Source organism: Humulus lupulus, chromosome 9 (genome assembly GCF_963169125.1).
Source record: "Humulus lupulus chromosome 9, drHumLupu1.1, whole genome shotgun sequence".
NCBI lineage: Eukaryota > Viridiplantae > Streptophyta > Magnoliopsida > Rosales > Cannabaceae > Humulus > Humulus lupulus.
Window position 1 is genome coordinate 20,120,412 of NC_084801.1, and position 72,089 is coordinate 20,192,500.

The 72,089-nt window shown below is 38.3% G+C and overlaps 1 protein-coding gene and 1 long non-coding RNA gene across 2 annotated transcripts; both read right to left on the reverse strand.

Moving 5' to 3' along the window:
* Positions 1-32,123: 32,123 nt before the first annotated feature.
* Positions 32,124-33,516, reverse strand: LOC133800490 (uncharacterized). Its single transcript, XR_009876488.1, has 2 exons — positions 32,848-33,516; positions 32,124-32,435 (listed from the first exon to the last, which is right to left on the reverse strand). It is a non-coding gene; the product is annotated as an uncharacterized LOC133800490 (long non-coding RNA).
* Positions 33,517-34,364: 848 nt separating this feature from the next.
* On the reverse strand, positions 34,365-52,443 carry LOC133801358 (187-kDa microtubule-associated protein AIR9). Its single transcript, XM_062239547.1, has 39 exons — positions 52,267-52,443; positions 52,037-52,125; positions 50,898-51,780; positions 50,214-50,285; positions 49,524-49,589; positions 49,281-49,352; positions 49,122-49,187; positions 48,934-48,996; positions 48,774-48,839; positions 48,554-48,653; positions 47,974-48,075; positions 46,916-47,148; positions 46,613-46,727; positions 46,371-46,491; positions 45,980-46,155; positions 45,004-45,139; positions 44,488-44,588; positions 44,351-44,398; positions 43,948-44,132; positions 43,711-43,828; positions 43,342-43,469; positions 42,800-42,968; positions 41,998-42,116; positions 41,615-41,783; positions 41,334-41,418; positions 41,156-41,229; positions 40,953-41,072; positions 39,925-40,120; positions 39,712-39,833; positions 39,096-39,303; positions 38,762-38,835; positions 38,390-38,528; positions 37,853-38,034; positions 37,175-37,330; positions 36,554-36,685; positions 36,153-36,211; positions 36,019-36,051; positions 35,797-35,928; positions 34,365-34,857 (listed from the first exon to the last, which is right to left on the reverse strand). Exons 3-39 carry the CDS (start codon positions 51,747-51,749, stop codon positions 34,681-34,683), a joined length of 5,166 nt encoding a protein of 1,721 aa, XP_062095531.1. The 5' UTR covers positions 51,750-51,780; positions 52,037-52,125; positions 52,267-52,443; the 3' UTR covers positions 34,365-34,680.
* Between the last annotated feature and the right edge of the window lie 19,646 nt (positions 52,444-72,089).

Below are 72,089 nucleotides of genomic sequence, written 5' to 3' on the forward strand. Positions count from 1 at the left end.
CACACTCTCTCAGCCTTATCTCTCTCTCTCTCTCTCTCTCTCTCTCTCTCTCTCTCTCTCTCTCTCTCTCTCTCTCTCTCTCTCTCTTTAGCTAAGGGGATTCTGCTGAATTTAAGGAGGAAAACCTGGGATTACAGGGGAATTGAAGCTTGAAGTGTTTGGGGGTTCAGCTCAGGGTTGAATCATCAATTGAGGTAAGGGTTTCAATTTGATTTTCTATTGAGTTTATGTTGCGATCCAAAGGCTTGCATGGGGTTTGAACTCCATACTGGTTTTGAGGTTTTGATGAGATTATGGGATAATTTCTAAGGTGTTTATACTGATTAGGTTGCTTTAATATGAATTCTAGGTCTAGGTTTTGAATTGGGTGAATTTCAGTGGGTTTAGCTCGTGAAAACGCAGGGAAAAAATGGGTTCACAGGCACAAGCTGCGACCCTGTTCTTCAGGCGTCGCAACCCGTATGAACCCAGGAGGTTTGGGAGCCTCTAAAATCATTCAGGTGCCGCAACGCAGGCTAAAGCGTGTTGTTGCCCGTGTCCCCCAGAAAAGGGCCCCAAGATTCTCTGACTTGTAGTGAGCCGCGACCCTAAAGGGCTGGGCCGCGACTCAAATAGGGAATAATGGCCAAAACAAGGTTTTAAGCTCGGGAACCCAAACTTGAGGGTTCGGGAAGGATTCTACTACCCAGTTTAGCAGAATTCAAGGTCCCGAAGGCTAGAATGTCATTCCAAAGTTTTTAATTGGTTTAGGGCTTGATGGATATTATTATTATTGTGTTGTGACTAGGTTTTACCGCCAAGGCTCGAGTTTAGGGGATCGTGCTCAATATCGCACTAATCAGTCAGCTCAGGACACAGGTAAGAAAATTGTTTGTGCCCGTAGAGCAGGGCATGGCCCGATTATTTGTGTTTATTGTTATGTGTGAATATTTGTAGTTGTTATGCTATATTTGCATGGCTGTGATTGATCGGCGAAGGCCAGGATCGACGAAGGCTGGAAACGGCGTTAAGCATGCTGAATGCAGGCCTCCATGGCATGGCCATCTAGGGTGTTGTACTCACTCGTTCGGTGAAGACCGTGAACCCAATGTCTGGTAAAGTACTTGGGTCGGCATAGGTCGATATGTGAATAGTTTGTTATCTGTTTAAATTGTGCTTTTACTGGGTTGAATTGTCACATGTTCTGTGTGGAGTTTTCTTGTCGGGCCTTGGCTCACGGATGCTCTATGGTGCAGGTAAGGACAAAGGAAAGGTCAATCAAGCATGAGTTAGAGGTCATGGAGCAGCGCGTACATGTTCGGCCTACCTGGCCTCCACAGTCGGGGTTGTTTGGGGGACTTATTAACATTGTCACTTAGGTCGACTGTAAAGTAACTTTTGAATTGTAACTATATTTTGCAACATTATTTTGGGATCCAAGTGTATCACTTTTATAACTTTAATGGATGTCCAAACCTTTTATATGTAATTTTGATTAAATGAGTCTTTATTCTGATTTAATCACACTTTTCAGAGGAAATCCTCGATTAGCGAGTTAATGACACATTATAAAACCACATGGTAACAACTCTATGGTAGTAGGGCGTTACAATTTGCTTGTGGATGGGCTACTGAGGAGAAACTTTTGATTATCCCATTCTTTTCGCAGAACTGTGTAAACAATTTGCTATCGAGCTGGGTCCCATTGTCTGATAATATTTTCCTTGGTACCCCGTATCTGCAAATTATATTCTTCACCACGAAATCTAAAACTGTCTTCGAGGTGATAGTCGCTAGAGGTTCGGCCTCGGTCCACTTCGTGAAGTAATCAACAACAACTACGACATATTTTACGCCCCATTTTTCTGTTGGTAAGGATCCTATGAGGTCGATTCCCCATACCGTGAATGGCCACAGAGAGCTCATCATGTTAAGCTCGGTTTGTGGAACTCTCAGAATTGAAGAGAATCGCTGACACTTGTCACAATGCTTGACGTATTCGAATGAGACCGCTTTAACTGTAGACCAGAAAGTACCCTTGCCTAAGCACCTTTTTTGATAGACTATGCCCCTCAGTGTGGTCTCCGCAAAATCCTTCATGGATTTCTTCTAAAATTCTTTTGGCTTCGAGTGGAGTTACACACTTTAGCAACGGCATAGAGTACCCTCTTCTGTACAACTTCCCTTCCAAGATAGTGTATCTTGGTATCTTGAACATAAGTTTCCTAGCCTAATTTCGATCTGCTGGGAGGCACTCGGTTTTGAGGTAGTCAACTATGGGGGTTATCCAGGTAGGTTGCGAGTCAATCATGTTGATGCCTCTTCTTCAGGCTCGGCTATGCTCGAGACCAGTAGGAACTCAGCTGGTACCACATTGAGTGCATCAGCTTCTTTGGTTGTGGCGAGCCTAGCTAAAGCATCTGCGTTCAAGTTTTGCTCCCATGGAACTTGTTCAATGGCATAGAACTCTAATTGCTCGAATTCTTCCTTGACTTTCTCTAAGTAAGTTGCCATTTTAATGCCACGAACCTAATATTCTCCTAAGACCTGGTTAACGACCAATTGGGAATCACTATAGCAGTGAATGGCTTTCGCTTTGAGCTCAGAAGCTATCTGAAGTCCTACTAATAGTGCTTCATATTCAGCCTCGTTATTTGATGCCTCGAAGAGAAACCATAAGGTTGAATGAAAATGATTTCTCGTCATAGTGATCAAAATGATTCCTGCCCCCAACCCGTTTTCATTTGAAGATCCATTGACGTAAAGTCTCCACAGCTCGCGAGTTGGGGTTATGAATTCCTTGTTGGTGATTCACATACATTCAACTATGAAATCTGCTAAGGCTCGCCCTTTGATCATTGTTCTTGGATGATAAGTGATCTCGATTTGCTCGAGTTTGACAGCCCATTTTAATAGTCTTTCGAACGCCTCAGGTTTTAACAACACCTGTCTTAATGGTTGATCAGTCAATACGTGTACAAGATGTGCCTGGAAGTAAGGATGGAGATTCCGAGATGCATGTATCAAGCATAAGGCTAGCTTTTCCATTAATGGATATCTCGACTCTGCCCCCAGTAACCTTTTACTAACATAGTAAACAAATTTTTGTACCTTTTTATCCTCCCGAACAAGTGCTGAGCTGATGGCATGCTCGGTTGTGGCGAGATATAAGTACAACACTTCCCCTGTGATTGGTTTGGATAAGATTGGTGATTCAACAAGGTGCTTTTTAAGAGCTAGAAAAGTGAGCTCACACTCGTTCGACCATTCAAATTTCTTTCCCCCTCTCAAAAGATTAAAGAATGGAAGACATCTGTCTGTAGATTTCAATATGAACCTACTTAAGGCCGCCATCCGTCTAGTTAAACTCAGGACATCTTTATGTTTTCAAGGTGAGGGCATATCGATTAACACCTTGATCTTATTTGGGTTTGCCTCAATGCCTCGAGCATTTACTATGAATTCGAGAAACTTTCCTGAGGATACTCCTAATGAGAATTTTTACGGGTTAAGTCTAATATTGTAGTTTCGGAGTATAGCAAAGCATTCTGTGAGATTATCAACATGGTTACAGTTAAGCTTGCACTTGACTAGCATGTCGTCCACATAAACCTCCATATTGTTCCCTATTTACTCGGCAAACATCCTATTCACTAACCTTTGATATGTGGCCCCAAAGCTCTTGAGCCTGAAAGGCATCACATTGTAGCAGTACAAACCTTTATCGGTCATAAAGCTCGTATGTTCCTGGTCAAGTGCATGCATTGCTATCTGGTCATATCCATAATACACATCCATGAACAACATGATGTCGTGACCTGCGGTAGAATCTACGAGCCAATCAATCTGAGGTAAGGGAAAGCAATCCCTTGGACATGCCTTCTTGAGGTCCGAATAATCAATGCAAGTTCGCCACTTGCCATTGGGCTTCGAAACTAACATTGAATTGGCTATCCAATCAGGATAGAAAGCATCTTTTGACCTCTTCTTTCAAGGCTTTCTTCATTTCATCATCCTGGAGCCTTCTTTTTTGTTGCTTTGGATGGAATCCTTTGTCTATGTTAAGCGTATGGCTTATAATGTTTGGGCTGATCCCAATCATGTATGAATGCGACCACGCGAACACATCTTGATTTTCCCTCAGGAAGCAGATTAATTGTTATCTCACATCCTTTGGGAGGTTCTTCCCTATCTTTACCACCCTAGCGATATCCTTTTCATTGAGCTCTATGTCCTCGAGCTCCTCGATTGGTCTGAGATCGGCCCTATCCTCTTCTATTCTAGGGTCAATTTCTTCTTCGACTTCGAAGACTGTTCCGCTTATTTCTCGAATGACAACAAATGTTTGTGCACTTGTTTGGCCCTTCCCCCTCATAGAGATGTTATAGAATTCTCAAGCGGCTAGCTGGTCTCCCTTCAGCGTCACAATGCCACTAGGTGTTGGGAACTTGATGGCTAAGTGCCTCATAGATGAAACTGCCCCCAGCCCAATCAGGGCTGGTCTCCCGAGCAGTACATTGTAGGCCGATGGGGTGTCCGCCACTATGAACTACATTGTCTTGGTTACTTAGACTAGATAGTCTCCCAAGGTCACCGGGAGCACGATAGATCTCGTGCTGGTTTTTCTATTTTGAAAATTCGTACAACATCGTCGCACAGGCTTTCAAGTCTTGAACTGAGAGTCCCATATTTTCCAAGATTGCCTTATAAAGGATGTTAATGGAGTTCCTGTTATCTATCAGGACCCGGCGCACCCTTTTATTGGCGAGCTGGAATGTGATGACCAAAGGGTCATTGTGGGGAAACTGGACATGCAAGGTGTCTTCTTCAGTGAAAGTAGTGGGTTGAGTTTCATCCCTCTGTTGTTTTGGCGCTCAGGGTTCAGGTTCGTAGGGAGACTTGTCCCGTTGACATATCTTTTCTGGGCATTTCTGCCCGACCCAGCAATATGCGATCCTTCGGCAATGGTTACTACATCCTCCCCATCTATTGGGGGGGGGGGGGGGGGTCGGCCATCCTCCCTTGTGCATGGGGTCGTATTCTATTGGGCAGGTTGTGTAGGAGCTGCCCTCTGTCCAGCCGAAGCATAGGCCAAATTCCTGTTTCTAGCATATTGTCCAAAATATTCTCTCGAGATCAGACCTTCGATCTCATCCTTTAGTTGTCTACATTCATCAGTGGTATGACTGATGTCCCTATGGAATCTATAAAATTTATTGGTATCCCTTTTAGACTTCTGATTTCGCATCAGATCAGGTCGTCTAAACGAGACCTAGTTCTCATTTGCGATAAAAATGTTATCCCGAGTATCTATAAGCTTGATATAAACTGTATAAATGGAGAAGTATTTATCTCCTCTTTTCTTTTAACCCCCGTCTGCTTCTGAGTTATTCCCTTCATTTTTCTTCCTCTTTGAAGGGTTATCTCCTGAGGATCGCAACATTGAGGGCATAGCCGAGGTCGAGGCTAAGTTGACGTTCGTCGTTGTAGTTGTAATGGGCTGAGGAGTCAGCTTTAATGATGACCTCGCCACTTCTACATTGACAAATCTCTGAGCCCGATTATTAAACTCGGTTATTGTCCTCACGGGTTTTTTTTTTGCATGTCATCCCAAAGGGGACTCCCTGGCAATACTCCAGCTTGTACTGCCATGAGATGACCACTGTCATCGACATTTTAAGCTTGTGCCACCTCTATGTTGAATCTTGCCAGGTAGCTTTTTAATGACTCTCCCAGCTGCTGTCTAACATTAGCCAAGTTCGAGGCCTCGGGCCAGACACCTACGGTAACGCCCCACGTCACTATGGCTACTCCTAGAATGAGGACTGGCCCTACAAACCAACATGAGTCTTTCCAGCACGCTTTGTCCTCACTCGCACGCTTCCTAGGAAAACTTCCCAGGGGTCACCCATCATGAGACTACTCCAGGTCAAGCACGCTTAACTTTGGAGTTCTCAAGTGATGGGCTACCGAAAAGAAGATGCATCTTGTTGGAATAGGTAGTACCCATCAATCCATTTAATTCATCTTCAACTGTGTAGTCCCATACCTACACAAATTAGAATCATCACACTTGACCTTCCCCAGGTGATGTGGGATTGCACAGTTTTTTACCCCGTCTTTCTCTCTACGGATCACGAGATTCTGACTATCACAATCACCCCCCCATAGGGGTCCGACAACCCCGTCGGCCACACTTCCGGCTGGATCAAGGCTCTGATACCATTTGTAACACCTCACATCACTATGGTTACTTCCTGGAATGACGACTGGCCCTACAAACCAACACGAGTCTTTCCAGCATGATTTGTCCTCACTTGCACGCTTCCTGGGAAAACTTCACACGAGGTCACTCATCATGAGACTATTCCAAGTCAAGCACACTTAACTTTGGATTTCTCAAGTAATGGGCTACCGAAAGGAAGATGCATCTTGTTGGCATAAGTAGTACCCATCAATCCATTTAATCCTTCTTCAATTGTGTAGTCCCTTACCTACACAGTCTTAGAATCATCACACTTGACCTTCCCCTGGCGATGTGGGCTTGCACAGTTTTTTACCCAGTCTTTCCCCTTACGGATCACGGGATTCTGACTTTCACACCTACCATGGCCTTGAATTTCTTCTTGAATTCCTTAGTGAGTTACTCCCCAGATGAGAATGACTATCTTCGAAACTTGTCGAACCAGTTTTTTGCTGGTCCCATAAGTGTGGTTGGAAAAAGCATGCATCTAAGCTTGTATCCAACATTGCTAGCACGCATTATTGTGTTAAACGTACTCAAATGGCTATATGGGCCTGAGGTCCCATCAAAGGGTGCCACATGGGGTATCTTGAATCCATAAGGAAATGGAGTGTTTGATATGTGTGGAGCAAAAGGCTCGAGCTCCTCATCGGAGTCGTCAGCCTTATCCTTATTTCTTTCTTCTTGGAGGAGCTTGTCACTGTTGATGTCGTTTTTGTCAACTTAAATATGAAGAGCACTAAACCAAAATACAGAAAAAGTAGAAGGATTCAGAGGTTTTTACGTGGTTCAGCAGTTAAAATCTGCCTAGTCCACGAGTCACCATTATTCTCACTACTCTTTCAAAGCTTTGAAGGAAAGAAATTTGGCAGAGTATTCTCTAGTACACTTTTCGTCTCCACAAATGAATTACTCCAGGCTATTTATAGACCTGGTCATGAGAATATCTTCCTCTAATTCAGGGAAGTTACACTCAATGAAATAAATTTGAAATAAATACAATAAATGTGTTAATTACATAATATCTCATGACAATAGGGATTTAATATATGATTATAACGAATCCCTATGAAATAGGGATTTTCTAATAGTTTTTCCGCATGCCAAACGTGTAACGCCCTACTACCCTAGAGTTGTTACCATGTGATGTTAAAGCGTGCAATTAACTCGCTAATCGAGGTATTAGACCAAAAAGTGTGATTAATTAAAATGAAGACTCATTTAAATAAGATTTTAGTAAAAAAGGTCGGACATTCATTAAAATCATAAAATTGTTACATTGGGATCCCAAAATATTTTTTAAAACATATTTACAACTCAAAAGTTACTTTAGAGTCGACCTAAGCGACAAAATCAAACATTTATAACACGTTCCTCAAAATACCCCAGTCGCGGCGACCAGGTAGGCCAAAGATGTACACGCCGCTACATGCCCTCCAACTCATGCTTGGTTGGCCTTTCTCTTGCCCTTACCTACAACATAAAGCACCTGTGAACCGAGGCCCAGCAAGAAAACTTCACAGCATAGCATACAACAATTTATTTCAACAAATGCATATTTAATCAAACACGACAAACAATCTACAAGTTCATATTGGATTTCACAACAGCGGCCTACACCAATCAGGGTGCGGTACCAGGCACCGAGTACACAGTCTTAACCGAGCGGGTGAGTACAGCACCCTTAGTGGGACCCGCCTTGGTGGCCCGCATTCAGCATGCTTAATGCCGATCCCGGCCTTTGCCGCTCCTGGCCTTCGTCGTTCCCGGCCTTTGTCGTTCCGTCATAAACACATGTATGACGCAATAATTACAAACAATACACACAACAATAAGCACAATATAGCTCTACGGGCACAGACAGTTTTCTTACCTGAGTCCTGAGCTAACAATATCAGGTGATCCCGAGCACGATCCCTAAATCTGAGCTTTAGCGGACAAACCTATTTACAATGTAATAGTACATAACCATCACAATCTAAATCCATTAAAAACCTTCGAAATAGTAAACTAGCCTCTGGGACCTCGAATTCTACTAAACCGAGTAGTAGAATCCTTCCCGAGCCCTTAAGATTGTGTTCACGAGCTTAACACCCTAATCTGGCCAAAAACCTCCATTTGCGGCGCCCCCACAATTAGAGTCGCGGCCCTCTGCAAGTCAGAGAGCCTAGCCCTCAATATTTTGGACACGCACCGCGACGCTCCCTACCCAGGGCCGTGGCGCTGAGGCAATTCAGCGAATCCCCAAGGCCTTCTGAGTTCATGCGGGTCGTGGCGCTCAAGAACAGTGACGCGGCGTGACCCCGCGAACCTAGTATTTCTAGCGTTTTCGAATTTCTAAATCTCCTAAAAATCGATCCAAACATGTTCTAAGGCCAGAATTGAGTCCCAAAACACTTCCACTACATCTAGAGCAATAGATAAACCCGAAAACTTAACAAAAAACCTCATCACAGCCTAACTTAATCTTTTGAGTTCAAAAACCCTAAAACACTAAAAAAAAAAACAGAGAAATTCATGAAGAAAACTTGTTCTAAACCTTACATATGTGATGATATCAACCCTGAGCTAATTCCCCAACACTTCTAGCTTCAAATCCTCAATTCCCAGCCCCAAATTCTGAGCTTTACCTTCAAAATTTCCCAAAACCCTCAAAGCCACCAAGAGAGAGAGAGTGAGCCATAGAGAGAGAAAGAGGAAGGGCTGAGAGAATGCTTTTGTGTTCTGGTCACTTCCTGATGGTCTATCCAAGTCTATCACTTGGCTCAAAATGACCAATACGCCCCTTAGACCAATTCTAGCCCCTTTAATACCACCAAGGGTAAATCTGTCATTTGCACCATTCCCGCTAATTCCTCAAGTATTCCTATAAATCCCTAAATAGTCTCGACATACCCAAATAACCACTAAATAACTACTCGTTACCCGATAAACCCCAAACGCACGCCAAGTTCTCAAAATACCTCTAGGCTCATCCCGAGCCAGGTATCTGGCCCCTGTTGTGACTATTCCACTAATCCGCTCCTAGGATCGTCTTGGACCACACATCTCAATATATCCCCATAACACTGGAGTCTTACATTTATGTCCTCAACAGGCCAAAATTACAAACATGCTCCAATTCACAAAAATGGGCCCACATGCATTTTAATACACATTGTTGACCCTCGATTTAGTCAACGACACGGAGTCAGATAAAACGATAGAAATGAGATGAATTCAAGCCAAAAAGATAAATGACACAAAGATTTATAGTGGTTCAGCCCCAGGTGTTGGTAATGACCTACGTTCACTTAGTGTTCTTATTAATGTATGAAAACTTGTGATCAGTAAACTAAGGTCTACTGAGTTTCACAAGCTCAACCAAAGATACAAGGTATTGCCTAAAAACACTCTCCAGATCTCAAAGATCCCTCAAATGAGTCATTTTAGTCTTATTTATAGGCTCAAGGATCTTCTTATGGGCCTAGATTACATTTAATATAAGTGTATCTCAAATAATAATGGAAATTACAATTATTACATAAATGCGAGATCACATATCAATAGAAAGTATCTGATATACTGCGACCAGCTTGGTCGCCCATAAAATATGCCTTCTGCTGAGTGAATTCTCCTCTGGTCGATGGCCAACCAGAAACGTAACTAGTTAAATGGTCACGTGCATCCCACGTGTGTACCGGTCTTGCCACATCATCGAATGAATCTTTTTTGGGTAAACATTTGCCCCCCAAGTTTATTTTAGTGCGACCAGCATTTAATAAACTTATTCGACCAGCTTTTTGTCTAACATGTTACATCTGTGAGCACATTTTTTAAAAAGTAAGCAATCATGACCTTTACAGTTTCCCAAAAATATTTTGACGGCTAATACGATTTCCCACGCTTCGAAATCTTACCCCCATTATTACCTCTTTATTTGCACCACGATCAGTATAAATATATCTCCTTTCTCACTTTTCACTTTTTACTGTATCCTTCTCTCTCCTCAAGAACTCAGAAAAACTTCTCAAGAAAAAAAACCCAGAAAGCTTCGGTGATCCGAGACACGTTTGATCAGCTTCAAGCAACAACCTTCGTGACTTCTCTGAAAACCACAATTCAAGTAAGTTTTTTGAACTCATCTTCTTTGTTGTACAATCTAGAATAAATTTCGTAAGTTTTTTGGTTTGGGTTTTTAATGTTCTTGAAAAAAAAATTTGGGTGATCGGGTTCGTATGTAGAAACATGATAGAATATAAACTTTTAGGTAGTAGAAAACATTAGGTGAGGCTTAGAAATTAATGTGGGAATTATGAATATTGTTTTAGGGCCCAAAATCGAAGTAAAAATTCGATTTTACTATTTTCGGAAAAATTGGGTTTTTCCCGCCTGTTTTTGGAGTCAAAAAGTTTTTCTGAAAAAACTTTTCACTTCCACTTTTTGATCCGTTTTTCCAAACTGCTCACATGTTTTTATTGTTTATGTTAGGATGTTGCGGGACGTATAAAAGCTTAACTTTTATACACGAACAACGTTATCCTTACATTTCTTCCTCTTCTATCTATTTGTCATAGATTCTCATTTCCCCTTTACTCTTCTCAGATATTTATGCACGATCCTTGGGGAGCTGAGAGGCCAATAGACGATGATATTCTCGCGTTGTTGTTCGAAGATCAAGAGCAAGCATCATTGCCTTTCTCTGACTTTCCGTCTTCACAACAAAATCTCATGACCAGCTCTCCAGACCGCCAGCCACACATGGGTCGTGTTAAACACATAGCTCGTAGGAAAAAGAAAACCACCCATTCTCCTTCTAACCAACCAGCAACCGACACTGAGGGTCCTTCAAATGATCCTCAACCTATAAATGTTGCACCACCAGAAATTCAACCCAAAGCCCGGCCTCGTGACGGCCTTTGACCAGAAGTTGACTGGTATGTTGCGCCTCCTAGTGTCATATCGGCTAGGACGATGAGAAGGTACCTCAAGAAGTACGGTCTTCCTATGGTTACCTTAATCAAACCTACCTCTGACCAAAGGGCAAATGTGCCTAGAGGCGCCTTCAGTGCCTGGTTGAGGTTTCACATTGAGGCAGGGGCAATCTTGCCTCTGCACGAATTTTTTAAGGGGTGGCCAATTACTTCGAGGTCACCCCCTTCCAAATTACACCCAATGGATATAGAGTAATATCAACACTCTATATCCTCTACAACCATAAAAAGTGGCATGTGCCTACACCGCACAAGATCAATTATCTTTTTTATCTCAAGTCCAACCCCAACGAAAACAACACGGGGTTTTTCCACTTCTGTCACCAGGAATTTGCTTGCATATTCCTGAGTGACGTCACCTACAAATCCAACGTAGGAAAGTACTTCCTCACGACGGACCTGGTCGGCGACAACCTGGCCTTCACACGAGGAGATAAATTTCTCAATCACTGGTCGTTTATTTTTTGTCATTTTTTCCTTCACCGTCCTTAGAACATTGATGTTGTGTCTAGGTCCATGGTACCGACTAGGCCTTACTCCAGAGATGGAGATAAGGGTCGCAGCTCTGGCCAGTATGACGAATATTGAGAAAAGCGTCAAGGAGCTGGTTACCGAGAACAATCTAAGGTTGGTCGGCCTTTTGGCACCTCACCAAGAAGTGAGGGAATCTGTAATGCCCCAAAATCCCTAATGCGGGTTAATGGCTGGATTAGTAGGCCAGGAGGGCCATAATTGTTTAATTGTGCCATTAAATGATTATATTCATGTTTATGTGAATTACATTATAATATGATGTTAAATGCATGCATGTGGGTCCACATTTGATTATTAGGGCATTTTGGTAATTTGGCCCGTTAAGGGCATATTTGTGTATTTTGGTGCATATTGTGATTTATGGATGAGATCCCATTATTATGGGGATATATTCGAGCTATTCGGCATGAGACGGTCTTAGGTTGCAAATTAGCGGTTTTGTCGTAACGGGGTCAATTATGGGGATATTGGATAATGAGAATGTTTATTTGAGGATATATTGGGAGTTATTAAGATAATGAGGAAATTCTGGGAGTTTTGACTATTTTTCCCCCGGGGATGTTTTTGGGACCCCGAGCATTAGGATTTATTTGAGGTTACTTAATCCTAAAGTAGTCTGTCACAAAAGAACCTTACGTTAAAACACCTTTCTCTTTCTCCCGTTAGTTCTTTTTTACCATTCGTCGCAATTTCGAAGATATCTTGAGTTCTAAGAGTCGGAATCAAGCGAGGATCGAGGCATAGCAATCCTAGGAAAGATTAGAAGCTTCTTGACCGAAGGATTTAGCAAGAAACAACCCAAACAAAGGTAATCCAAGCTTTAAGTTTTGAGTTTTAGAGTTTTTAAGCTTTGATTTGGATTTTGTGTGTCGATAAGTTTTTGATTCGTTTGAGCCTCGAGATTTGATGATTTTGGATCATTGGGATGTTTGGGAACTTTGATTTTTGGATTTGGAGATGTTTGAGTAGGTTTTTGGAGGGATTTAAAAGAGGAAAGACGAGGTTTTTGGCTGGGCTCGTGGTTGGGCCGCGGCTCTATTCTTGGGCGTCGCGGCCCAGGCTTCATGAAGGAGGTGGCTTGCTGTCTGGCCAATTAGGGCTGCAGCGCAAGGAGGAGCATCGCGGTACTAGGCACAGGCAGAAGTGGGCTTGACCTCTATTTGGGGGTGGGCCGCGGCGCAAGTCTGGTGTGGGGCCGCGGCGCTTAAGGGCATTTTTGGCCAAAATTGTGTTTTAATTATGGGAACTCAAACCTTAGGCCTCGAGATCGTTCCTACTACCCAGTTTAGTTGAATTCGATGTCCCAGAGGCTAGGTCTTGGTCTAGGAATCTTTTATTATTCATTTTGTTGATGGAATCCCATATTTGGTTATGACTAGGTGACCGCTAAGGAACTAAAGGGCAGATTGTTCTCAAGGGTCGTTCTTTTATTCATTCTTGCTCGAATCAGAGGTAAGAAAATTGCACCATGTGTATATGACATGCGTGGTTGTTATAGAGGCATGTTGGTTGTTAAATGTGGACATTGATTGCATATTAAATGCTTAGCAAACTCTTGCTTACTTGTGTATGACACTGACTATTCAGAATCGGCACTGGTCGCATATTACTAACCTAAGAGTCAGGAACGGCATAAGCGTCAAGAACGTAGAGCCGATAAAAGATTAGATCTAATCGATATCAGCATTGAATGACTCTAGGAGCATTAATGCTGGACCGACCCTAAGGTCGATGAAAATTATAAGCGCTTGACTAGTCTAAGACTAGTTACTCAGAGCCAGGGCCAAAGGCCTAGGTGACTGTTTGTCACATGGCTAGGGAGTGAAATCCCATGGTTGTGACTCTATGGTCACTCGGTAGGTTATGATGGTGGCTATGTCATCAAATACCTATCTTGATAAGCTAGTGAAAGGATCACTTATTTGTAAAGCCCAGGTGACCCTATCGTCACATGGCTAATGGGAACGGAACCCACCTTAGTGACTTTTACAACTGTCACTCCTCTATTTTGGACTGAAAGTCCTGAATGATTATTATGATCATTGTTGATATTATATTCATGCAGTCTTTTGTTTTCTTGCTAGGCTTTGGCTCATGGGTGCTATGTGGTGCAGGTAAAGGGAAAGAAAAGCTCACCCAGCCTTGAGTGGAGAGCTTAGGTGGTGCTGTGTACATATGCGGCCGCTTGACCACCACGACCAAGGAGATCTCAGGGGAACTAGGGGGTTTACCCTATTTTTGCTACTTAGATCGGTGGTTGTAAATTTTATACTGTAGTGACCATTTTGCATTGTAAATAGCTTGTAAATGTTTTTATCGGCCCATGAACAGTTTTATGTTTTAAATAAAATATATCATTTCCTTTTGATTGGTTTTCCACCTTAACCTGTTAATAACACCTAGAAGCACGTTTTTAACCACAGAACTCGAGTAGCGAGTTAAATTCACGGTTCAACGTTCACCGTAACGGTCTTGGGGTAACCGGGGCGTTACAGAGTCCACCGCGGGGAGTGCCACTATAGAGGAAATCCCCGAGCGGCAGCAGGATGTGTCACAACCACCGAGACGGTGAGCAACGAGAGTGACCATCCGGGAACCCTCCAATAACCCTCGGGCTGCTGCTGCCCCTACCCAACATGGGATAGGCAAGCAAAAACTTCTAGAGTACACCGAATCTGTACTCGAGTCTTCTGACAAGAATAGTATTGACTTCTCACTCTTAGATAACTTGCCCATCCCCTGTCATTTATTTGACAAGGATGGCAACTTTAAATTTATGACCAATAATTTTAATTCAGACTACTTCGAAGCAGAGAGTGAGTGTAGCAGTAGTTCTATAAATAATATATCGACCAGTAATAACAGCTCAGGTATATTACTTAGAATTTCCCTTTTCATTATTCCCTTACTCTAAGTTATATTGTCTGATCGTTTGTTTTTGTCTTGCAGTCATGCCTTTTGAGGAAGCCTTTGACATATACACTAACGTCGAAGCTCATGCGAGCAAAAAGAAAGCGAGCAAGAGGCACCCAGGGGAGAGCAGCAGTGATCCTTCCAAGAAAAAAGCTCGAACAGAGGATCCTCCAGTGCCCACTCCATCCAGGAACATGACACCTCCTCCTCCTCGCAATAGCCTTCCCATTGAGCAGGCGGGGAGACCCTCGGCCAACGACCTGGTGAGTGGCACCTATCACGCCACCCACGTGAAGCTACAAAGGCTATCGAAGCATCACCGTAGCCACGAAGCTTTTTCGGATCTCCCTTGGCTTCATAACAGCCAGATCATCAGCTGTGGATTGTCTGAAGTCCTCAGTGTAAGTGTGCTTCTTCTTTTTTCCTTTAGTCGAGCAACATTTTTTCTAATTGCCCCTGACTAGTTTACTTTTCTTTTTCTGCTAGCAGGGCATCCTGACCATAGGCCACAGCTGGCGTCGTGCCAAGGAGACCAAGGCCAGACGTGCCGAGGAGATTAAGGCGGCCGAGGCTAAACTTCCTGAAGAGATTAAGGCGGCCAAGGCTAGACATGCTGAGGAGATTAAGGCGGTCGGGCTAGAGTTGCCAGCCTGAGCGAGGAGTTAAGGAAGTGCCAAGAGTCAGTTGCCAAAGTTACTGCCGTCAAGGAGAAGTTTAAGGAGGCTTCGGAGATTAACTTCAAAGAAGCAGCCAAGCTTCAAGATGACCTGGTGATCAGCCGGAAGGAAACCGCCAAGCTGGAGGAGCGAGTTAAACTGCTCGAGGAAACCAACTCTCGCAATCTGGAGAAGTTCAAAGGAGCGACCTTCAACTGCTTCTACTTGTTCTGGAAAAACAATCCAGAGGCAAACTTTGACTATCTTCCCAAGCAATCTGGTGCCAGCAGTCGTGGTAATTCCAGCTCCAATAACGTATATTTAAGTTGTTGCAGTTAAAAAGCTCGTAGTTGGACCTTGGGTTGGGTCGATCGGTCCGCCTCCGGTGTGCACCGGTCAGCTCGTCCCTTCTACCAGCGATGCGCTCCTGGCCTTAATGCTCTGTATACATTAGCATGGGATAACATCATAGGATTTCGGTCCTATTCTGTTGGCCTTCGGGATCGGAGTAATGATTAACAGGGACAGTCAAGGGGCATTCGTATTTCATAGTCAGAGGTGAAATTCTTGGATTTATGAAAGACGAACAACTGCGAAAGCATTTGCCAAGGATGTTTTCATTAATCAAGAACGAAAGTTGGGGGCTCAAAGACGATCAGATACCGTCCTAGTCTGAACTGGCAAAGTGTGTCGCTCGCCTAGAAGAGGAGAAGAGAGCTCAAGAATCTCCTGAAATCTCTTTGGCGACTAGCACTGAAGCTGTTGAAGAGGATGCAGGGACCACCGTTGACCAGCAATCTCAGCCAGATGCTCCTGCTGCTCAATGATTTAAATACTCTTTTTTTATATATATATTTGTAAGTGGAACATGCGAACTATGGTTCGTAATGTTGAGACAATTTTGCTGCTCTAGGCAGCTTTTCTTTTAATTTGTTAATTTACATCCGAGCAGCAACTACTCGCAGTGTAAAACATTTCATTTTGATATTATAATATTTGCTATTATTATAACATCTGTTCGTATGACCGAACTTAGCATAGCACTTTGTTTTGATTTTACAAAATTTAAACTAAAAAAATTTGAAAAATACTCTAAGTACCGTAGTATGCTTTCCCTTATTTTGCTTGTGTGTTTACATATGCTTGTTGATATGCTTTGCTTGCTTAGTATCTTATATGCCCCCCAAGAGATTGAGGAGCTTAGGGTTCTCAGTCACTTTCCATGACCAAGACATGTTCGAACATTACTGCTCACGTACTCATAATCAAAAACGATAATATAGCAAAACAACACACATAATGAGCAAATGCTTGTAATAAATACAATAATTTGGCAAGAATAACTGGCTGCGCACAGTTCCTTTTATTTCTCGTGATAAATGGACAAAATCGTCTATGTACGAGTGATAAAGAATTGATCTTACACTTATAAGCGACCAATCATTTAACTGCCTAGCCCTTGTTCATAAACTTGTAAAAAATAAAATTAATACAAGCCAGTTCTTTAAAAAGAACTGTTTATTGATAATACTTGCACATGTGTTCTCCATTCCAATAGCGAGGAATGAGATCTCTGTTTAAGTGAGCAAGTTTATATGTGCCTGGTTGAAGAATTTCGTCAATCTGATACAGGCCTCCCAGTTTGGTCTGAGCACTCCGGCAGCTTGGTCACGAGTGTTAAGAAAAACTCTTCTAAGTATCAAATTTCCCACATTAAACTTTCTTTCACATACTTTAGAGTTAAAATATCGAGCGACCTTTTGCTGGTAAGCTGCTACTTGAAGCTGAGCTTGATCGCACCTTTCATCAACCAAGTCCAAGGACTCCATCAATAATTGATCATTAGCGCTTTGATCGTATGTCAGCCTTCTACGTGATGGTGGGTTGAGCTCAACAGGCAACATGGCTTCATACCCATAAGCCAAAGAAAATGGAGTATGGTCTGTTGATGTTCGATGGGATGTTCTATACGACCAAAGTACTACTGGTAATTGCTCTGGCCAAGCGCATTTTGCATCTTCGAGCCTTTTCTTTAGTGTGTCCTTCAGAGTCTTGTTGATAGCCTCAACCTGACTGTTTGCTTGTGGATGAGCTACCGATGAAAAATTTTTATAATCCCATGCCCCTCGCAGAAATCAGTGAAAAGGTCACTGTCAAATTGTGTGCCATTATCCGAGACAATTTTCCTCGGCAGCCTATATCGACACACGATGTTTTTGACAACAAAGTCCAAAAATTTCTTGGTCGTTATTGTTGCTAGTGGCTCAGCTTCGACCCACTTTGTAAAGTAGTCAACAGCAACTACTGCATATTTGACATTCCTTTTTCCTGTGGGTAACGACCCGATCAAATCAATCCCCCATACTGGGAATGGCCACGGGCTTTGCATCTGTTTGAGCTCATTTGGGGATGCTCGCGGTATCTTGGAGAACCTTTGACACTTGTCACATTTTCGAACGAAATCCATAGAGTCCTCATTCATGGTAGGCCAGAAATACCCTTGCCTTAAGATCTATTTCGACAAACTCTGCCCCCCAGCTTGATCTCCACAGGAGCCTTCGTGGACTTCTTGCATCAATTCCTTGGCTTTCTCCTTAGAAACACACCGCAACAAAGGCATCGAGTACCCTCTTCTATATAAAATTCCGTCAACCAGAATAAATTGAGTCGATTGCCTCTGAAGCGTCCTCGCCTTGTTTCTTTCTGCTGGTAGCAATCCCTGTTCGAGATATTCAACGATGGGCGTCATCCATGTGTATGTCACTTGGATCATTAGTGAAGACTCTTCTGCTTGAATGCTCGGTGCCGACAAGCGTTCAACTGGCATTATGCTCAAAGTTTCAGCATTTTTCACGCTTTCTAACTTAGCCAAGGCATCAACATTTGAATTCTGATCACGAGGCACTTGTTGTAGGGTATACTTTTCAAACTGTGCCAATAAATCATTTGCTTTGTTCAAATAAGCAACCATCTTGAGACCCCTAGCCTGATACTCTCCCTTAATTTGATTGACCGCTAGCTAGGAATCACTATAAATTTCTAGCGACTTTATATCCATATCTCTAGCTAGCCTTAATCTTGCGAGCAGGGATTCGTACTCGGCTTCATTGTTGGACACTGTAAAGTCGAATTTGTTTGCACAATGGAACCGATGTCCTTCGGGTGTGATTAAGATCAAACCTGCTCCTGCATTGCGCTCATTGGAAAAGCCATCTACGAACAACTTCCAGGAAGGAGTTTGATTTTGACTTTCCATTTCTCCCATCGGTTCGCCAATTGGGATCCCAGTGAATTCTGCGACAACGTCTGCTAGAGCTTGTTCTTTCACAGCTGCTCGTGGAGAATAAGAAATGTTGAACAGCACAAGTTTGACTGCCCATTTTAACAACCGACCAGCGACTTCTGCTTTCTGCAAGACTTGTCGTAATGGCTGGTCGGTGAGCACTACGATGGGGTGATCTTGAAAGTAAGGTCGCAGCTTCCTTGAGGCCAGAATCAAACAATTGGCTAACTTTTCCGTAACGACCCAAAATTACTAATAAGGCTTAAGGGCCTTGATTAGTGTGTTGGGAGGGCATAACTGGATTATGTGTGATTTAAATGATTAAATGCATGATTATGTAATAAGCATGCTTATATGATTATTTGGATATATATGTGATGCATGACTATGTGTACTAGTATGCATGTAGGCCCTGATTAGGTTATAGGGGCATATTCATAATTTCAGCCCGTTGAGGGCATAAATGTAAATATCTGTGATAAATTGTTGAGACTACATTATTATGTGGATATCTCTCAGCTTGTGAATCAAGGTGATCCTAGTGAGCAGTTTAGCGGAAAAGTCACGGTGGGAATTTAGAGAATATATTGGAGACTATTTGTTATTGAGGAAAATAATTGGCGATTATTTAGGTGTTGGGATGTAAGCGGTAAATATTAGAGACATTCGAGGAATTAGCGGGACTTGGGAGTAATGAACAAAATGCCCTTAGAATGACTTAAAGGTTTAGGATTTAATTGGGAGGGCATATGGTCTTTTGGTGTTTAAAATCAGAGATAAGTATCAATCTAATTTATGACTTAGTGGAATGTTTAGAAACTAAAGGAAACTGAAAGAAAAGGAAAGAAGGGAAGAAAGAAGGAAAAACAAAAGTCTTTTTTCTCTTTCTCGGTTTAGGATTTCTTCTTCATTTCTTGGGGAATTTTGGGGCTGTAACTCGGGGAGAATTTGGGCTGGAGCTTGGGGCTAAGGCTCTTGATAAAGCTTGAGGATTAGCAGAAGTTACTCACCCAATTGAGGTAAGTTTCAAGGTTTTCTTCAGAATCTGGTTTTGGTCTTGAAATGGATTTCTAAGCTGAGTTTTAATGGGAATTCTAGGGAATTAAGGTTGAGGTTTTGAGGAGTGAAAGCTAAGGAGGTGTGGAGGATAGCCTAAGGTCAAATTTCCCCATTGAAGGTAAGAAACTCTGGACCTGGTCACTTGAATTCTGGACTGTTATGGTTTTCGTTGAGCTTTTGAGCTTCAAGCTCAATCATGGAAATTTCTTTTTTTTTTTGGGTGCATGTGTCTAAGTTTTATATGGTTGGGTCATATGGGGTGAGTTATAGATGATGGTAGGCTTTTTTTGGAGTATGGTTGAGGTTTGGAGGAGTTTTGGTTCAAGGAAAATCGAAGAAGAAAGCAGAGGGCATTTTGACTCTGGAAATAGCGCTAGCCCTTGGGAGCTACAGTGCTAGGCTTGGGTGCTTGGGGTGTTTTGGCTCTAATTGTAGCGCCATAGTGCCCACTTTAGGGCACTGTAGTGCTACCCTGTTTCCAGAAGAGGATTTTTGGGTTATTTCTTAGGGTTTTTGCCCAGTGGCTCGGGGTTTGATTCAACCACCCCGTTTGGTGGAATTAGGGCTTCCCGAGGGCTCGGGATTGGTCCCGAGGCTAGGTTTTGGAATTGAAGTTTGGTGTTGATTCTAATTTATGGCTGTGACTAGGTGTATGCTAGGGCTCGGGCGGGATCGAGCTTGAGGGTCGGTTTCACTAATCAAGCTATCGGAATCTAAAGGTAAGAAACTGCACCCAGTTATGTGTTAATGATGGGACTAAGAGCTCCCTATATATATATATATGCATGTGTGTGTGATGTCATGAGATGGTATTATGCCATGGGACATGTGATAAACGGCCTAAGAGTGCTGGAATCAATATTTGCACACAGGGCGCGGCTCGGCCACTGGTAGCTGAGGACAGCTTAATATTCACTCAGCTCGGTTTAAGCGGACCAGAGTCAGTGGGGTAAATAGGGGGTGCGACCTAAGGGCGTCGACCTTGTTTATTATGTGAATTGGTTGTTAGTGTTAAATGATGAGCTTGGTATGCTTAATACCTGATTATATGAATATTACGGATTGTTGAGTATATGGCTATGCATAATGAGTTGTTTGATTGCTGATTTGTAAGTTGATTGCTTAATAATTACGCTCTGTTATCTGGTTTCTTGCTGGGCCTTGGCTCACGGGTGCTACGTGGTGCAAGTAAAGGCAAAGGCAAAGTGGACCAGTCCTGAGTTGGAGAGCTTTGGGCTAAATGTACATAGTTAGCTGATCGACCGCCACAGCCGAGGAGTGGTACAGGACGGGAGAAGCCTAAATGCCTGTTTTGCCCTTAGAGTGGCTAGTAACTGTACTTTTATCCTGAAATCTTGTAAACTGTCTTTTGAACGTTATACTTTTGGGATCCCATGTACCAAAAAATGTTTGATTATAGAAAATGTAACTTTTGTGACCGAAACCTTTTAACCCTAGTTCAATTATAGTTTCAGTAACACGTTTCTAATTAAATGACTTGATTAGAAAGTCTTGCACCTTTATAAATACACAGTGTAACGGTCTTGGCTATCCAGTGCGTTAATTTTCAATGGGTGGATATCGCAATTCTACTCCCACTAATCTCTTGCTCACATAATATACTGTTTTCTGAACATTGTCTTCTTCTCTGATCAAAACAACACTAACAGCATACTCTGTGACTGCCAAATAGATGAACAAAGTTTCTTTTTCAACTGGTTTGGACAAGATTGGTGGTTGTGACATGTGGGACTTTAACGCCTGAAAAGCCTGCTCGCACTCTTCTGTTCATTCAAACTTCTTGTTTTCCCTGAGTAGATTGAAAAATGGGACACACTTGTCCGTTGACTTAGATATGAATCTACTTAGGGCGGCGATCCTCCCAGTTAGGCTTTGAACATCTTTAATCTTAGCAGGATATTGCATCTCGATCAGGGCCTAAATCTTTTCGGGATTAGTTTCGATTCCTTGCGAGTTTACTATGAATCCAAAAAAAAATCTTGATCCAACGCCAAAGGAACACTTGAGGGGATTCAGCTTCATCTGATATTTGTTCAAGATGTTGAAGCCTTTTCGAAGGTCCTTGATGTGTTCTTCAGCTTTCTTCGACTTAACCAGCATGTCATCGACAAATACTTCCATGCTAATGCCGATTAGCTCTTTGAATATATGGTTGACCAGTCGCTGGTAAGTCACACCATCATTTTTCAAACTGAAGGGCATTACTTTGTAATAGTAAAGTCCTATATCTGTTTGAAAGCTAGTGTGACCCTCATCAAGTGGATGCATACTGATTTGATTATACCCAGAGTATGCGCCCATAAAGGATAAAATTTCATGCCCTGATGTAGCATCGACCAGCTGGTCAATCCTTGGAAGTGGGAAACAATCCTTCGGGCAGGCTTTATTAAGGTCTGTTTTCCTTCAGCTTCTCGACTTCATCTTTTAGGGCCTTTGATCTGTCTTTGACGAGAAGCCTCCTTTTTTGTTGTACAGGTGGAAAGTTTTTTTGTCTATATTTAAGACATGGCTGATCATCGCTGGGTCTATCTCAACCATATATTTATGCGACAAGGCAAACGCCTCCTGGCTCTCCTTCAAAAATTCCACAAGTTTGTTTTTTGTTGTTGTCTCTAAGTTTTTACCGACTTTCACAACTCTGGTTGGATCTGCTTCTTCTAGTTGGACCTCCTCGAGGTCCTCCATGGGTCCAACATTTTCTTCAAAATCCCCAAAGCGAGGATCTAAGTCTCTATCCTCACTTTGGGCAACACCCTATTTGGTGACTTGTTCACCTGATTGGGCTTGTACTTCATTTGCCATCAGCAACCTTTTCTCGGCTTTTTCCCCCGATCTGCATCTTTTTGCCTTAGTGATCGAGGAATTATAACATTCTCGCGCTTCTTGCTGGTTTCCCAACACGCATCCCACTCCTACGTCGGTTGGAAACTTCATGGCGAAGTGCCAGACTGAGGTCACGGCTTGTAGGTGGACTAGAATAGGCCTTCCAATCATAGCATTATATTCAGAATGACAATCAACTACTATGAAAGTAGCGAGCAATGTCCTATTTTCAGGTGCAGCCCCTGCTTTGGTTGCATGGTTCCAAATCTTGCACTGACAATTTCATCATTTCCAGTGAAGATTTCTACAGAATGTTGACTGAGCTTCCTGTATCCACTAACACCCGCTTGACCATCATATTGGCAATCTGGACGTCCACGACCAAAGGATCTGAATGTGGGAATCGAACATGTTGAGCGTCAAGCTCGGAGAAAGTTATCGTTTCTTCCTCTGTTCTAGCCTTTTTGGGAGTTCGCTCATTTACGTTCAACATTTCAATATTCTGGTCGTGACGTAAGGTTCAGGCATATCTTTCCGTCGCCTTCCCACTATCACCTACTATGTGTGGTCCTCCGCAAATGGTCAGCACTGTACCAACAACTGGAGCTGGTTGTAAAGGGGCGAGCGTTGGCGTACAGGTGCCTACTCGTTGCCTCCTTGAGCCTCTCGCTGAGAACTTCCAGCTGCTTGCACATACCTCCTCAGGTGTCCTTGTCTAATAAGGAACTCAATCTCATCCTTGAGCTGGCTGCACTCGTTGGTGTCATGGACATAGACGTTATGCAAACGAAAAAACTTGGTAGTATCTATCTTGGATATGTCCTTCCTGATTGGGGCTGATCGCTTGAAGGGAACAGTTGTGTGAGTGGCCTGGTACACTTCTGCTCTGCTATCGACTAGGTCCGTATAATTGGTGAACCTCGGCTCGTATCTATTTTGTTTTGGGACGTCGTCGGCTCGTGGTTCGCCCTTTTTCCCCCATTCTTCCCATTATTTTTTTCATTGCCATTGGTCTTCCCAGACTCATTGGCAGCTTTGGCGGGAGATTCTTTTGGGTCCTGGTCGTCTGTGGGAAACTTCCATTCATTGGTTATGGCCTCCTTGAGCTTGATGTACCTGTATGCTCGATCCAGAAATTCCTGAGAACTCTTGACTCCATTCTTTCGCAAACTGTTCCAAAGAGATGAGTGGCGTCATACCCCAGCAGTAAGAGCCATCATCTTCCCTTCATCTCCAACCATCTTGGCCCCCGCAGCTGCTCGCATGAAGCGTTGAACATACCCCTTCAGGGTTTCTCCTTTCTTCTGGTGTATTTCAACCAGCTGATTGGCCTCGGTTGGATGTACCCGACCAGCATAGAAATGTCCATAAAAATCTTTTACGAACATTTCCCAAGAAACGATACTAGCCGGAGGGAATTTAAAAACCCACTCCTGAGCCGTTTCAGATAGAGTTGCTGGAAAAATTATGCACCGAGCATCGTCTAACACCTTCTGGATGTCCATCTGTATCTCAAATTTGTTAACGTGAGATACAGGATCTTCTAATCCAGTGAAGTTGGGCAAGACCGGCATTTTGAATTTGCTTGGAGTCTCTGCCATTGCGATTCTTTGCACAAATGGAGTGCCCTTTCTCTGATCAAATTCAATATGAGATGTCTGGTCCCTACTAATTGCTGGACGGCCTGATTTAAAGCATCGAGCTGGGCCTGTACAACATCTGGTACTGTTGGAGCAACCGGCGCTGGGGGGAAATACTCGTCGTGTCTTTCCCTTCTTTCATTTAGAACATCCCTCAGATCTTCTTTTCTACGCCTTTGGTCATTCGCGCCCAGTCAATCAAAGACGTTAACCCCCATCGTTGGGTTGTTTAAGTTACCCCCCATCGTTTTGGCTTATTGGTCGGTTCTCCCTTGGCGGAGGGTTCTGCTCTTCACCCCTCTCTTCTCGCCGCCGACCACCATTCCTCCTGCCAGAATCTGCCTCATTATAGTCAAGACCATCTCTATGACGGTGCGACCTGCTGTTTGCACTATTTCCCTCTCTCCCTACTGGAATGTCCCGATATATAGGTGGTGGCCTGCATTGGTCGGTAGGTCCCCGGGCATTATTATGTCGTGGGGGACCCCTGACCGTAGATTCCACCTGCCTGCTACTCGCAGAAGGATGTTGTCCTCTGTTCGGAGGGTTTTGTTCCTCAGCCGTCTGGCATCTAGGGCTTCTAGGACGATGCCTGGTGTAACATGCCAGCCTTGAGGGCATGTTACAAGCTAGGATGGTGCTCGGTTAGATGCGCACGCGAGGGTGCAGACTGGTGAGCATGCTGATGCCTAGTTTGTACGGCAGTGGCATTTTCGTAAATATCTTCAATATTACCCGGAAATGTACGGGACTTGGTAGGTTCCATATTGAAGGGTCAATGAACGCTATGGTGCAATCATATTTGGGAGATTCAGAGAATTGGCGAGCTGAGAGCCAAATATGTCTCCCAAGAAAAAATCATATATGTTCTTGGTAGAAGGCTAAAAGCTCAGAAGGCTCTTTGTAGGGGGAGCACCTGGTGCCAGCTCTCCACCACCCCCTGGCGCAGGTGCGTCAAGTGAGCTACTACTAGTTGGGAGGACAAGTAGGGCGGGCATATGAGGACCACGAGGGGACTCATATGGGTCCATGAGTAGGAGTACTCATGGACATTACCGGGCCGCCCCGGTAGTGCGTTGAAGTGTGCTGCTAGAGGTTTAGGGGTACGGTTCCCTTAGCTTGCCGGGATGCCGCTTGCATGGAACGTGGCCCGAACCTTCGAGAGACATTATGGTGCGCCATGGCCACGAGTCTCAACATGAGATGGCACGGGAAGTCATTCGTGGGACTTGTTAGCATACAAGCATTGGAGGGTGCACTATGCTTGAGTAGGATAGAGGTCCAGTGTGTGCTACTAGTCTGGCAGCTAGTCTCAAGGGCCTGCCAATATGCGTGAAGGCATGGTACCTTGAGGATTGAACCATGTATGTATGGAAGTCCTTGGTCTATGACGTGAGCTAATCGGATAGTATCGAAAGGGGCATGATGAGAGGTGTTGGCACGTCAGCTTGGTGTTGGCTTTTGGCCACACATGCTACCTTGACTTGCGAATGTTTGGGTGAGCATCGGTGTTGGGATTTTCCTTGCCATAGTGAGAACCTATGGACAGTGTGAGTGCCTTGGATAGATAGCCTTGATGCATGGTTGCACTCATAGATGTTTGAGAGCATGACTCAGCGAGAGTTGTTCGAGAGACGGAAGTGTGCAGAGGCACACAGTCGCGCGAAAAAATGTGCCCATTGTTATTCGAATGGTTGGAAGGTTGACCTTGGCTCAGAGGATTCAAGGTGCCGCACAGGCATTTCCGCTGTCAAAATGTCAGCCGTGACAGTTGGTATCAGAGCCAGGTTCATCTCAAGTGAGGGATGAACCTGGTTGGCCTATCCTAAAGGGGATGTAAGCGTGCAGAAGGATCAAAAGGTCTGGATGCTTGAACAGATGTCGTTGTGTCGTTTAGTCACCTAGAAAGGATTAGTAAGCTGAGATGGGATGAGACTCGGTTGCTCTTCTTTGTTGGAATACTGGACATCCTAGAGAGGGGGCAAGTTATGGTTCATTCGAATTAAAGTTCAGTGATGCTAGAAAGACAACAACCACGTGCAATTGTGGAGGGGCGTTAATGAAGAGTTGGAACTTGTTGAAATGAGACAAGGTTTGATCGAGTGGTCAAGGTTGTATGCTTGGTTCACTAGTTCAGGTTCGCCTGAGTGACAGTGTAAGTCACACGGAGTGCTATTGTTGAAAAGGGAACTTGTACGCAAGAGTGTGGAAGCATGATGGTGGTCGTCAAACGCTTGTTAGTCACAACAGTGGTTGAGAGTGGATAGCTTTGGGGAACTAGATAAAGATGAACATGAAATGCTTCAGTTGCTACTTGTGTGCCAAAGGGCATCACATGGAGACCAAGGTGGCAGTGGCCGCGATTGTCAGAGGATAGTCGTACTTGGAAGTGTTTGCATGTTTACTTGTTCTGATCCGGCGGGGAGGCGCCGAGACAATGGAGTGGGACGTGTTGGCTCACAGAGATGTTAGCTTGTGTTAGCAACACTAAGGCATTGTAAGATATGCTAAGTTGTGTAATATATGCATCAAAGGCCAGCAGGGCCGAGTAAACCGCACACAGTGGTCAAAATAGTACTAGAGTTTCTTGAGTTATGGAGGGTCGCGTCAAGGAAACTTAGTACTACAAGAAGGCTTAGGGAGGCCGAAATGGTGTTTGAGTTTAAATGTGGGCTGGAGGGCCTTGCTATTGGGACTTAGTGACCATAGGAGCCTAGAGAAGCTGCCCGGAGGGGCGAGATGCTAGTATAGAGCATATGGATAGTTATGTGGACATTGCACGCATAGGGGAATCGACAGTGATGCTACACGAAGTAGTTGACTCGAGAGTCACATTCTGCAGAGTGCACCTCTAGATTTATTGTGTGCATGAAGAGTTGGGATGGTCAAACATTCTTGCGTGTGGGCAAGTTGTCAAGGACACCAACAGTTGAAGTGGGGGAGAGACCTTCACGGTTCAAACATCCAAATAGCAGACCAATGTTCCATTACAAAAGCATTGAAATGAGTTATCATGGAGATCGTTAGTTGTTCAGAATGTAAAGTCAAGGAGACTCAGAGACAAAGACAGAGCCAGTTACCTAGGGTGAAAGTATTCAGGACTCGGTTACTAAGGTAACATCAGTGCAACATTTGCCTAAGGTGAAAGTCAGCAGGACTCAGGTACTAAGGCAACATAGAGATGTCGAGGGGCAAAGAGTTAGAATGACCGAGGCATTAGTTCAACATCATCTTCAAAAGTGATAAATGGAATGAGGGACCGCATGAGAGAAAGTGGTTAGCTTGCAAGCTATACCTTGAGAGGTACACCTCGAGAAGAGAAGTTATTCCCAAGTTGAAGTGGGGGAGCCCACTAATTCATATGCCAAAGGGAGATAGCGGATTGGGACAACTTCAAACCTCAAGGGTGAGGTAAAGTGCAGTCAAGTTGGTCAAGATTCAACAGGCCGTCTAGAGTTAGACAAGGTTGATTTGGGGGCAGAACTTGAGGAACGATGCTGAGAGTCAGCAAGAGCACGAGCCTGAAGGCAGTGTAGTGGTTTCGAATGATGTCAGTTCATTGACCACATTGTAGAAGCTCAGAGTAGCAGTTATGCTTATGGTCGGGAGTGGCCATTTCGCATCAAGCCATGGGTATGCAGTAAGGTCGGAGGGCCAAAAGTCTGAGAGACTACTTCACGAAGTCTATGTGCAAGAGTGCACTAGATACTGCATAAAGGCTACAGTTGGCACGAGTTCCGCATTGAAGAGAGACATGCCTTCAATGGAAGGATGTTTCGTAGGTTTCGTTGGGAACGGTTGGTTTGCGAACCTCACCTTGAGGGGTGCACCTTAATTTCATCCTTGTCAATAGGAGTATGCATTGGAAAATTGACGGGAAAGCAACAATAAAATGATGTGCTGGCTTTGGGGTCAGTGTTGCAAGGGCTGCTTGGTTGACTGGAGGGACGTAGTGATGGACTCAGAGGAGTTCAAGTATGCAAGGAGTATTCGAGTGCAGCGACACTACTTCATGGGAGGATTCTGAATAGCGACGGTGGCATGGGGTCTTGGATCGAGTCCAAGAGTGTACGTGGGAGATCATCACCAAGTCAGTGATTCTACAGTGGTAGAGGGACTAGTGCAGACTCAAGATTCGGAAGAAGCATGGAGTGAGCTTAGGAGTCGAGGCAGGAAGAAGATTGGCCAGTGGTCTGTCGATGAGGGCATCGACAATTGAAGTGGGGGAGAGTGTAACATGCCGGCCTTGAGGGCATGTTACAAGCTAGGATGGTGCTCGGTTAGATGCACACGCGAGGGTGCAGACTGGTGAGCATGCTGATGCCTAGTTTGTACGGTAGTGGCATTTTCATAAATATCTTCAATATTGCCCGGAAATGGACGGAACTTGGTAGGTTCCATATTGAAGGGTCAATGAACGCTATGGTGCAATCGGATTTGGGAGATTCGGAGAATTGGTGAGCTGAGAGCCAAATATGTCTCCCAAGAAAAAATCATATATGTTCTTGGTAGAAGGCTAAAAGCTCATAAGGCTCTTTGTAGGGGGAGCACCTGGTGTCAGCTCTCCACCACCCCCTGTCGCAGGTGCGTCAAGTGAGCTACTACTAGTTGGGAGGACAAGTAGGGCGGGCATATGAGGACCACGAGGGGACTCATATGTCTCCATGAGTAGGAGTACTCATGGACATTACCGGGTGTCACAGGGTTAATTTCTCACTCACAAATTTTCCCCGCGATGGCCTAGATTCCCCAATCTAGTCAGCCAACCCAACACTCAGTTTCACACACTCACTCACGTTCGAGGTTTGCCCAGCGTTCACTCAACAACACACTCTTGTTATCAAGTAAATAAACACAATGCACACAATATACAAGAACCTTTTCCCAACCTTGTTATTAAACACAATATCAAGGATACAATATGTTTCAGCGCTGGACATCACATATGTTGATGACTCAAGTGCACACAGCCTATTTATAACCCAACACAAGGGTACGGTTGACATCCCCAACCGCCTAGGCCCTAACACATCAGCATCACATGTTGATTCTAAGTAACACGCCTGTGTCACATGGCCACGCCTTCAGCCCGAAGCATTGCATCTGCTCCCCAACAGATGCGGTCGAACCAATGCGTCCGCTCACCAACAGATGTGACCGAACCGTTGCATCTGCTCCCCAGCAGATGTGACCAACCAATGCGCCTGTTCCCCAACAGATCTGGCCGAAGGCATTACACCTGTTCCCAACAGAGGTGACCAACCAATGCACCTGTTCCCCAACAGATGCGCATCACCCAGCTGCTGCCCCCAGCTGACATGCAACCTTGAGTGATGCCGAGGTCCGCCCGGCGGACCTTAGTGAGGGTCTCACAAACCACCCCCACCAGAAGAAATCGACGCCCTCGTCGATATACTTCTGAGGTACTTGTTCACCCTGTCCTCAAACTGCCACAAGGTGACGGCCTTTTCCCACGAAGCCTCAACTTCGCTTTCGCCTTGCCACTGAACCAAGTACTCCGTTCGTTGGTTCTTCTTACTATCTCCAAACGTACGATGATCAAGGACCTTAGCCAATCTCTTCTCAAATTGCTTCCTTACAGTAGGAGGTGCCCATACCACCTGTTGTCTTCCTTCGGTCTTGTCTTCATGAAACTTCTTTAAGAAACTAACATGAAAAGTCGGATGCACCTTGAATCTCTCAGGTAGCTTCAATTTGTAAGCCACTGCACTCACTTTCTGCACAATCTCGAAGGGACCATCATACTTTTGAACCAGCCCTTTGTGGTAGCGCTTATCTGTGATTTTCTTCCAAATCTGGGGAGTGAGTTTCAGCAACACTCGATCTCCCACCGAAAATTCCAACCAATGCGCCTGTTCCCCAACAGATCTAGCCGAAGGCATTACACCTGTTCCCAACAGAGGTGACCAACCAATGCACCTGTTCCCCAACAAATGCGCATCACCCAGCTGCTGCCCCCAGCTGACATGCAACCTTGAGTGATGCCGAGGTCCGCCCGGTGGACCTTAGTGGGGGTCTCACACCGGGCATCCCCGGTAGTGCGTCGAAGTGTGCTGCTAGAGGTTTAGGAGTATGGTTCCCTTGGCTCGCCGGGATGCCGCTTGCATGGAATGTGGCCTGAACCTTCGAGAGACATTGTGGTGTGCCATGGCCACAAGTCTCGACACGAGATGGCACGGGAAGTCATTCGTGGGGCTTGTTAGCATACAAGCATTGGAGGGTGCACTATGCTTGAGTAGGACAGAGGTCCAGTGTGTGCTACTAGTCTGGCAGCTAGTCTCAAGGGCTTGCCAAGATGCGTGAAGGCATGGTGCCTTGAGGATTGGACCACGGACGTATGGAAGTCCTTAGTCTGTGATGTGAGCTAATCGGATAGTATCGAATGGGGCATGATGAGAGGTGTCGGCACGTCAGATTGGTGTTGGCTCTTGGCCACACATGCTACCTTGACTTGCGAATGTCTGGGTGAGCATCGGTGTTGGGATTTTCCTTGCCATAGTGAGAACCTATGGACAGTGTGAGTGCCTTGGATAGATAGCCTTGATGCATGGTTGCACTCATAGATGTTTGAGAGCATGACTCAGCGAGAGTTGTTCGAGAGACAGAAGTGTGCAGAGGCACACGGTCGCACGAAAAAATGTGCCCATTGTTATTCGAATGGTTAGAAGGCTGACCTTGGCTCAGAGGATTCAAGGTGTCGCACGGGCATTTCCGCTGTCAAAATGTCAACCCGTGACACCCGGCCCTATTCTGCCTTTGTTGTTGGGGATTATCCTGACCAGCACGAGAGGGTAGCTGCTGCTCAGGATCCTGGAACGGCCTCTCCTGCTGAGCAGCAGGGGATTGTTCTGGCCTCTGAGGGTTTGCTGGCTATGGCAGATTGTGGTAATGTTGGGGATCATCTGATTGTGGATTTTGTTGTGGGTTAGTACTAGGTGGCTAATCAGGTTGGGCGGTAGGTACAGGTTGTCCTCGGGCCAACTGAATGGCTGCCTTCACGGCAGCGGTGGCATCCCTCTGTCGGCGGTCCATGTCATCCTGCCGCTCATTTAGCTCTTGGCGCTGCCTATCAATTTCCATTTGCTGCAACACCATTGTTTCAGCCACATTCTCTTAATTAGCCCTCAAATTGGCTAATTCTTCTTGCAGCACAATCAGAGTCATTCTCAGAGTTTCAGCATCCATCTCCTCCTTTTCCAATTCCACTTGTGGCTCACCTTCAGCCACCCGTTGTGGAGGAGGTTGGGTTGGCGCATTACCAGAAGTTTGCCCAGTTTTCCTAGTTGTTTTCGCGATTTTTCTTCGTAGAGGTCTTGAGTTCAAGCTCTCAATGAAAGCACTAAAATGTTGACCCTTAATTTGGCAAATGATACGAAGTCAGATAAAACAATAGAAATGAGATGAATTCAAGCCAAAAAGATAAATGACACAAATATTTATAATGGTTTGGCCTTAGGTGTTGGTAACGACCTACGTCCACTTAGTGTTATTATTAATGTATGAAAACTTGTGATCAGTAAACTAGAGTCTACTGAGTTTCACAAGCTCAACCAAAAATACAAGGTATTGCCTAAAAATAATAATTCTCTCTCCAAATCTCAAAGATCCCTCAAATGAGTCACTTTAGTCTTATTTATAGGCTCAAGGATCTTCTTATGGGCCTTTGGGCCTAGATTACATTTAATACAAGTGCATCTCAAATAATAATGAAAATTACAATTATTACATAAATGCAAGATCAGTTATCTTTAGAAAATATCTGATATACTACGACTAGCTTGGTCGCCCATAAAATATGCCTTCTGCTGAGTGAATTCTCCTCTGGTCGATGGTCGACCAAAAACGTAGCTGCTTAAATGGTCACGCGCATCAACACACATAAACATGTATATCTAGTTACATCAACAGATGAATCTTTTTTGGGTAAACACACATAAACATGTATATCTAGTTACATTACCACACAAATCATTCATATCACATAATCACACGTATAATCCATTAATCACACATATAATTCTAATTATGCCCTCTAGGCACAGTAATTAAGGCACTCAGCCTTAATAACAAATTTTGGGATGTTACAAAACACATCACTGAGCTCGATTGTTGCGCTGACGCGCTTTCGAGATCGGCCTGGCTTCGAGCTCATCATTCCAGTTATAGCCTCCTCCTCATCCAGTGATTTTGTCGAACTCGTCCCTCAGGGAAGGTTTGTGTCTTCAAGCCTGCAACTCAGGCTCAAATAATGCGACTCGTACTCGAGTCCTAATAACAAATCTGGAATAGCTTGATCAATAACATTTGTTATTTTCGAGCTCACTCTTTTCGAGCCTACATTTTGAGGCTATTTATTTATTCTCAAAATTTGGATGTAACATTCTTAAACTAATTTGTTAGATTTAAAAACTGTTACTTGAAATAAATTTCATAATTACATTGAATAACCAAAATAACTAACTTATTAAAAGCTTGATAATTTTCGATAAAATTTGGCAGCATAACAATTATAAATCAGATATCCCGAAAATAAAACCCCTGCAATAAACACATATATAATATATCCCAGGAAACCAGAATATTTTCAAGTTATCAACTAGCTCAAAATGCACAATTATTACTCTGATTGCACATAAATTCCTAAATCACAATTAAATTTCTAAAACGTCCAATAATTAAAAACTTGGTTGGAAATTTATACCACAGCGCTCGAAATGATGGTATGAGCGTATAGGCGATTTCCAAAGTTCGAAACGAATTCCAAAAAGCTCTCAAAACTATTGTTGGTCGAGACCCACGGTGGAGCTCCAACGACGGTGGCAGGCCACCACTCAAAGATGGTGGTTGAGGAAACAAACTAAAATTTGGTATCAAAGCACCCAAATCACGAGAAACGTTGTGCTGGTGGTGGTTTAGCTTAGAACGGCTTGGAAGTGCTTAAATCTTGGCTGAAAAGTGGTGGAACCACGCAACTCCGGCGAGCACCCATGACGGATTCTGGTGATCCTTATGGTCGATCCTTTAGTGGGTTTTGAAGCCCAAGACACAAGGAATGCAGTGGTGGTGGTGCTTCAACTCAAGGTGGCTCGAGGTGGTTGGAATTTCGTCGGAAATCATTACGAAGGTCGAACTTAAATCAAACTTTTGGGGACCTTAATCGGCAAGTGAGGTTTGGAGGCCCGCGGGCCGATATTTCGAGGGATTCTACAACCAACGGTCTAGCATGTGTAGCTTTTGGAGGCCGAGTAGGCACTCGTCAAAGCTCGAGAAGACAGCAAGCGAGAGAGAGAAAGAAAGAAAAACGGGAAATGAGAGATAATCGGGTTTGGGTATTTGTGTACGGGAAGAGTTTCCAAAAGCTGAATATTACCTATCTTTATCCAAAGTAAATTATTTATTCAATTTATTTCTTTTTCTTTTATTTTAATTAATCACTTAATTGCTAAAACAAATCTATAATAAATTATAATTTTACCAAATTGTATTTTTACAGTTAAATAATAATAATTCATCCAAATAAGTCATTTAAATTTTCTAAAGTTCCCATTATATATTAAATAATATTTTGGTCTCATAATTTGAATAAATCAAAATTCTCTCAAACCCAAATATTATTACAATAACTATAAAACATAATTAAATCTTAATTATTTTAATCTTATTAAATTTCACAAAACTCTTCTAATTTCTAATTATTTTTATTTAAGCTTCTCATTATTTATTTCCAATAAATAATACATAATTAAAGAGATTAAAATCCATCTTAAAATTCTTATAATTCACACTTAATTTAATTTCCATAAATAAATTACCTTTTTAATTCAATAATATCTTCCCATTAATTTTCATAATTAAATACCTTTTTGATTAATAATTATTTTCCTTTAATATTCCTACGTATAGAAAAATATGGGATGTTGCAGGTATAATGTTTTTTTGTATTACTATTGATGTATATAACTAAAAAAATAAACCCTTTAAATTAATGAGTTTGATTTACTATAACCACATTTTTCATTAGAAAAAAAAAATCATTAGTTATAATGAAATAAACTTATTATCGAATTTGATCACACTTTTCATGAAGAAAGTTGAAAACATTCACGAATGTAAAATAATTAGTGAACCTTTATCACAAAGAAAAAATGTATTTTTCTAATGATTTTTTAAACTATGGTAACATTTTAATTACTAAAAGTAAAAAAGATAACTTTGAGCTTAAACAAATGAAAGTTTTACTTTTTTTACATTATGGTGGTAAGGTGCAGAATACACAATAAAATTATCTCAACACAGAATACACCATCCCACCTGCAAATTTGAGTGCTGTAGTAACAAAAATATCATAATTTACAATAATTAGACACCATCAGCCTAAGGACTACTATACAACATCTCCTTTTTTCTACACAACAGGTTGAAAACACCAATACCAATGGTGATCATGTATCAAAAACAATGGGAAAAATGACAACTTTCAATGGACAAAAAAGATTGAAAAATCATAAAAATGGACTCAGTCTTGATGTTTTTACTATGTATCTATTTTGAGGAGAGTATTGAGAGATGTACTGTTGAATCGCTGAGCAAGGCCTCTTATCACGAGCACAATAACGTCTCGGAGGTGTCGAGTTTGCACCATCAGGTCTACCTCGTTCTCACTATCAACTACAATTTTAAGCCGGTGTTGATCACTTCGGAACAGCTCCACCTGTACATTTGTAAGACTTAAGTTTCTCTAACACACCATATGTTACTAGTAGAAAAAACCCAGCACTGTTGGTGGCATAGGTAAAGAGAAACAGGTTGGAAATAAGTATGAAATGACGCTAATATGAAATATCTTAATCGGTAAACACTTCAAAGTTGAAAGAAAAACTGTATATCACTAAATATCCAGTTTCTTTAATAATGAAAAATTGTAGTGGCATAGTGCCACATAGTTACATTAATGACTACATGGCACTGTCATGATAGACATGAGGAGCATATCAATTAGTGAAAAGTGGTAAGTGAATTAATACTGAAATTAGTCTTAAAGAAATCAATGTTAAATGTGGAAAGGCATTAAAAATGTTTTAATCTTTTAACACTTCCATAGACATTTTCCAATCATAATGAAGATTATTTGTTATTCTTTCCCTCCAAATTTTCCACAATATACACTTGACGACTATCTTAACTCAACTATGCGAAGATTTAATTGGGTATTGTATCCTACTTAGCCGGCATTACCAAATCAATTCCTATTCAGAGAAAACGTACAAAATACAGTGTCCTAAGCCAATAGACATTTATTGAGATGAGGAAAGAGCACTCAAACATGCATTTACAAACCAACACCATGAAAGCCTAAAAATACACGGAGAGTAAGTTCACCAGGGAGACTCTGTACCTCCCTAGGTTAACCCAATTCAAAAGTTCAGATTGTCCTCTAGATGAACAAGAGGAAGAAAATCACTACTATGTAAAGGACCCTGAACCACTTTCTATAGCCCTCCCTCAACTTTATAAAAGCTTTCAATCAGATATAAGATACAGGGAAGAGCCTCTTTGGAAACTCAATAAAATCCAAATTTCACATCATAGCCTATTTGGAAGAAGACTACATCAAATGGGAAGAGCATCAAGGGTCTGAGCATAAACTTACATGAAATGGTGGTGCATAAGTACCCCGAATTTCTGTTGCTGGAAAAGAAGTCTTAGAACCTGGTTTCACAACCTTGATCCTTTTTTTGTTGACTTCAAGAATTCTTCTCTCAAGGTTGCTCACTACCGGAACCTGTAATAAAGAGCACCAAAGATTTTAGACCTTTAAATTTATTAATACAAAAAAAGATTAAGAAATAGAGCAAGAATATCATGTAAAAACCTTTTTCGGAGATCGATCCTTATCACACAGTGCCTGTATCAATAAATATAAGCTGTGAGCCTATGAAGGAGAATCTTTATACTGATTGTATTTAGTTTTATGGGACACGGACAATATTCAAATCATGGAATTACCTCAAACTTCACAGATCCAAGTTCAATCTTCTGCTTCACTTCTTTAAGAACATCAGGCTCTGCAAGAAATCAAAGCCAAGAATTTAAATTTGAGAAGAGTTCTAGTAGGCTCAGAAATCATCAGTTGAACCAGATTTCCATTATTAAAATCAGTAAAAGTTGGTAGAAAAACATCAACCTCCCCAAAGCAAGACGAGTTGCAATAAGGTTTTTCTAGCAATGACAGAGCACAAAGAAAGCAAGAAATGTGCAACAGTATTTTTCAAACATTGAAATAAATTCAACTAATCTCCAAAGCAGAAGGGAGGGAGGGGTGCCAAAGATAATGTCCTTTCCAACAACAATTTGCTAATGTCTAAGTCCAGCCAAAGATAAGATCATAGTGAGATAAATCTAATTACCAACAGCAATTGGATCTGTTGATGCAGAGATAGGTTGTCCCTCCACTCCATCCTCTCTCACAGGAGTATAGACGACAACCAGCCTGTATCCCACATCATCAACATTTGCTTCATACATCCTCCCTACCTCTCCTGCAACATAATTTGGCATTGAATGTATGATGCATATATACAGATGGTAATTCTTTCTTGTGGAGAATTTTGATATTCTCTAATATACAAAATATAATTATAAACACAATTCCTTAACTTCTCAAAGTAACTTTACAATTCCATAGTGTAGTCAACCAAAATCCTAATCATGCAAGATGACATCAATGCATTGCTCTAGGTGCCAAGTCAGGTTAACATGATATTTGGAACCACGGTGAATAAACTCGTTGACACTATTTTTTTTAAAAAAAAAGATTCAGTAACAATAACTAAATTTATTTGGTGATCTAATAAACAAGTGCAAGCCATTATACATGTTATACGAAAACACACATCAGCTCCTTACCTGGACCTTCCCTTGTTCATCATCATATATTCAGTAATAGATATTTGAGATAAATGGACTTAAATAGAAAAAAAAAAATACATGTCATTGAATATGAGAAATAGTTGAGGTCTTAACTCTACCTGGTATAGAGATCAAATCAGGACTTCCAACCATCGACCTGAGCCACTGAATTTTACTTTTTCCTTCCTTTCCTCCACTATAAACACCACGAAGAGCATATAGATTGGTATGGAAACCCCTACCTTCAATTTCCAACTTATCTATTCTAGGAATCCCTGGCCAGATAATTCAGATGGAATTTAAGGAATAATTATCCCCAAAACAAAAGATAACAATTTTAGAAAACCAACCATGTAAGAAAGTAAACAAAAACAGCAAAACTTTGTTTTTCGAACTAATGGATGCAGTAACATGAGACACAATATATATATATATATATAATAGAGAGAGAGAGAGAGATAAACTAGAATCCATAATAATAAATATCCTGTAAAAATAAATAAAATACAAGAATCAATAAAACCATAAATAAATGATATCTAGCATTGTGAGAAAGAAATGTGATGCAACTCTTGGCCATGGACTTGCCAAAGTTGCTCCGGCATGACCAAATGAAGTCTTTTAGCTTAGTGTTATAAAAAAAATTGTTTGTTCTAAAAAAAATTAAACTACGTTTCATGTGTGATGCCTTCTTTAAAACAGAACCAAATCACATTTCACAACAGTTTTTTTCCTCAAACAGAAAATAGGAAACCAACTTGTTCAACTGTTCAAGTTACTCCAGTTTAAAAGAGTACCTGGCAGGATAGGTGCTGTTTCAGCGTACACAGGCTCACTTGATCTTCCAAACACATCAGTCACAATGCATTCACATTTCAAGCACCGTCCAATGTCTTCGAACCGCAACTTGTATGAGCAGGAACGCTGTGCAGGTAAAGGTTCAAAGTCTTTCTTCTCTCCCGATTCTGATAAATAAAACCTGCAGCACCCCTTGTGTCGTAAGAAAATGCAGCAAAATAAGAAGTAAGCTGGCAGTCAGTTATATTTGCAGAGATTTGCATAAGTTTGAGGAACTTCCCTGAATAAAGTGAAATATTTATTTGGTATACTAGAGAAATACATATATATATATATGTGTATGTCTATATGTATAAATACATATATGTATGAATAAAGTGAATTTATGTATGTCTAGTGTATGTATGTATGTATGTATGTATGTATCCATGTATGCATGCATGTACATGTCATTTTCAGAGGACCCAACTGTTCAAAGGAACCCAACAATGGTGATAATGTCAAGGAGCCTTTAGATGGCCATTGTGCATACATACCATTGGTATCTAACATCTTTTTTATACTTGCTCCACACACGCTGTTGAGTCTCACTCTTTGGAATCACTTCAACAGCAGTTAGCACATCACCTTCAATCACCTTTCCAGTGAGGACAAGCTCCTCTACTTTTGGAAGTTCTGGTGGAATGTCACATCCAAAACCAATTTAAAGTTCTAAATGAGTATTAATGTATAAAGAGTATAAGCACTAGCAGCTTGAAAAGCCCATCCTTTTTTTTTAGGATTCACGTTCACAACAATGAAATTAACTAAGCAAGTCAAACTTATATGACATTTGACCAAACTTTTTCTGAAATAAAAAGGCAAACCTAGACAAAGTTCTTACTATGATCAAATAGGAAATTTCTTACCTGGAAGAATAATTCCAGTTGGCTCAGACAACTTTAGTTCTCCCACAACAGAATCAGAACGAACAGGTGTATACCTGAGAGAAAAGGTTAAGAACTTTGAAAATTGATTTTCAAATCCAACTGATGGATATGTCCTGCCTTAAAACATTACTAAATGCTCCGTGTAACTAAAAGAAATGGACAAGTTAGTTATATCAGGTTTATAATTTTAAAGCCTCATCATGTGAGCTCGTGATTTTATCTGGCTAGCTTATTATATCGGGGAGGGAGGGAGGGAGAGGAGGAGGAGAGAGAGAGAACTAATTAGCATAAGAAAAGGAAGAAAGAATAGTACCCAAATAAAAGCCGGCAGTTGTAGTCATCATCAGTAACTTCATAGGTTCTAGAAATGGCTCCATTAATAAGAATGATAGTTCCATCATTAGTTTCTCTGTACCAACTAAAAAGACTTGACCCCTCATATCCACCAAAATATTCCCCTTCTCCATAATAAATACCCAAAGACAACTCTACAGCGTGAACATTAGACACTACAGGGAAAGCTGCACCAATTTTTCAATTCAATGTGTCAGTCAAAAAAACAACATTTAAAAGACTACAATGCGTCCAAGAGAAAGATTCAAATCAACTAAACAGGTCTTCCTTGGAATGACTGCCGCCAATGTAAACCAATAGAGACAGAAAATGAGGAACATGTACTGCATACACCATGTTGCCACTTCAGTGAAGTATATGAATTTTGTGGTGTAAAACAAATGAATGCGAAAAAGATATTGTAATAAAAAGAACAACGCAAAAAAAAATATTCAAGAATAATTACTAATCCAATAATGCTGATCACAATCGAGAAGAAAGTACAGTTCCAGAGTAGGTCCTCACTTCACTGAGTATCAACAATTCAACAGAATTAACCTTCACAATATAACAGAAGATTGGGTACCTAATCATACCTGGTTCAACGGGAGAGTCACAAATTGCCACTAATGGATTTCCACATTTGCCATCAGAACGAGTGGGTAACCAATAAAAAGCCAAATAATGCCCCACATCTTCAAGTAATGGTGTGTACATTCTGCCACATATACACATCAGTCAGACTTCATATCAAGTACAAAAAGAAAAACTGAAACATCCAGGATACGTGACAAAATATGATAACTTACAGTGTTTTACTGCATATAACCACATCTTCAGGTGCATCAGATATATCCATTAGAGCATTTGCATCCACCTTACTCTTTGTTCTGTACCAAATATATCCTCCAACACCTTCCTGTCCACCAAAATATGTCTTTTGGGGAACTATTTCCTCATTCTCACAACAATCAGGGATTACAAGCTCCCTTCCGACAGGATCCGCTGGTCAAGAATGGATGAACAAAGGGATCAGACCTTGTTTGAATGAACCTTCAATAACCTTAGCAACATAAATCTTATATAATGAATAACGGCAAAACCAACTTCATTTTTCCATCCTTGACATTGTGGTTCACACTTCATGCTATGTATAGAACACACATGAAACACGTTCAGCGATTGCGTGATGGAAACCACATATGTTGTCATTCATATTCAAATTTCCACCAGTACTGCTTTGAAAAATGTGCAGCACTAAAAATTACCATATCTAAGAAAGCTGTATAACAATCTTTTACATGAAAAAAGAAGTGCAAAACTCTAGATGAAAAGTAAATTTGGCATGGACCTTCACCTTCTCAAGGCAATTGTCATGTAAAACGTGATAGACAATTATTCTCCCAAAACATACATAATATCACACCTTAAGAGTTTCATATTCCCTATAGAGCATTTCCCTAAGTTCATCTTGAGGGTTCTAGTACAGTAGAATGCTTCATTTTGTTTGTAAAAATTATATTTGCAAATAAATTAGGTTTAAGTTTAACTATATTTGAAACACTGCATTTGTTTGCGATCTTCTGTAAACTACTTTTCCTTCTCACACAGAGCACAGCCGTATAGTACCCATTTAATGTGTTTGATATTCATAATCAACATAAGCTCCAAGTTGAATTAATATGCCATTTAACATAAAATGTCTTAGCAATCTCACTAGCTGTTTTAAAAAGACACTGTACAACAATCATCAAATAATAAGTATATAATAATTTATTAAAATACATAAGCACAAGGGAAGCTCAGCTGAATTCCTCACAATTAAAATATGACTTACCAGGAGCAATTGCATCAGATAAAATACTTCTAGGGTTCCCTTTCATTCCATCGTCACGCATGGGAGTGTACACAAGTTCAACACATGTTCCCACATCATTAAGAGTCAAATCCAGATAATCTGGTGAAAAGAAAAGGTTTACTGTTTTAATATTGTAAACCTGAACCGGTGAGCATATGCATTCTATCCTAAACAGAACTTACCATGAGTACTCAGTTTCTCCTTGACACCATTACTTTTAATTCTAAACCATTCATAGAAACAAGATCCTCTCTCCCTAAACCATAAACCATATTTGGGTTAGGTAAGAAAATATCCAAAAATTATAGCATCAGAGTTCAATGAAAAAAATAAAATAAAGCAGTGTATCTAAAGTCTCACCCTCCACTGTACGATGCAACAAAGCTCAGTTGCTGACCTTCTATCATTGATCCAACAAACTCTAAGGACTGACAAGTAGGGGGACCTGAAAGGCAATTTCAAAATAAAAATTACTGTCGTCCAATTAGAAATTTCCATCTTCTCAAAAAATACATTATCATCTCAAGAAAAAAGTTGAACTGTAATCAAACAAGAAAAACAGACTAGGCTTTAAACAATTGAGTAAGACATTAAGAACACTATTCCCAGGCATGGAAGGGAAAATCAAATGAACTCTGTACCAGGAATGATAGGTCCAATTTGTTCAGAGAGAACAATAGGCCCACGAGCCCAGTCAGTTCTAATAGGTTCGCATGATACTGAGATGAAGAAGCCAATGTCACCAAGGGAGAGCATGTATGAAGAAGCGGAAGCACCCCAAATTTCACTTTGTGTGCCATCTGAACTAGTCTGCAAACAAGATATTCCTAATTAATCCATTTTCTACCAGACAATGTTCCACACCAAGGATGAACATGAATTTATCCAAAAACAGATATTAGGGGGAAATATTATTTGACTGATAATGCCAACCATATATACACAGCATTTCTCCCATCTTTCAAGTTATTTTTGCAAGAGACAGAACTACTTCCAACTAATTGCATGTACTTTAAATAAATACCCGGAACCATCGAAAAACTGATTCTCCTTCTTCGCCACCCCAATATTTTTTGTCAACACTTAGTGTAGTTCCTTCAGTGGAGGTTCCAACTATTTGTAGAGAAAGCAATCTTGGACTTCCTAATTATCAAGTAGCAAAATGTATGAGTTGATATCAAGCACAACAATTAGAAGTGATCACACCAGAGGAGTCATATAGTAGTCTGATCATGACCCATCATGGCTAGCAATTATATTGCTTAAATACCAATAAATGCAAAAAAAAATTCTTCACACAATTTATTATGCGAGCTAAATAAAATAGAATGCAGAAACTGAATTTTGAATAAAGGAGTAACAGTGTAGGCCATAGTGTTATATGAGTTAATGCAAAAAAAGCTCTCCACTTGACAAGTATATAAAACACACATAAGCTCAGCAGCTACTTTTTTCTAGTAGCTACCATCTTAAGAGAGGGTACACGTAGCTTGCTTTAAAGCTATTGCCTTGATAAACAGGACCTATTATAATATAAACCCATAGTTTAATCTTTTAAAAAGAGATACCTAAACTTATCCACAAATAAATTCAAAACTTACAAGCATAGTGAAAAAAAAAAAATCACTGTGAATCTTTAAACAAGAGGAAAAGGTTTTGGTTCAACAAGTTTCACATGCAGATGCAATTGTTTTAAAAGTTAAAAACGGATCTCATGTGTCACAGTCATCACTCTACTGTAAACACAGTTATGAACAAAATACGATGTTATTTGAATATTAACATCATGAATATAACTTATAGGACAATAGCAAAAGAAACTATACCAGGTCGAATACTTTCCTGCCCCAAGCAAGTTCTTGGCTCACCCACAGTTCCATCATCACGCACTGGGGTGCATTCAAAAGAAATAAATTTGCCAATGGCATCCCTGGTAATACGGTACTGAAGTATTCCCGAAACCTCGTGTATTAGATTACCAGGTTCATTTTCAACCTGCATATTACCAGTTAGCAGAGTATTACCAAAAAAACAAGGTTTTAACAAACATTTTATGCATGTAAAACACCATACAAGCAAGAGATAACACATCTATTACATATTTTACAGATCTCGAAGACATCAACTAAATTATAGATTCAGCAATTATATATAGGAATGCTAAATAAGTTTTATACTTAGCTATTTTATAGATGGATGCAGTGGGTGTGAGAAGGAATGTTTATTTTATCTCTGATGATTATGCTAAATTGAACTACATTGTTCTGTTGGGAATAAGTGATTGAGTTTCTTTTTTGGTTCCAGCTCCAAAAGTGTTCGAAGACACCCTTATATCATGCTTTTATGCAAGGTAGACAAAAGAGAATACCTCGTGGAGATACCACTTATAGATACTTTTTCCTTCATGACCACCTACGTAACCATAGGATGCTGTCAAGATTCCACCTTCAGTGTAATCCCCAGTAATTGATAAGAAATTTAAGCTAGGAGGAAGAGCTGCAAGAATGTCAAACATTTGTGAGCATAAAATATTAATTTTAGAAGTTCAAGAAAGGCAGGGTCTAAAGATCCAAACTGAGCTGTCTTTGCTAGAGATCAAGGGAACTAGTTAATTCAAATATTTGTTATAGGACAACGTTCTTTTTCTTTTCTATATTTGTTTCCTTTTTATAAACTTCAACTTGATTGAATTTAATAGTCAACAATATGTTAAATGAAAACAAAGAGATTCACATACTTTCAACTGCTCTCTCTGATATGACGTATGCTGGTTCCCCGGATTCACCATCTGGGGTCATCGGGATAAATTTTGCAACTATGTAATAACCAACAGCTCCTAAAGGTATGCGGAACGCCTGCATTGAGGTTGGTAATTAGTTGAGCAGTTGCACTAGAATGCAATAGAGCATAAACCATAAAATATCTTAACTTGTCTGATTGTTAAGATTTTATACTCATTGAAAGTACCATCTACCTTAGCAATCTTTAATGTGCTCAATGCTTCAAGGTCTTTCTCACCATCCAAAGTAGAAGAAACAGTTTTGAACCATTGTACCCTGCTAAATCCTTCAGTTCCTCCGGTAACAGTTCCAGTCACAGTAACCTTACTGTTCTCTCTTATTTCCCCAATTATCTTGACATTTGTTACCTTCGGGGGTGCTGGAGGTCAGCAAAAAAAAAATGTTTGTAACTATGAGGAAGTAAGGGTGTGTTACATGGTAAACCTAAATTTTACTAGTAAAAAGGAACATCTTTTAAAGAAAATAAATACATGAATGTAATAAAAGATACTTGACTGATATCTAAAGAATTTTTGTTTAAAAAATGCACTGATAACTAACATTATTAAGAAAAACTCAAAATAAGTGTTGTGTTACCTTGCTTCACTACATGAGACATCACTGAAACAGATTCCCCTTCTTGACCTGAAGAATGCACCAACCAGAATTGTTGATATCCTTAAGAATACTACAAATTAATTATATGTTTCCACAATTAAAGTTAAATGGGCAACCTTCAAAATTAATAGGTATATATACAAATGCCAAGCGCCGCCCAACATCTTCCTTAGTCAAGGTGTACTCAGGCGTGCCAGTTGAGAGTAGCACAAAGTCTCTGCCAATAAAAGTCACCAGAAAATAAATGATAACAGAGCTCATTCCCAAAAAAAAATGAGTAATAGCAACCAAGTGAAAGTGATTTGGTTGATAAAATATCAAGTAAAGTGTTTTCGAATAGCCATGTTTTAACTTTAAACTAAAAGATATAATTATAGCCAATAACAATTCAAATATTGATTTACCAAAAGTAGTTATGCAATAGAATTATACCTCATGAAGAACAAAAAGGCATAAAAAAATTTACCAAACAATTAAAGACCCAAAATGAAAACTAGTGATCTAATGAATTAAAATAGGTGATTCACCAACAATGAGCAAGAGAAACATAACCAAACTACAAGAGACTATGAGAGTAAGTTCAACTTGTTCTCGGTGTTGCATACGCTTGACAAAACAAGTGGTGTACTTACCCAGTATCCAAATTCTCACGTAGCCATTCAAACTTGCTGGGGCCCTCTCTTCCTCCAAAGTAATTACCAACTCCTTTGATGGTATTTTCTTCGACAGCATCTCCAATAATTTGGACATTAGAAACGGATGGAGGAGCTGAGAAAATAAAACATAAATAATTATAACATAATAGCTTCTTTCTTTCTTCTTTTTTTTTCTTTGCCACGGAAACTTCTTTTTTTTCAACTGAATCAGTGTGAAAATTGAAAGCAACTACTAACATAAAGGAAATAAAAGGAACATGTATTTCAGACAGCAATATTTTGTGCTCAACTGAACAGGCATATATAGATTGAGTTATGCTAGCAGCTCCAAAAAAATTAAGAATTAATTGGGTGTTTTGTATAATTATCAGTTAGTCATGAACAACAATAAAAGATTTATGTAAAAAAAAAATGAAATTACCAGCTGGTCATTGGTGTTTAAATTCTTGCCTATTTTTAAATGAGATTGGTTTAATTTTTACATCTGATTCCATGGCCAGATACCTTGCCTAGAAGTTTGGATTGTTTAAATATATATACTGTATTCTCTTGTTAAATTAGGCTGTATTTTATTATATTATTCATCAACCAATACAAACAATTCAAGAATAATGTCCTCTTCTTTACCTACATCTAATGATTAATTCAGAGGAACCTTGAGAAATCTTGGTAGAATACCAGTTTTAGAAATTTTGCCTACAAATAAATTGAACTGTTCATCGTAGTCCAACTTCAAGTAAGGAGTGAGGACTCTCATGTTTCACACTATAAGTGCAAGTGCTCTAGTAAGCCCAAGTTGTATATACAAGAGACCCATGTGAATATACTGAAAAAGTGTGATCAATATATATAAATGTATAAATTGACAAGGTTGAAAACATTATTGATCAACAATTATATTTGATATATGTGATAAGAAGACAATATCTTCTGAGAATGAGAGCCTGCGTACCTGCTTTGACAAATTCAGTGTACTCATATCGTGGTTCACCCTTGGCACCCTCTTCTGTTACTGGTGTGTACATAAAAACCAAACTGGAATCAACGTCATCTACAGTTAACAAATACTCTTCATCTTCAGCACCAGCAATTACAACGGGACTGCCATTCCATTTTCTCCTTAACCAACTGAAAAAGTGAATAGAAATGTGACTTCATTATTTTCATGCATGAAAAACATTCGAAGCAGGATATATAAACAACGGTTTATGTGTTCTTGTTAGCACCAATGATCACATCTTCAGACACTTTATGTTAACCATCGCATAAACCTACGCTAATCGCCAAGGATGGTTACAGAGTGTATACACTCAAACAAACCACACATAAGATACACAACTCACCTGGCAACACCCTTTACAGGAGTACCTCCACACCATGCAACCACAGCATGGCCTTTTAAAATGGTCCCCTCCACTAGCTCCCCATGAACTTCAAGCTTCACAACCTTCGGGATTCCATTTCCTTTTCAAGAAGGTAAAGTCAGTTCAAATTATGGGGCATAAACTGTTCTCTTTTCTATTTGAGCTAAACTTCAAGATCAATTTTTCATTATCAGAGAATGCAAAAATAAATAAATAATTACCTCGTACAACTCGTGAAGAAATGGCAAATATAGGAGGATACTCAACTTCTCCCAGTATGGGAGTACACTCAACCTTCAATACTTTATCAATGTCTTCATGCTTGGGCCAATAAACCTGGTAACCCATTATCAAACAAATAAAGTTTTTTTTTTATTTGTCAGAATTAAACGAACAAAGTTGTCAAAACATCAATTGTCAGATGTTAAAAGTACAAAGGAAACCTTTGCATGAAACACAATGAATAAACAATTTATTGTCATCAAAAGGTTCAAAACATTGACAATAACACAAAAACCAATTACCTCTCCCGTGGCATCAGGAATAACAGTGAAATTTGTTGGTGTTCTGTCACCCACAAACCATTGATATCTCAAAACTAGCTGTGAATCAACACTCAAAGTGCTCTCTTGCACAAACGTAAAGTGGCAGTGACAAGCATCTTCTTCAGAAGGTCGATCCACAAAGGCTTCCTTGACCAGGTAATCCGTAGGCAAATGCTCTTTCCATCGTTCAGCCAAAAAGCGAAACGTTGAATCTATCCAACATACCAAAATTCAGAAACAAAGCATTTCTCAGACAAATAATTACAGATGTTTAGCACAAATGCAAAATATCCTTAAAAGCAGAAGTTTAATGTATGCAAATTAAATGGCAGACATAAACACCATACAGCATTCAAATAAGTAGATAAAACATAATATATGTCCAAGATACCCGGAAAGAGATTAATGAATAATTATTTTCATTTTCATTCCCTGCCTTGTGTTGCTAGAGCAAATCACCAAATGCATATAAACCAAGAACAAAGATAATACATCTTCATATTAACTGACAATGGCAGACATAAACACTATACAGCATTCAAATAAGTAGATAAAATATAATATATGTCCAAGATACCCCGAAAGAGATTAATGAATAATTAATTTCATTTTCATCCCCTGCCTTGTGTTGCTAGAGCAAATCATCAAATGCAAATAAACCAAGAACAAAGATAAAACATCTGCGTAGTAACTGACAATTTTGTATGGTTAATAAAACATGTTCAAAAATAGTATATACATGATGTAAGATAGGTGTAATGCATGGAAATAAAACCTTAATTTTTCTACACTTTATTGCTAGAAAATGCAGATTAATATCAAAAGTATGAAAAGAAAATGTAGTATGGAGAAGAACACTATCTACTCCGATTTTAAGCAACTTAATAACATTTTAACAACATACACAACTCAGTATAACCTCAGCAGACATATTGTTCTCATCACAACACTCTTAATATAACTTTATTGGTGCTCTAATTGACAATGCTAGAGCTGAATTTGCAAAGTGATCAGTAGTTTCCCTGTTAATTACAAACCTGCTGCATGGTCTGGACGGCAAAACTCCCAACCATCTCTGAGGCACAAAGATGTGTGTGCAGGATAACGCTTTGCAATTGCTACCTCCTCCCGAGAAAGATCTGTCCGAACCCACAAGAACAAGTTAACTTGTTGAATTTTTTAAAAACTGCAAACAGCTTTGAGAGCAAAAGATAACATAAAATGAGCAAAGCTCATTAATCATTTATTTAAAAAAAAAAAACTGAAACACCATGTCACCATATCTTATTAACAAAGAAAAAGAATCATGAAGATCTTTTAGAGCAAGAGAACATAAAATGAGCAAAAGCCCATCAATCAAATAGAAAGAAAAAGAATCACATCACAAGAGAGAGAGAGAGAGAGAGAGACCAACCAGTACAAGGAAAACCAGATGTCCACAAGTACAAACACTCAAACAGAACAAAATGGTCATTAGGGGGGAACACACACACACAACACACTCAAACGGAACAAAATGGTTATTAGGGAGGAACAAACACGTGTGCATGCACACACACACACACAACATCCTGCCAATTCATGAAAATAAATAAGACAATTAGAGGTGAAGAATACCTCTGTCATTGAACTTTTTCAATGTAGGACCAACAAGCAAAATGCACGCTGCTTCTAAATGAGGCATTTTAAGAATTGGATTCTCTTCAACTCGTAAATGCTGCAGGTGAAGCAAATATCCAATGATGTAAGCATACATATATATCCAATGTGTTCTTGGAGTACATAGAAAGTTGACTAAAATATAGCCTGAATCAAATGGCATAGATGATAAACTGACCTCAAGGACAGGTAAATAAGGAAAACCCTTTAGTGTTGAAATTTTATTTCTGCTAGCAGCTAACACCTGCATTAAATGATTTATAAGTTAAAAGGCTATTCATCAAATAAAGAACGAAAAAATAAATGAAAAAAGCTTCCAACAGCCAAAGAAACTAGACCTGTAGTCGTGGTTGACTTGCCATTGATAAAGACTTCAGCTTATTTTGAGCAACTGAGAGAAACTAAGCCAAGGGACAAGAAACAAAAAGAAAAAAAAAGAATAAAGAATCATTAAGACAAATTGAAAAGATCATTACAAGTTGATAATTAAAAAACCTGATCCGCAAAATAAGACTTATAGTCTTACCTCCAAATTAGGAAGCTGGGGAAGACTTGATAATGATGTGATTTGATTTCCAGCTAGATAAAGTTGCTACACAAGTGAAGAAAAAATAACCCTTCGGAACTTACAAATGGATGAGTCAGCATTTAAAACATGACAATTTAAAAGCAACTTAGTGTTTACCTGGAGGGCCTTGCAATTCTCAAGAGGCTCAAAGCCAGGCCCTTTGAAATCGTTGAAACTTAAATCAAGAACCTGATCAAAAGAAATCATTATAGATAAATTAACAAGCTATTTATTTTTTAGAGACAGCAAACACACCTTACACGTTTATTGTTATAAAGGTTTATAACTTCATTGGTTACTTATTCTTATTGCAGGTGTGATCATAATAACAGGAAAGCTTCTTGTTCACTTGTAAAATACCTTCACCCGTGATAATATCTCCACTCCTTCCAATGTAGACAATGCATTGTCTCTAAGATAAAGAAACTGCAACAAAGAATGTCATCTTAATGAACAAACAAAAATCACTTAACAAAAAATTAGTAGCTCAGAATTTCATGCAAGTCGGTTAACCTTGTGATCATAATTCTGCTCCTAAAGACAATGGAAAAGCCATTTTATGGAATACAAAACTGTTCACATAATAATATCTTAGGGGAAATATTTCCTGAAAACCCTCTAAAATATTAAAAAATCCATATATAACCCACAGCTCTAGACACTTCTAATTTTGGTAAAAGCCTCTTGTTTCCAGTTTCAGACTTCGTTTGGTACAATATTTTGGGTATAAAAAACTGCTAGTTGAAAACATCTTCCTATATATGAACATGCACAACAGAAAGGCGTTGAGTTTATCAGGAGGTTGAAATTGGGAGTATCCTATCATAAACACTAATGCACATGAAACAGCTGACACTATTTTTCCAATACTACATAATTCAAAAATCACAAGTATGATTCATCCATCAAAATTTCAGTGACCAATGACAACAATCTCACAGGCAAGGAACCAAGAAACACAAGGTGAAGAGATTTTGGCAGCATTTAGTAACATAATGGTTTAAACTCTATAATTAATTTTAATAATTACCATATATAACACAAACTTACCTCTAAATTTGATGACAAGTTCAACCCATTGGCTGTGAGACTGCGAACCCTGTGACCTCTGAGATCCAACCTCTGAAATAAGTAAAGAGCTGTGATAAGTAAAGTCTGTGAGGATGATTACCCCTGCTACAATTACACTAGTAGCTATAATAGACATATGTAGAACTAGAGCCAGAGTAATAACATATGCAATTTTAGTAAAGCGTGCAATGACACCATGTGCACACAATTCTCAACTGCAGTGCTCTGATTCTATGCACGATACATACACATGCAGAATGAACGCATATGTATGTCTTTGTGTAAAATTTAAATGTGAAAGTGAATTAAGTTGGCAATCTAGTGCATGCTGGATCAGAAAGAAATGATCGGAGATTGTATCAGATAGTCGAGCATAGCCACTTTCAGCGTGTATGTTTAATTATTTATTTTCCAAAATCTTCAAACAAAGTATGGTCTTATAGAGCTTTTCTTTTTCCATCGTTTGAGATGAGTGAAAAGTTAGATCCTAAAGTGAAGGAAAATACTTTTCCCAGAGTTATGAAGATGAACTACTATCTGGGTATCATTAAAATTAACTGAGTGGAACATTATCTGAAATTAGAGATGGGTATGGTCTAGCAACACCAAAATGTCTGAGTTATTCTACAATACTAATAGTTTTATGATAACCGTGGTGCTCACCACATCATCACTAGCTTTTATCTCCACCTGCGGAAGAACAATGAACTTCGAATCCCTGCTATCAGGAGTACCCGTTTTCCTACGTCCAGATAGAGTAGAACTTCGATCCTGAGATGACGACAGAGACGAAGATCTCAATCCTGTAGAGACTGTAGGAGACCGAGAAGATGGGGAAGAAAGCTTAGAAACCGTCTTTCTTATCGCGCTTCCCCCAGTACTATCTAACGAGGTCGAGATCACTCTTCTTGAAGAAGTTGAAGACGAAGGAGAAGAAACAGAGAACGATTGCCTGACTGTTGACCTACCACTGACTGTTGCTTGCTTAGTCACAGCAGACTCAGTAGATCTTCTCAGACTACGGTCGGCTGGTGACGCCACCGGAGTTAACTTTTTAGTTTCTGAAACACTCCCTCTGTTTAAAGGTTTAGTAGCCACTGAAGGCAGCGAACTCCTCCTGAGCTCGGGGAGAGACCGCCTTGATGGATCCATTGTCTTCTTCCCAGCCACAGTAGTGGCATTGCTCTGCTTTGCAGCAGACGCAACAGTTGGCTTCTCGGCCAATCCTCCAGTGCTGTTACGCCTTGTCCCCGGACCCGAATTCGAACTGTGTGACGAACCAGTAACAGTTGATTTCCTCACACTTGAAGTAGAATCCGAACTGGCTTTTGGGTCAACCACCCTCTTCCTACTAGCAGCTGTTGGTACTGAGGCCTTTGATGTCACAGCAGAACCAGGTTTCACAGCTTTCGCAACTTTCTTCTCACCTAAAGATGAATTACCCGAAACTTGCTTTTCTGCAACTTGGGTCTTCTCCCCTGGCTCTTCCCCGGTTTGTACTACAGGGTCCTCCATTTCAGAAGTTCAGAAAGAAAGGAAAGTTCCCCTGCTCCAACAAATACAAATCAAAAACTACACAACAATCTGTTTGGTTTCAAAGAAACGGCACAAGAAACTTTCAAACACAGCAAGAACAGTAACCATCGAAGACATTGAGTTCAACTAAGCTCAAATATTAACTCTTTTTCTCCACTTTCTCACAGACTCACCCTCATACCTCGACTTCATTAACAAAAAACCATAAACCTTATCATCTTCTTTTAAACCCCGAAAAAGACATAATACCATTCAGAGCTACTCACCAGCCAGCCACCACTCCAAAAGTAACAAAAAATGGAAGCTTTTCACAACAAAAACACCAATTCCTCGAGCAGAAAGATCATACTTCGATCTACAACAAAAATGCAGGTGCGTAAGCTAAAAATCAAAGCTTGAACTTCGATCTAAGCCCAAAAAGAAAGCAATGTGAACACAAATTCAAAATCAAAAACAAAAGCGACAAAAAAGAAAGAGAGACGTGAAAAAACTTTACCGAGAAAACGCTTTCAGATCTGGCTCAGGCTGAAACCAAAATCGAAACCGAAGCCTTACCTGGAAGCATTTTCTAGGGTTTAGCGAAATTTTGGCAGAGAAAGCGTGGAGTATTCGCTGCCAAAAAAGCACAGAAATGAAAGAAAGAAGGAACAGTTGTAGCTTTTAGAGTGAGAAGAAAGTGGAGAGAGAGAAGACAGGAGTATCGTGAGTGGTGGGATTAAAATAATCATTTTCGTTTGAAAAAGCAAAACAAAAATATTGGAAGTGGATAAATTTATTTTTTATTTAAATATTTATTTATTTGAACTTATTATAATAAAACAAAGAAAAACAATTCTTAGGGATAAAAGGAAAGGAATTTTGGCGGAAATAATTTTTGATTTTTTATCGACTCGGACTGAGTCACGAGTGGACTCGGTGGGGTGACGGTGGGTTTTTTTTTAAATAACGTTCTAAATAAATATATTAAAATATTTGTCCTTTCTTATTAAGTATATAATGTTGCCCCCAAAAAAATAATACAGTATATAGATAAGAAAAGGAAAAAATAATTGGACCCGTGATTTATTTAGGCAAGATATCATTATAATTAAACTACTCAAAATGAGAAAAAGTTAGATTTTTTTTTTTATGATTAAAAGAGTTAAAAAATAGGTTTTGTTGGAAGTGGTAAAAGGTTTAAATCAAAGGTAAAAAGTACCTGGGTTGGCTTCACCTTTTCCAATGAAGAAAAGGGTAACTTATTAGTTTCCTTGTTAATTTCTAGTTTAGTACTTTATTTTCTTAAGTTTTTTTTCTTTTAAAGAAAATACTATGTTTATACACCCACAAAAAAAAATTATGTTATAAGAATTAATTTTTTAATTTGAAAATTGCCATCTCGCCTATAAGGTATTGGCTTTATTATAAAAAATGTATATATATGGGTATGTATGTCCCACTAATAATTCTTTCAATATCATCCTTAGTGCCTTTAATATTTTATCTTTTGACAGCTTTTGATTGTTCATTCAATTAGAATATTTATATATCTTCTATATAAAAGTTTGCAGATAACATAAAAAAAATTTTAAATGGTTTATTTTGTTAATTTTAATAAAATATTTTAAATATTTAACAAAATATATTTTTAACATTAACTAAAAATAAATATTTATTAATTATATTAATATAAATTTAAATATTATTATATTGATATTTAATATAAGACTATATATATAATATGATACTAGATATTTAATAATTATATTAATATAAATTTAAATATTATAAAATATTATTATAATAATAATATATAATCCTAATTTTATCCTAATTATATTAATATAAATTAAAATATTATTATAATAATATTTAATACAAGATATTAAATAATTATATTAATATAAATTTAAATATTATAAAATATCATTATAATTGTATAAGATACATAATCTTAATTTTTACTGAAAAAATTATCATTTATGTTTAAAAAAATATTATCATATTATATATAAAAAAAATCATAAATAGTGTTTTGTTTTAATTTTTTATATAATATGTTTATGTTAATAATATAAATTTAATAAATATAATTAATAGATTCTATAAATAAAACTAAATAGTGTATTGTAAGTTGTTTTTATCTAATAAATATATACGTGACAATAAATCTTAATAATGTGCTTTTCTTTTCTTTTCTTTTTTGAAAGGAAATAATAATGTGTTCTTACTAGTGGATTAGTTGTAATTTAATTGCTCAAAGATGTGTCACAATAAAGTTTTGATTCTCCTTTTGATTAAAGTATCTCCTTAAATTGTGTTATTAATTATTGTTACTATTTTTTATATAAAAAAAACAATTATTATTACTATTGAAATGACTTTTGGAAACATTCATATGAGAAAAATCATGCTAATGTCAAAGTATGACCCCACCCCATGAGTAATAAATCACAAAACTAAAGTGAAATTTAAACTATAATGAATGTTACACTATAGCATCATCTACAAGTGCTTTATCTTATCTTCATCAACATAAAACATATAACTAGTTACTTTTTATCTTAATAAAGAAAACATAATAATTATTTATATTAATAGTTAATGCATGGAAATATGAAGATAGAATTACTATGCATCAAAGTGTGAGGTCAGTCTTATAAAGCTAGGTAAACAAACCATTACACGTAATGAGAATGGTATGGCATAAGATAGTACCAACTGACTGCACTCATTTTTGGTTGGGTGGAAAAAAAATGGAATGGAAAAAAATCATTTGTATTCGATTTTTTTATTTTTATTTCACCATTGTAGTGAAATGATTATTTTGCAAAAATAAAAATACCATGTCAATACATGAGAATATACTTTATAATATTTTATTAAATTTTATCTTATTTAATTCATATTCTTAATCTTATTATTTATTTTCATTTCTCCTAACCAAACAACACATAATATCAATACCACGGTGGGTTGGTGACATGGTGATAAGAGAAGCCCTTAATATATTATTATAGTTCTTCTTGGTTTTTTTTACAACAATTATAGTTTTTTTTTTTTTTTGAACAAAAGGAAAACTTCATTCAAAAACTAAGCAAGATACAAAGCAAAACAAGAAACAACTGCTACAAACAGCCACACCACAGCCTGCGATAACAACAGCAGCACTCAACACACCACTACAACAATTATAGTTGTTCTTGTTAAACTTTCATGTATTTGTTATAAGTTTGATTTTTTTGAATTAGTGTTTGGATTTATGTTTTAAAATAATTTTTTTTCCATCAAAGACCTTTTCAAAACTGTAAAATACCTGACATAAGATAAAATTGTACTCATAGAAGTAATGTTTGGAACCCTAAGTAACGAAATTAGACGGAATCATACTTTTAGAATGTTTTGGTACTTTACCCGCTAAAAAAAAGATTGGGTTCATGCCGGGTATTTTCTCCAAACATTTGATACTTGTGCTGCAAATATCCCTATAAATATATATATATATATATATATGTGTGAAAGGTCTCTCCTCCATGAAAGATAATGAAAACAACAAAGAATAATAGAAAAAAATTAGTATGTATATTTTAATTAGTTTTAGACGTATATTTTGTTAAATATTTAGAATATTCTATTAAAGTTAACAAAACAAATTATTTTTTTAGAATATTCTATTAAAGTTAATAAATTAAACCAATAATTTATGTTATCTACATATTTTTTTATATAGAAGAGATATGTATATAATTGTTAGCTTGTTATTTGTTATTATTAAGAAGAATGATCTATATTAGTATTTTTTTTAAATATTTAACAGAATATACGTCTAAAACTAATTAAAATATTCTAAATATTTAACGAAATATACAAATATTATTGGTTTTGACGGTTTGTTTTGTTAATTTTAACAGAATATTCTAAATATTTAACGAAATATATGTCTAAAACTAATTAAAATATATATTTATTAATTATATTAATATAAAATATTATTATTATAATAATATTCAATACAAGCCTAGATATTTAATACTTACATTAATATAAATTTAAATATTATAAAATATCATTATAATAATAATAATAATATATAATATATAATCTTAATTTTTATTAAAAAATTATCATTTATGTATAAAAAAAGTATCATATTGTATATATATTTTTTAAAATAATCCTAAACAATGTTTTGATTTAATTTTTATTTTAATGTGTTTATCTCATTTTTTTATATATAATATTATTTATTTATTTAAAATTTATATAACAATAATACAAATTTAATATAAATAATTAATAAATTCTATAAATAAAATTAAGTAAACATGCAGCATCTAATTTATATATATATATATATATCAAACTATTTGTGTTAGTTGTTGCCTAAACAATAAACTAATTATGATACACACTCTATAATAAGAAATACAAATCTTATTATAATATAACAACATTTAAACAAAATGAACAACCAAAATTTCAAACGGAATACTATAATACAAAAAAAATTAAATATGGTTAGGCAATTAATTTCTATTTATAAAATAAGCAAAAGACAATTAAACAAACAATAAAAGCTATGACTTGTTTAAAATTTAAACTTAAAAATGACTATCAAAAAAACAATCATAGTTTAATAATAATTTTGAATACAATTAGAAGAAAAAATAAAAATAAAAAATTACTAACCTTGAATTTTTGTAGATGAAAAAATGACTGAGTTTGTTTTGAAAATGGCTGCTACAAAAATAAAAAATAGAGAAAATCATAATATATTCTTGATGAAGAAATTATACAAAATAGATCAAAGAAATTACTAACCTTCAATTTTTACTTGATGAATAAATGACTACTGGTTTCTTTTTTAATATAAATGGTTGCTAGGTTTTTATTGTGAGATAAATGAAAGATGTGTGTAATATATAATTAAGGATAATGAAGTAATTTAAATTTTGTTCTTTCATAAAAAAAATAGGTAAAATAGGAATTATGAAAGTTTCGTTAAAACAATAAAACAGCTTCCCGTGTTTTTTTAAGAAGTCATTCCTATAACAGTTAGTGAGTCATTACTTCTCTTTAAAGATTTTATAAATTAAAGAAGCTTTTTTTCATATATCATCCAAGCACAATTGAAAGTTACTTTGAGAACACATAAGTTTTTTTAAAGTCATGTCAAATAGGGTCATAGTAGTAGATTTTTAAAAAATTTCCATAAATCACCATAAAATTATAAAAGTTTTGTTTTATACCTTTACTCTAATATTTATACAGTATTATCTATTTTAATTTAAAAATATAGAAAGTAATGAATTAGCAGTTAAATGAGAGAATTGAGGAATCCCGCCTCTTTCTTTCTTCATTTCTTTCTCGCCTCTTTCTTTCTTCATTTCTTTCTCTCCCTAACATCTCCCTCTCATCTTACCCCTCAATGGCAAAATCGTTGTCAAGCAACACCCAATGACAGTCGCTACCATTATGATCCTCTCATTGACACGAGCAATACAATAAAATCTCAAGGCTCAGATCAACCTCGTTCGATCCCTAATCTCTTTCTTTTCCTCTATTGGCCTTCAATGTCAAAACCTTCAGTGACGCATTGACCACTATTATGATTCTCTCATTGGTGCGAGCAAGACCTGTAACACCCTTACATTCTCATAAAAAAAAACACAGAGAACCAACGTTAAAATATAAAAACATAAACGCTGTTTTTTATTCAAAATAAAATAATTCAGATGGATCCCAGTTTTGGAAAGTGCAATGTAATAAATGTCTTGAAAATAGTAACAAAAATCCAGCAACATTTACTTTTAAAAAATAAATAGGAAAGTACATTTTATATGAGTTTTTTTAATAAAGTTTGCAAAAATATGTATTTTTAAAAAAAAAAAAAGTTATTCTATAACTTTTTTTAAGAATTTTCACTTTTATGGGTTTAGTTTTCTATGTTTTTGTATAAAAGTTTGTTTATGACATAGTTTTACTCTTAATCAAGTTTCTCATATTTAGTTAGTTAGCAATTGTGGTTCTCATACTTTGTTTTTTTCTTTAATAAATTTTCCTATACAAATTAAGAAAAATATAATCTCCATATTTTTTCACATTAATGGCATAAAAGTCATATTTATAAAAAAAATCCCCAAAAGTAAAACACTGATTAAAACAACTAAATAAAAACATTAAATCTTCCACCAGCTACATGACCCTCACGAATACACATGTAGCTTAATAGGTCCAACCCACTACCGACTATCTATCTCTTTACTTGTTATGGTCTGCACAAATATACTATAAGGGGTGAGCTTCTAAGCCTGGTAAAGAAAATACAAGCATACATAACATATTCATAAATATCACAAATAATTCATTATTTAAAAATACAATAATAGTTAAACGACTACATAATACCTTACTATAATAACATTTCCACACAAAGAAATCGTTACAATTTATAGCTATGCATCTCTTAAGTCATACATGCAAATTTAATTTATCATAATCATACCAAATAAAAACAAAGTAGTCAAGTACAAGGTAAAGTGTATAAAAAGTGGGCATCCAAGCCCTTTGGATGTCACTTAGGTCCAGCTACAGTTTTGGACATCACTTAGGCCCAATTATGAGCTTCACTTAGGCCCAGTCACACTTATACTCTTGTATCTGAAATGTTAATGTCACAAAATTTGCTTAAAGTCATAATCTAAATCTATCTAATTTTCCTTACCTTGAGTATGGAGAAAAGGGGTAGAAAGATTGCTCTTAGTTCACTAGTGGCTCACGCCCAAAACCTTATACATATAAAATAAAGACTAAAATTAGGGCCTAAAATATAACTTAATTTCATAATCTAAACCATTTAGAAACCATACATTAACCCTCGGAACAATATAACAAAATCCTAGTATCTCGAGCCTTCGAGAAGAAAAAAAATGACTTGCTTTGAAATCACTAGAGTCCAAAACTTTATGGTGCTTGGTGAGTTATAGTATTTCAGCTATAAAATAAGAAAATGGTGACTTGGGTGCTAGGGTGTGTCTCGGCCAAGTGAAGAAGACAATGATGGTGATGAGGGCTAGGTTTCGAACACAAGTAAAGGAAGAAGAAGAAAACGTTGGTGGTGGTGTGATGGGTGGTTCGAACAACACTAGGGTTCTAGGGTTCTTTGTGGCTTCGGCTTGGTGGGGTGTTTATGAGAAAAATGGAAGAGCTTGGGAGAGTATAGCTTTACTAGCTACTTTCGAAAATGAAAGCTTTGAAAATATGAGCGTGTGAGAAATGAAGAGCACCAATGCTCTATTTGTAGGCTATAGGCTCAACTCTCTTTCCTTAATTCTCTACACTATCATCAACACAAATTTTTAAAATTCAAAACTCCCTCCTCACTAATTGATTTCGTCTATGACCTATTCAACATCATAACAACATGCTAAACCTTCTCTTTTAATCCAACACGAAGGGGGTTTATGGGTATATAACACTATTAGCGACAACATTTGTCGCCGCTAATAGTAGCCCCTATTAAAACAAACGATGCCAATTCGCCATTCTACTAATGAAGTGCCAGACTATTAGCGACAACATAGGTCACTGCTAATATACCTAAAACAAATTAAGTGGGAAAATTCCCACGTTTTTTTTTCAAGCAAAAAAAAACGAATGTATTAGCGGTGACATATCGCCGCTAATAATAGAACAGTCGCCACTAATAATTTATGTTATTAATAAATTAATTTCGCAGTGATATTAACAGCGACGACACATTGTCGCTGCTAAAAAAGTCATTATTAGCAGTAGTTTGTCGTCGCCCCTAATTGTGTCGCTGCTAAAAACTATTTTTATTGTAGTGTGTGTAACTAAATTAGAAATTCGAATAACATTTATTTTCTATTAAGAACAAACAAGTTTATTCTCCAATCATTAATGTGTGATTTGAATAATGTCATGAATGTTTGTATCTTAAATAGGGTATGTAGTTTGTGATCTAAAATATTATCATATTATTATTTTTAAAAAATCCATAAAAAAATATTTCGGTTTAATTTTTCTTTTAATATGTTTATGACATTCTTTTATATGTAATATTATTTATTTATTTAAAATTTATATGATAATCATAAAAACTTAAGAAAAATAATTAATAATTTTTTAAAATAAAACTAAGCAAACGTGCATTGTACGTTGCTTGCACCTAGTATATAAAAAATGTGTATTTAATGATTTTACTTAGTTTTATCAGTTTTTTTGTTAACTTTAACGGAATATTTTATATATCTAACGAAATATATTTTTAAAACTAATTAAAAATAAATATTTATTAATAATATTAATTTAAATTTAAACATCATTATTATAATAATAGTCAACCAAAGACTGGATATTTAATAATTATATTAATATAAATTTAAATGTTATAAAATATATTATTATAATAAAAAATAATATATAATGCTAAATTTTATAAAATTTTGGTAGAATGAATATTTAGTAATTTTAGTAATATAAATTTAAATATTATAAAATATCATTATAATAATATTCAATACAAAACTAAATATTTAATAAATATATTAATATAAATTCAAATGTTATAAAATATCATTATTATAATAATATATAATACATAATCTTAATTTTTATTAAAAATCGTATCATTTATATTTAAAAAGAAAACATGTTACTTTTTTTATTACTTAATCTAACTTATATAAATATATATTCATATTAAATAACAACAAACATTATAAATACATTATATGTAAGTATTGTGTATGTACAAATAGTAAATCTGTGTAATTACTTAAATAACATTTATCTTCTATCAAGAAAAAACAAGTTTTTTATCAATCATTAAGGTGTAAATTTGAATAATATTATAAATATTTTGTACCTTAAATATGGTAATTTATGATCTAAAATATTATTATATTATTTAAAAAAAACCTTAAATAATGTTTTGGTTTAATTTTTCTTTTAATATGTTTATGTCATTCTTTTATATATAATATTGTTTATTTATTTAAAACTTATATGACAATCATAAAATCTTAATAAAAATAATTAATAAATTTTCAAAATAAAATTAAGCAAATGTGTATTGCACATTGTTTGCACATAGTAAATATATATAGGGAGCGACTACAATGCATCAACTTTTTTGACAATATGGATGCATCCTTCTTCTATTTTCGGTACCAAGATAGATATAATCCCAATTTTTTTTATATGATAATATACATTGTAATTATTTAGAACATCCTGCAAATTTTCAATAAATTCTGAATAGTTTACGAGGCCGAAAACAGGGTTCAAAATGTCAAATTTTACACTCATACAAAAAAAAAAAAAAAACATGTGTGCAACATACCATTTAAATTCTGTTTTCAGTACCATAATTTATTCGGAATTTCTTGAAAATCTGTATGATGTATTAGATAACTATAATGTACATCGTCATATACAAAAATTTGAGATTATTTCTATTAATATTGGTGCGTCATTTTTCTTGAAAATAGAAAAATGATCCACTAATATTGTCAAAAAAGTAGATGTGTTGTAGTAGCTCCCAATTATAAATTTATATGTGCAATGTAGTCATTTTTTTAATTTTATTAAAAACTACACATTTACCGAATTACAAGTAACATATATATAAATTTAAATAAATAAATGAAGAGTACATTTCTTTTTCTCACCAAGCGTTTTGGAGAATTTGTCTACAAGTATCCAAAATTAGATTATAAAATGATTAAAAACAAAACTCACCAAACAAATTTTATAAGTCGTGCCAAACATCAACTATATTAAACAAATTTACCGAATTTGATTTTCTTCTCAATTTTGTTATAAGTCGTGCCAAACATCAACTATATTATTATTGTTGATTAATTTATACAGATAATAAATACTACAATAATTCAATATTGTAATAGTATTAGTTAGAAAGCTATTATTACATTGAGCTATATATAAATTTGAATAAAGGGTCGTTTTCATTTATTAGTTTTTTAGGTTGCTTTTAATTGTTTATTATTATTATTTTTTTGTTTCAAAATTAAAATTAACATTAAATTTGAGCCCGACACATATACAAAATGTGAATATGATATAAGTAGAAACAAACACACTATTTTAGTAATATTTAGTCTTTTTTTGGAAGTAAAATAAATAAATGTAAAAATATAACAAATACAAAATATTAAGTATTAGTAATTTAAAAAAAATACAAAAAACAAATTAGCATTACACTATTACATGTGGAAAATAACACTAATAAAGAAAAAAGAAATTATAATACACAAAGTTATAAAACATAGAGGTGGATAGTGGTCTATCTTATATGATACAATACTTTATAAAACATAGAGGTGGATAGTGGTCTATCTTATATGATACAATACTTTGATAAACACTTAGAACTGAAAACGCTCAAATCCTATCACCGAGCTAGCTGTAACAAAAACACTTTATGGTACACTTTAAGGAGTCATTTAAAAATATATATATTTTGGCAAAACACCCTATTTTTTTTTGGGTAAGTAACACTTATGCCATCAATCAACATATTTATAGCAAAATCACATTATGTCAATATTTTATTGCGGCCGTTAGGTTTGGCCATGAAGTGCCAATAAGCAAAAACTCCTATTTTTTAAAATTTTGGTGGCAAAAATATCCTTAATTAAAATTTATTTAATTAAAAAAATTATAATTATAATCATATTGATTAATTTTAAAATTAAAAATAAATAAATTTAAAAACTGATTTAAAACTAAATTAAAAATCTAAACAATTATTTTTATAATAATTAAAAATATAAAAAAATAATTATTTCTCGACACTATAATATTAATTAATAAGACTTCAGTTATAATTTTTTTTAATTTTAAAGAATAGGAGGTTTTGACTCAAATAAGGTATATTGTTGGCACTTAATAACCAAACCTAACGACAACAACGAAATATCGCCTTATACTACTATTTTTTCAAATGATGACTACTTGGTAATTATTGAGAAAAATACCATAATTATGAAAAAGGTTCAGTGGGCCTTAATAAAACATGCAATATGAGCCAATTTATTTTAAAATAAAAGTATAATGTCTTTTATGCAAATTTAAAATAAAAGTCTAAAGTTCCACTGTAATCGTAAGAAAACATAGATAAACTCCATAAAATGTTCTTGGTGTTAACTAGATCGTTTTTCGTTCATTAGAGCCCCATGACATACATACTCAGACCCATGAACTCCCCACATCACCTTGTGTGCCAATGAGAAATCCTATTGCCTACCTAAAAGAGGGAAAGTAAGGAGGTGAGTTAAAAGTCCAGTAAGGAAGTACAAACAAGAACAACAATTTACATAAGTACAATACAAAAATATTATCGTCGTACATAAACTTAAAATAACATAACATAATCGTATACACTTTATCTGAATATTTCATCATAACAAATAAAATAAACAATTCTATAAGGTAACTAGTAAAGCATAAACCGATAAATCATCCTCTGTGAAGTATTCATGAGCTCTAGTCCTAGAATGACCTCGACGCACTCGCCCTATGAGTTACGTCATACCTTAGTAATTCCTTTGGTGTGTCGCATTCAACACGTTAACAACTTCTGCTTTTCATACAACATACAAGCAGATCATCTCATAACATTACATCTCATACAGTCAACATAAACTCATAAAAATTCTAGCTAACTTCCTTACCTCAAGTCCAAGCAATTTAAAGAGCGGGATACTTCACAACGAGCCTAGAATCACAATCAAAACTCATCTCAATATCAAGTACAACTAATCATATTATACAAGCATACCCCACGCGTGCATGGGTCATGCACATGATGCACATGTGGCATAGGTTGCATCGCAACTATAAACATACAATAATTTCACATAAAGTCATGAAAGAATAATCTCAATTCTACTAGTAAATACTCATTGTTTGCAAAATAATAATCATGTATTTAATTAAATGGTGTATATTTGAACGTAAAACTAAGCTTGCATGTAACATGCACACGTGGGAGGGTTATTAAACTTGCTTTGAAGTTGGTAAATTCTACTTGTTTATTTTATCGCCACTTTCTTAAAATTCAGCAATAATTAGTTTACCAACTTGTTAACATTACTGTTGACTGTCTTTTTCGCTGTTAACTTAATAACAGAACTTAAAGAAAATAAAAAAGATAAACACCGAGAGTTTTCATGGTTCAGGTTATAAAACAACTTTAGTCCACGAGTCTTTAGTATTAGTGTTCTTGAAGCTTGAGATAGCAAGCTTTAATGGAGGTTTTCTCAGGCAGCGTATATATTGCTCTGAGTACAAAAGTTGTGAACCCTTTTATAATGGTACCCTAGCCCTATTTATAGAGGCTGGGAGTCATCAATCTCATTTATTACAAATGTTCCCCAATTATTCAGGGAGTTTATTGATATTCAATCCCTCTGCATGTTCTAATTAAGACTGTGGGCCCGTGCGTCTCGCACGGGGCCCAATTCGTAGGTTGTAGTCCACCAACTTCAAGGGAGACACGCCTGTGATACTGTCAGAATGCGACTGCACGTTTTCCTGTGTAATCCGTCATTGTGGGAAATGTCAATTGTCGAGTGTACGAACTCGACACCACTACTCAAGGCACCCATAAAGTTGCAGACGATCTTGCGGTGGCCCAAGACTACAGTAATTAACACATAGCGCTCTCTCCAGGCCCAAGGGAAAAACTCCTAGACCTGGAGGACTATCGGATCAAGAAGATGGGAGGACTGCTAGAGTGGTCCTCGGGACGTGGCCTTACTTGTAGACATCCACACCGGAAAAAGGGTCATGGCTTGCTGGGAGGAGATTACACTCTGAGAAGCTCTGGATGAGATCTATAGAGCTTTATTATCTCCAGAGGAGCCTAATTACTTGTCTAATTACTGCCACATGTCCAATGATGAAACCACAGACAACATTTGCCCCCTAAGTCTTCGCTTGTGTTCGGGCAGTGGAGACTTAGTCTGAGAGGAGTAATTTCAATGGTCTTCGAGAGGTGACTCTTGGGCTCTTCATGATTTCATACTCGAAAAATGCAAAACCACGTGTTGACTGTCCATTGTTGGGCCCATAAATCGATGCAATTAATGAGGAGTACGTTCCACGGCCAAGACATCCAATCCGTACTCGAAGCGTCCTTTCGCCCTGTATCCAAGGCTTACTTTTCCCATGCTAATGATCACGATCAGTGCCTTGATCACCGTGACTGTTGGATCACGCTCGAGTGCCTACCTCGTAGGTGATTAACAGTCGGGGTGGAGTTGTTTCCACCCCAAGCTCTTTGAGTATAAAATTCGAGAAACGCCTCTCACATACTCACTTTGGCCATTTGAAATTCGAAAATACCAGAACCTTCAAACTCTCCCAAAGCTTCATCACTCACAGACCCCAAAAACCTCACCAGTTCCTGCATTTTTGATGACCTGGACGGCTGGAGGGAATTGTCATTCTTCTGGTCGAACAATAAGAAATACTTTCAAGTCCGTACACGACACAACACCTACATGCGCTTCATATCGAGTAAGTATTTCCAACCCATTCTTGTTTTGAGTTATGTTTTGTTGAGTGTGGTTGCATGCTTAGGGCTTTGACGTTCTTGGAATTTAGAGGCCTTTTCGACCTCTTTTTAGTTGTTTTGGGCCCCTTTTGACGTTTAAAATGGTCAAAATGGCCTATTCCACGCCTTATGCAATTCTTCGTGTTTCTGAGCATTCGACTAGAATGTTGAAAATTTCTAGATTCCAGAAAAGTTCATGAACTCCGGTGGTGTCCTTCGGTACCCATTCGTTGGTTTTGAGGACACCCCAACCCCTTAGCATCCTTCCTCCTCCACTCCTCGAGCAGTAGTCTTAGGGTTCCTCGTTTTAACCTATCTTCCTTCTGGTCAAGGAGTTAACTGCTTGGTTTTGTTTCAGATGTCCGAAGAGCTACACCATCTCCATCAACAAGGATTCTACTACTTCGACAGCAAAATACTGGAGATGGCCCGAGACGCAAGTCAACTTCTCGAGAAGAGGAAGCAAGTGGTTGCGGAGCAGAGTAGGGCCCTCGTGGTGAGGGAATACATCACTACGGTGGAAAAGAGGCATATACAAGTTGGCATCTTGGAGGAGGAGGCCAATATTGGTCCCCTGCTAAGGGACACCAGCCACCGGCTTCGAGGCGGAGGGGTAACGCCCTGGGTAGCCAAGACCATTACACTGTGTGTTTATAAAGGTGTAAGACTTGCTAATCAAGTCATTTAGTTAGAAACTATAACTGAACTAGGGTTAAAAGATTTTGGTTATAAAATATACATTTCATTTAAATAAACATTTCGTACATGGGATCCCAAAAGAAATATAGTTTAAAGGAAAGTTTACAAAATTTCAGGGTATATACAACTACTGGCCACTCTAAGGGCAAAACAAACATTTAAGGTTCTCTTGTTCTTGTCCATCCTTAGACTGTGGCAGCCGAGTAGCTGACTATGTACATTTTGCCTCTAAAGCTCTCCAAATCAGGGTTGATCAAGCTTACCCTTGCCTTTACCTGCACCACGTAGCACCCGTGAACCAAGGCTCATCAAGAAAACCATAATATCACAGTATGATCAATGACAATAACCAGATAACTCAAAAAGCATAACCGTATACTCAACAATCCATAGCATCCACATAATCAGACATTTAGCATACCAAATTCATCAAATCAACACTAATAACCAAGTCATACAATAGCCAGGGTCGACGCCCTTAGGTCGCACCCTCTGTTTACCCCACTGACTCCGGTCCGCTTAAACCGAGCTCAGTGAACATTAAGTTATCCTCAGCTACCAGTGGCTGAGCTGTGTCCTGTGCGCCAATATTAAGTCTGACACTCTTAGGCCGTTAATTTCATATTCACATGGCATAATACCATCGTACAATAAAGCATACAAGTATAGAGAACCCTTAGTCCCATCATAGTCACACAACCGGGTGCAGTTTTCTTACATTTAATTCCAAGCGTTCTGATTACGAGAAATGACCCTTGAGCACGATCCCTTTTCCGAGCCCTAGCATACACCTAGTCACAACCAAGATAAGGGATTCCATCAATAATAAATGAAATAAAGGTTTTCGGTCCAAGTTCTAGCCTTCGGAAGATTGAATTCCACCAAACACGGTAGTGGAATTGATCCCAAGCACCCTAGGTTAGGTTCCTGCACCTAAAACCTCCTCAAAGCCAAAAATGCCCTTAAAAGCCGCGACCCGCCTCCAACTAGAGGCCCAGCCTCCCTAAACAGCAGACACGGGCCGTGGCCCAGCACTCCCCATGCCGTAACCTGCCCTTCTTTTCAGCTCCCACCTGTTCTAGAGGGTCGCGGCACACCAAGAACAGGGCCGCGACCCGACCCCTTTGAACCTAGAAAATTCATCATTTCCAGCAACCAAACCTCACTCAATTCACCCAAAACCATCCCAATAACACAATTTAACTATCACAAACATCCTAACATGCACTCAGCAGTATAACCCAACAAGAACCTGGCTTAAACACTCATTAAAATCACACTTCAATCCTTGAAACCCAAAAGCTCATAAACCTCCTAAAACATCTAGCAATTCATAGAATTCAAGTGCTAAACCACAATTAGAAACTTACCTTTACTGAAGAACAAATCCACCAAGTAGTTGCTGAGCTAATCCCCAAGTCCTTAGCCTCAACTCAATCTTCAATACCAAGAACCCAAGAACACTTAAAACCCAGCCAAAACTACAGAATTTAGACAGCTAAAACCATAATTCAATGCTTACCTAAATTCCTGTTTGCACCTCCAAATTGCTACTGAGATATTCCCCAAGATTCCAGCTCAAATCCTTGAGTTTCTAGCCAAATCTTCCTTTGGTTTCAATGGTTTTCTTGAGAGAGAGTTTTGAGAAAAAGATGAGTGAGCTGAGAGGATGAGGTCGGTCGGTTTGGCAGAGTTCTAGCTATTTCCTTTGTTTTGTTTTATCTTACTTAAGTTAATCTCAGGGCCCGGGGTACCAAAAAACATCCCCGAGGGCAAAATGGTAAATTTCCCCAATATTCCCTCCTAAACTCTCTAACTTCAAATATATCTCAAATTATTTATTTTCATAACCCGATAGCCCAAATAAATTTCTAATGCCCAAAATACCCCTTGACTCGCCCCGAGTCAAGTATTGGGTCCCGTTGTGACTTTCTCGCTAATTGGCTCCCTAGGTTCGCCTCGAGCCACATGCTGCAAATATATATCCACATAATAATGTGGCCTTACAATTATAACATTTAATCACATTTATGCCCTCAATGGGCTAAGATTATAAAAATGCCCCTTTAAGCTAAACATGGCCTACATGCATACTTATACCCATAGACATGCATTTCATATATCCATATAATCACATAAGCATGCTTATCACACAATCATGCATTAAAATCATTTAAATCACATATAAACCAATTATGCCCTCCTGACACACTAATCGCCCTTAAGCCTTATTAGTGATTTTGGGTCGTTACAGGAGGAGCTTCCAAGCAAGCTGAGACACTGGGGAACTCTTAACAAGATCATCTCCCACTTCAGAGTGGACACACGAGACATGCTGGCGCGCTTGTCTCGAGAGAATGAGAGGGCACAGGAGAGCGTTCATGGCCTCGGAGCGTGGAATGCTTCTCACCTCCAGGCGGGAGCCGCGCTACCACTCCATTAATACTATGTAGACTTCCTGAAGTTCATCGACATAGCCCTCTTCTAGCTATCCCCGAATGGATATCAGGTGCTAGTAGAGCTCTTTGTTCTGTACAGGAGGCAGAATTGGCCCGCCCCTTCTCCGACAAAGATCATTTACGTGTATAGCTTTTGAGCTTGCCTGAAATTACCTAGTAAGGTTTAGGGTCTTGGTTAGGGGGCCAGGATGGAAATATATGGAATTATATGTTTACTTGATATATTTGATTGTGATTATGTGTGTTATATGATAATATAACTAGTTATGCATGTTTATGGATATTAAATATGCATGTGGGCCCGTTTCTTATTAGAAGGGCAACTTTCGTAATTTGGCCCATTATGGGAATAATTGTATATATGTTCATATATGTGAGAGACCACATTTGTAACGATCCAAAATTCACTAATAAGACTTAAGGGCCTTGATTAGTGTGCTGGGAGGGCATAATTGGTTTATGTGTGATTTAAATGATTTTAATGCATGATTCTGTGATAAGCATGCTTATGTGACTATATGTTATAATTGTGGAGACTACATTATTATGTGGATATATTTGCAGCATGTGGCTTGAGGCGATCCTTGGGAGCCAATTAGCGAGAAAGTCACAACAGGACCCAATACTTGACTCGGGGTGAGTCAAGGGGTATTTTAGGTATTAGATATTTATTTGGGTTATCAGGTTATGAAAATAAATAATTGGAGATATATTTGAAGTTAGAGAGTTTAGGAAGGAATATTGGGGAAATTTACCATTTTGCCATCGGGGACGTTTTTGGTACCCGAGCCTTGGGATTAACTTAATTAACTAAGGATAGATAAAACAAAACTAAGGAAAGCAGTAGAAACATCCAAAGCGACCCTTCCCTCATCTTTCAACTCACTCTCTCTCAAGGAAACCATGGAAACCAAAGGAAGATTCAGCTAGAAACTCAAGGATTTGAGCTGGAATTTCGGGGAATATCTCAGTAGCAAATTGAATGTTCAGACAAGAATTTAGGTAAGCATTGAATTATGATTTTATCTGTCTAAATTCTGTAGTTTTGGCTGGGTATTAAGTGTTATTGGGTTCTTGATATTAAAGATTGAATTGAGGCTAAGGACTTTTAAATTAGCTTAGCAACAACTTGGTGGACTTGTTCTTCAGTAGAGGTAAGTCTCTAATTATGGTTTAGCACTTGAATTCTGGGAATTGTTGGCTATTCTATGTAGTTTTTGAGCTTTGGAGTTTCAAGGATTGAAATGTGATTTTGATGAGTTTTAAGCTAGTTTTCCTATGGGCTTTGTTGCTAAGAGTATATTAGAACTATTGTGATAATTAAAGTATGATATTGGGATGGTTTTGGGTTAAATTGAGTGAAGGTTTGGCTATTAGAAATGGTGATTTTTTTTGGGTTCAAAGGGGTCGGGTCGCGACTCTGTTCTTGGTGTGCCGCGGCACACCAAGAACAGAGCCGCGACCCTCTAAAACAGGTGGGAGCTGAAGAAGAAGGGCGGGCCACGGCATGGGGAGTGCTGGGCCGCGGCCTGTGTCTGTTGTTTGGGGAGGCTAGGCCTCTGGATGGAGGCGGGCCGTGGCACAGAGGGCTTAGGGTCGCGGCTCTTAAGTCATTTTTGGCTTTGAGAAGGTTTTAGGTGCGGAGACCTAACCTTGGGTGCTTGGGATCGATTCCACTACCGTGTTTGGTGGAATTCGATGTTCCGAAGGCTAGAACTTGGACCGAAAACCTTTATTCAATTATTATTGATGGAATTCTTTATCTTGGTTGTGGCTAGGTGTACGTCAGGGCTCGGAAAAGGGATCGTGCTCAAGGGTCATTTCTTGTAATCAAAGCATTCAGAGTTAAAGGTAAGAAAACTGCACCCGGTTGTGAGTTATGATGGGACTAAGGGTTCCCTATACCTGTATGCATTATTGTATGATGGTATTACACCATGTGAATATAAAAAAAATGACCTAAGAGTGTCGGAGTTAATGTTGGCGCACAGGGTGCGACTCAGCCATTGGTAGCTAAGGATAGCTTAATATTCACTGAGCTCGGTTTAAGCGGACTGGAGTCAGTGGGGTTAATAGTGGGTACAACCTAAGGGCGTCGACCCTAATTATTATATGACTTAGTTGTTAATGTTGATTTGATGAGTTTGGGTATGCTGAATGTCTGACTATGTGAATGCTATGTATGATTGAGTATACAGTTATGTTTTATAAGTTATCTGGTTATTGTCATTCATCATGCTATGATAATATGATTTTCTTGTTGGGCCTTGGCTCACAGGTGCTACGTGGTGCAGGTAAAGGCAAGGGTAAGCTTAATCATCCCTAATTTGGGGAGCTCTAGAGGCATAATGTACATAGTGAGCTGCTCGGCCACCACGGTCGAGGGATGGACAGGAACAGGAGAACTTTAAATGTTTGTTTTGCCCTTAGAGCGGCCAGTGGTTGTATATATCCGAAAATTTTGTAAACTGTCCTTTAAACTCAATTACTTTTGGGATCCCATGTATAAAACAATTATTTAAATGAAATGTATCTTTTGTGACCAAAACCTTTTAACCCTAGTTCATTAATAGTTAGTGACACGTTTTCAACTAAATGACTTGATTAGCAAGTCTTGTTCCTTTATAAACACACAATGTAACAGTCTTGGCTACCCAGGGCGTTACAACATTATTATGTGGGTTTATTTAGGTTACTCGGCACGAGTCCTAGGGAGCAAGTTAGTGGGAAAGTCACAATGGGACCCAATACTTGACTCGGGGTGAGTCAAGGGGTATTTTAGGTATTTGGTATTAAATCGGGTTATCGGGTAATGGGAATGAATAATTGAGGATATATTTGGAGTTAGCGAGATTAGGAGGGAATACTGGGGATTTTGACCATTTTGCCATCGGGGACGTTTTTGGTACCCCGAGCCTCAGGATTAACTTAAGTAAACTTAAGCCTTAAGAAAACACAAAAACACTTAAAACACCTATCACAACCGACTCTCTCCCTCTCTGTTTTTCTCTATACTTTTCTAAGGGAGCTATTTGAAGAACTAAGAAGATTTTGGCTAGAAATTAAGGAATTGAAGACTTGGGATTAGAATTCGAATAGCTTGTGGCTAAGGGATCAACTTTCACAGCTGAGGTAATGTGTTAATCTTCGTGTTTAACTAAATTGTGTTAGAATTCATAGTTGTTCTTGAGGTGTTCTTTAGCCTTATAGCTCAAGAGCTAAATTGGAAGTTTTGATGAGTTTTGTATCTAGGTTTCAGTTGGGTTTTGTTGCGGGGAAGAAATTAAAACTGTTATGTGGATTGAATTATTGATTTAGGGTGAAATTAGGATAGTTTTGTTTGGATTTGGCTAAAGAGAAATGGAGGAAATCTGGGTTCGCAGGGCCAAGTCGCGGCCCTGTTCTTGAGGGGCCGCGACCCAACCGAACCCAGGGCCCTTAGGGGCTTTTGTTTGGGAGGCGCGCCGTGACCCAACCGAACCCAGGGCCCTTAGGGGCTTTTGTCTGGGAGGCACGCCGCGACCCTCAGGCCAGGTCGCGGCTCGTGTTCCATTTCCAGGGGAGGAGGGCCTCTGACTT

Coding starts and splice junctions, on each gene's coding strand:
- LOC133801358 (XM_062239547.1), bottom strand. CDS start 51,749: ATGGAGGACCCTGTAGTACAAACCGGGGAAGAGCCAGGGGAGAAGACC. Junction 46,492..46,612: donor TTCTTCACGAGTTGTACGAG/GTAATTATTTAT, acceptor CTTCTTGAAAAG/GAAATGGAATCCCGAAGGTT. Junction 39,304..39,711: donor TGACTCTCCCGTTGAACCAG/GTATGATTAGGT, acceptor AAATTGGTGCAG/CTTTCCCTGTAGTGTCTAAT.